The sequence below is a fragment of the Impatiens glandulifera genome, chromosome 3 (assembly GCF_907164915.1).
Source record: "Impatiens glandulifera chromosome 3, dImpGla2.1, whole genome shotgun sequence".
NCBI classification, from domain to species: Eukaryota; Viridiplantae; Streptophyta; class Magnoliopsida; order Ericales; family Balsaminaceae; genus Impatiens; species Impatiens glandulifera.
In genome coordinates, this window is record NC_061864.1 from 28,332,471 (window position 1) to 28,404,559 (window position 72,089).

Sequence of the window (72,089 nt, forward strand, 5' to 3'; positions counted from 1 at the left end):
AAAATATGTTTAACAATTTCTCCCTATTTGATGTTTTTCTGTTTAAGAAAATTTTCAAAACATGTTTTGATTTTTCAAAAGATATTTAGTAAAATAATTACTTTAAAGTATGATAAAAAACGACTGAGTTCTGAAACAAAACCAAACATAGATAAATTGTTCATAAGAAAGTAAACTAAGGATTGGATGATCCCCCTTTTTCATTTTCTTTCTCCTTCCGCTTCCTTTCTTCCTCTTCTCTTGCCTTCCACTCCCTATCTCTTCTTTCAGCGTCAATTCGCCATCCGGTAAATACACTTGAGATGTCGGGAGTCCGTTTGCCGAATCCGAAGCTGCCACTTACTGGTCTTGATGGGCGAGATGGTTGAGTAACAATCGGTTTGGAACTAGGAATTGCGATTGAAGATTCGACTGCTTTCTTCTTTCGCCGGTTAAGTTGTGTAATTTCCTCTTCTTCTTCTTCGTCAAGAGGTTCTTCGTTTAGTCCGACAGGTTTAATCTCTCCTAGACCGCTTCGTTCCGCCAGCTTCATTACGGCCGCAACCGCTTTCTGTTTGTTTTTGTTCCTCGTTTTCATAGAGTGTGAGGATTGAGCCGGTGTGGATTCTTGTAGAGCGGCCTTTTCTTCCTCATTGCATTGCTTGGCCAACTCATGATCTTTGTCTTCAATTTCCTTTCTTAACCGTTCCCTCTCCTTTTCTTCGTCTTGAAGTTTCTTGGCAGTTTCGGCATCAGAACTGATCTGCGCTTGAGTCTTGTCAACTTGAGTTTTGGACAGCTCCTCAATCTGAGCTGCCATAGCCTGCATCATGTCGAGCAAAGGAGCGGTTGCGGTTTGAACGGATTCAGCGATCATTGACTTGATTGATGTTTGAACAGTTTCATCTATCATCGACTTGATCGATGTTTGAGCGGTTTTGGCAATTTCGGATTGAATGGATGCCCGGATAGTTTCTGTCAAATTGGTTTCAACGGTTGCAATCTTCTCATCGGTAGCAATGTTATACTTGTGAAGACAAGAGATGATTGTACCAACCACTACTTCTTTTACTTGCTCGAGTTCCGGAGCCTTATCAGTTTTTGGAGGAGCACTGCTCCGGTAACAAAGAAAGGTTTGCTTTGAAAGAGATCGGCATGAGTTAAGACATGTTTGCACTCGTTCCTCCATTCTGCTTCGAGCCGGTCAGCACTTTGAATGAGTTTATCACGCACCGTGTGAAACCGCTCAAACATTCTTGATTCTATTGGAGGTAATATTTCCCCTTCTGCCTCCCTCAAGGCATCTTCTACTGTATGTAACCGGGCATATTCGTGTATCGCCAACGTCTTGGAGAATGCGGCTTGAATGACGTTGGTACCTGTTAGCTTGAGAGCCTCTTCTTCTAAAGCCAGAAGTTTCTCCCAGTGCTTGTTACCGCTAATGTCGGGGAGAATGTCTGATGGCTTTGTTTCACAACGGAGCTTAACCCATAAGTGGTACGATGAGACCATCTCTTTAGCATCCTTGTTCATATCCATGAGGAACTTCTGATACATCTCCTCCTCTTCTTCTGCTGAAATGGGGACCTCGGCTTCGGTTACAATCTCAGTTTGTGAACCAGTTTGCAATGCACTTATTCCCTTTGCCGGAGAATCCTCAAGTAGAACTTCTTTGCCTTTATTAACCTGAGTTGGACCTTCAGGTGTGATTGTTGAGTCGACTGGCCCGTCTTGGGCCGATCGGAGCGTTGTTTCGGTTGGAACAGATTTGTTTCCAGCCGAACCGGATGGATTTTCTTCGATATTTCCCTCCTGAGCCGGAGGGATGATGTTTTCAGTGTTGGCCGTTTCTTCGACCAGATGAATTTCATTCTGACCTGGTTTCTCAACCTGATCAGCTAGCTTAAGAAGACTTGTCACGTCGTCTTCGGTTTCATGATGTAGAGTTTGGACCACGTCCACTATGACCTCTAAGGTCTTTAAACCTACGTCGGCCATTATTTCATCGAGGTTCTTGTTCGGGGACTTGGAGTTTTCAGAATGAATACTAACCTCTTCTGCCTCCTTCGATGTTGACTTGGTTTCTTGGCTCCCCGAGGGTTCGGTTTGCCTTGATGATGGAGAGTCGACTAGAATAGGATGGACTATGTTGATGGGAATGGGTTGAAAGATGTCTGCGGTTCTCTTTGGTGAATGATCCGAGGAGAGAGTTTTCTCGGAATCTGCCGGTTTGTTGGAGCTCTTCTTTGCTGACTGTTTCTTTCTCCCCTTTTTCTTCTGAGAAGCCTCGGCTTGAACTGCCTTCCCCTTAGGATCTTCTTGTTTCGAACTTTCACCAGTCGGTGCGGACGAGCTGGTTCCTTTTGAGACTTTGTTCTCGAGGACTTCGGCCTAGCCGCTTTAGCAGTTTTCTTGCTCATCTGCTCAGAATTAAGAATATTGGTAGATGGAAGCGGTTCACCTTCACTGAGTTCCACATTAAGGAACTTAAGAATTTTCACTATTTGCATTGCATAGGCCTGAACCTGGCCATCCTTCTTTACCACCATTTCGCAAAACTGTTCGAATAGAACGGTTCCCTAATCGATCTTGTCACTACGAACAATCGCCATCATCATCTTTAACTTCAGCTTGGCCAGGTTATCGAAGTTGCCTCCTCTACCCTGAAGTGATCTTGAGATTATGTTCAGCAGCCATCTGAACTCCGGCTTAAGTTTGTTCTTCTAGCTGGAGTGGGTTACAAGGTCCTTGTCATCAACCGATAAGACCAACAGGACCGCGTTAGATTCTGCATCTGTTAAGCTTGTTTTGAAGTCCAACCCGGTATTCGGCAAACCGAGCACTTCAGAAAAGATCTCCTCTGTGATGTTAACCGCTTTGCCGTTCACGGTGGCGGAGACTGTCCTCTTCGTTAGAGTCTCCGTCGCTAGGAACTCCACAACCTCCGTCGGGTGCACGATGAACGGACCAGATAGATACGTTTCTAATCCCGAATCTCTTAGTGATTGCAGCACGGCCTTGTTCTCTTCCGCGACGTGTTCGTCGATATCGCTGAAATCGACCTACAACATGTATTGAAAAGGTGCTTTAACTAGATCCATGATGATTTTGTGAGTGAAGAAGATGAAGAACAGTGATGATCGGAAATTAGAGAGAGTTTTAAGATTGTAAGATTTTAGAGAGAGAAATCTTGTGTAAATAATGAACTGTTTTGAACTTATATAGGAGGCGGTTTTGAGCGGTTAGAAGATGAACCATCACTTGGTTATGATTTTGGCGCCAACTTTCCCTCCAAAAGTTACTGTAGTAACTTTCGGCGGTAAATGCGGAGAATACTATGGGCGGTAATTTTATGCGCGGTAAAAACCGTGGGCGGTAAGTTTTTCGAACTTTTTCAGACTTTGTTTTCGATCTTGATTTACCGGAAGCTTGTTAACCGGAAGTTTCGTTTAACATGGAGTCTTTTGTTTATTTAGATCAAAACCGGAAAGAAATATAATGTGAAGAACTGGAGACTTTAAAAATGGGAAATTTTATAGATGAATCCGAAACATAAAAATAATGAAGTGGTTTTCCGGTCGTACAACAAAATGACCAGAAAACCGGAAGATATAGATGGTTTAAACTAGATCGATCCAATCCCCCTCGATCATTCTGACAAGCCATTTTTTCACGGTGTTGTTGGGTGTCCGTTCCTCAATCCTCGATATCCATCTATCTAGCATTGATAGAGTCAGGGTGTTGGCCGGTCCGAAAGGAACACCGGGCCCGAGGTTGCGACGATAATCCTCCAAGAATCGAGTGATTTGGGGAGCGAAACCGATCCTTCCCCTTGGAGCGGTGATAAGCTTCTTCAAGTTGTTGAAGAGGTAGGAAGCCCAGTTGATGGGCGATTTTCGGATGATGGCTATCATGATGTCGAAAGCCTCTCGGTTATAGTTTTGGTTGGGCATTCAGCCCATGATAGACCGCTGAACCAAGTCATGAAAAACTTGGTATTGAAGAGCAAGGTTATCCTTCTCTCCGTGGTCGGCGACCGGTTCGATGGAGGAGGAGAAGATATAGGCGTAGTCTTCCTTAGCCGGAAAGAACGGCGTTGGGAAGTCCGAGAATCCCTCAGTTGGAAGGTCGAAGAACAGATCAAAGTGTTCTTCGGTAAGCCGAAGAAATTTCCCGTTAATGATGGTCCTTATGCTACCATCATTTAGAATATGCCTGTTGTTGAAGAACTCGTACACCTCCTCTTCGAGGATGGTGTCTGATCCTTCAAGAAATTCTTGTAGCCCCGATTCTACGATCGGTTGGAATATGCTTTCGTGAAACCGGGCATTTCTTATTTCTTGGAAGTTAACTATGATTGTGTTTCGTAGTTCGGCATTCATTTTGAAGAAGAATGAGATTGAGAATCGAGCAGAGTTCTTTGAACTTTCAAGCTTAGAGAGAGAAGAGTATTGGAAGTGTGTTGAAAAAGAAGGATTAGGTCCCTTTTTATAGCGTGAGCGGTTTGGGTGCATTAAATTAGAATATTTTGAAAAATCAGACCGTTTATGTCTGGTCATAAATGCCTTGTCAATTTTCAAGAGAATAAGGGTATGTCTAGTCTAGTCGGATCAGGCATGCTTCTTGGAAAGCGAATATTTCTATTTCCAGGAGTGATTTGATTTGGTTTGATACGGCGCATTTAATGTTGGTTATTTTCTTTAGGATTTCTTTGTTTTTGATTGAAGAAGAAAGAAATGGTCTTCATTAATGCAAAGTACCAAACCGGTAGTACAGCAAAATTATCGGTTTGGGAAAAGATAAAAGAGATGAAGAATTAAACGTTTGATGACCCGGCCGCTTGATTCCTCTTGGCCTTAGCTGTTTCCCATCGGTCGATTATCTCTTGAATTCTCTCCTTCGTGAGCACATGCTTTGAATGGAGAGTGACGAAGGGTCCGGAGTGGATATCCAGACTAGCACAAAAACCGCTTAGCTGAGGAGCATAGTCGGTTTTGTTTGAGAGAATCATCTTCTTCAGGTTGCTGAAGATGATCCAGGACCAGTTTACCGGTGTCCCAACCGTAACGGCAATCATCATCTCGAAGAGCCTCTGGGTGTAGTAGTAGCCTTTCTCTCTACCCAGAACCGACTTTCCCAGCATCTCACATAGAAGCTGGTACTTGTGAGAGAGTTGGCTTTTAGCACCCCAGGGTCTAACCGGGATGTCAGAGTTGGAGAACCGATGACACATTTCCTCAATGGTCACCGGAGAGTAGGTTAGATCGGTTACCCCTTCAGTGGGTAAACCGCAGTATTCAGCGAAATCCGTCTCGCTGAATAGAAAGGACTGACCGTAAACTCGTGCAACGATTATATCTCGGTGCACTTCCTTTGTAGTCTGGAAGAACTCATCAACTACTAGGTAGTCGAGGATGAATCTGTTTTCTAGAAATCCTCTTAGACCGCTTCTTTCAACGGCTAAGAACATTTCTTTGACATCGTGATCTTCATATTGATAAATGGAGTTGAAATCGGCAAGAGAATTTTCTTTGCAAGTGGGTCGGAGTTCATGTTTTTGAGGTAGTTTAAACTCAAGATAGTTTTGTGAATAGTAGATTTTGTGAAGAGTTGTGAGATTTTGAGGGTGGTTTATATAGCCAGGGGTTCGGCTAGATCAATAGGTTAAGCATGCTTAGTGATGTCATCAATTAGTTAATAGGCTTTAACTTGTTGAAGTGTATAATGTTTATTTCCAATGCAAAGGTAATTATTACCAAGATATTCATGATGACAAAAATCTATTGACAAGATGTTAGTCTCCCTCTCTTGATGATAGACACATGTCGTCATCTCGATTGCGGTAGACTATTTTATTTATTATAGGCTTCATTTCTCAAGGTTTTGCACGAAAACACGGTTAGTCGTCTCAAATTAACAGGAAAAGTTCAATTCATATAAACCAAAGTGCATTTGTACTAATCGGTTTTCCATGACCGGTTTTAGTTGGATATTTTATTCCGATTGTGAAGAAATGTTGAAACGTATCAATCATTTGTTCAATTTTGGATTAAGTATATCCACTTCTACCAGGTCATTTCAACCGTGTAGTAATCAGGCATAACGGGAGACTTCTTCCCAGTTTGCATCCTTGAATTTTTAATGGCCTATGTGAATATGGTTTGAGAAGCGAGAGCTTCTCCCTAAACACATATCCCGGTTTTTCATAGTTATGTATGTAAGCAGTATGCATGTATGATCATGGTATAAGTTTCTTAACATTAGTAATTCCTATAATGTTTCTGAAGTGAGGAAACTTAGCTTCCTGCAGCGGTTTGGTGAAGATGTCAGCTACTTGTTGCTCAGTTGAGACATATTCCAGTCGGATGTGCTTCTCCTGAACATGCTCCTGGATGAAATGGTGTCTTATATCAATGTGTTTCGTTCTTGAGTGCAACACCGGATTGTATGTAATTGTTATCGCACTGGTGTTGTCACAGAATATTGGTGATTCCTCAGCTACTACGCCGAAGTCCCTTAGTTGTTGTTGGATTCAGAGGAGTTGTGCACAGCAGCTTCCGGCTGTTATATACTCTGCCTCTACGGTTGACGTTGCAACTGAAGTCTGTCTATTGATGCTCCATGTAACGAGCCGATCATCCAGAAATTGACAAGTTCCACTTGTACTCTTTCTATCGATCTTGCATCCTGCATAGTCCGCGTCCGAGTAACTTATGAGGTTGAAACTTGAGTCTTTTGGATACCAAAGTCCCACTTCTTAAGTTCCCTTCAGATATTTTAATATTCTTTTAGTCGCAGTGTAATGTGATTGCTTTGGATTGGCCTGAAATCTCCCGCATACTCCAACCGCAAATAGGATGTCCGGTTGGATGGCTGTTAGGTAAAGAAAGGATCCAATCATTCCCCGATATGTTGTGATGTCAACGGCTTGACCATCCTCATCCTTGTCTAACTTTACGGAAGAACTCATTGGTGTAGCCGCCTCAGCGCATGTATCCAATCCAAACTTCTTCAGTAGTTCGGCTGTGTACTTTGGCTGGCTTATTAATGTTTCGGCTTCAATCTGCTTAACCTGAAGTCCTAGGAAGAAACTCAGTTCTCCCATCATACTCATTTGAAATTTTTTAGTCATCATTTTTGAGAATTTATCACATAGTTTTGGATCGGTTGATACGAAGATAATATTATCGACATATATTTGAACAAGTAATATGTGTTCCTTTTTCTCAAATTTGAAAAGCGTTTTGTCAACTGAACCTATTGTAAACTTGTGATCAAATAAGAATTTTGTTAACGTATCATACCAGGCTCTTAGAGCCTATTTCAAACCGTAAAGGGCCTTGTTTAGCCGGTAAACATGATTTTCGTGTTCTGAATTTTTTAAACCTGGAGGTTGATTAACATACACCTCTTCATTTACTTTACCGTTTAGAAAAGCGCTTTAAACATCCATTTGATAAACTTTGAAATTTTTGAAAGCTGCAAAAGCTAAAAATATCCAAATTGCCTCAAGTCTAGCTACAGGGGCAAATGATTCTTCGAAATCAACGCCTTCTTCCTGTTTATAGCCTTGAGCCACTAACCGGGCCTTGTTCTTCGTAACTAAACCGTCTTCATTGAGTTTATTTCTAAATACCCATCGTGTTCCTATAACCGGTTTATTTTTCGGTCTAAGGACTAGGTACCAGACTTTATTTCTCTCAAACTCGTTTAATTCCTCTTGCATTACTAGGATCCAATCGGGATCTGACAATGCTTCATCCACCTTTTTCGGCTCAATTTGTGATATGAAAGCTGAGTTTTCATAGTGTTCCAAATTCTGTTGCCTAGTTCGGACGGGTGAGGATATGTTATCTATTACTAGTTCAAGAGGATGATTCTTATTCCTTCTGAGGTTTATCCGAGACGTATCTACCAAGCTTTCGGTTGGCTGATCAAGGTTAGACTGATCAGTAGGTTGAACAGAGTCAGACCGACCGATTTCTTCAGTCGAAACTGAAGAGTCAACTTTCTGCGGTAAAGCAGCTTGAACAGGCTGAGATTCAGCAACAACCGCTTGGTCATTGACAAATCGTTTAAAAACCGGAACCTCATCTTCATCATCAGAATAGATATTGAAATTTTCCATTCTGTTGTGAAGGTCGAAGGGTAAAGCAGTGTTTCGTTCAACCGATTCATCAAAAACAACGTGGGATGTTTCTTCAATTGTTAAAGTCCTAGTGTTGTATATTCTATATGCTTTACTTACAGCCGAATATCCCAACATTATTCCCTCATCGGATTTAGCATCAAAAGCGGTCAAATATTTTTTGCCGTTGTTGTGAACAAAACATTTACTGCCAAAAATTCGAAAATACCGTATGTTTGGAATTCGATCATAGTATATCTCAAAAGGAGTTTTTGAAAAACGTTTAGTTATTAAAGACCGGTTTTGAGTGTAACATGCGGTATTGATAGCTTCAGCCCAAAACTTTTGAGCAATACCCAAATCGGCTATCATTGACCTTGCGGCTTCCTTGAGAGTTCGGTTTCTTCTCTCAGCCAGGCCGTTTTGTTGAGGAGTTCTTGCACTAGACAACTCGTGTCTAACACTGGAATCATCAAGAAAAGTGGTTAATCTGCTATTTATAAACTCAGTTCCTCTATCACTTCTGATTTTGTTTACCCGAATAGATTTTTCATTTTGTATTCTCAAAATCAGTTTGATCAGGTTTGGAGTTGCTTGATTTTTAGAGGCTAAAAATGTTACCCAAGTAAATTAAAGTAGTCATCAATAACTACCATAGTATAATGCATGCCTCCTAGGCTGGTTACTCTAACCGGACCTAACAGATCCATATGCAAGAGTTCTAAGCACCGTTCAGATTGATAATTTCCTTTACTTTTGAAAGATGACTTTATCTGTTTACCCATTTGACATGCAGCACATACTTTATCTTTTGAAAACTTAACATTTGGGAAACCGTAAACTAGATCTTTAGAACATATGAAGTTGATTGTTTTGAAATTCAAATGGTTTAGCCGTTTATGCCAAAGCCAGTTTGGATCATTTCCAGCTATCATGCATACAGATTTTTCAAAATCGGTTTTTCAATCAACTTTGTATATGTTTCTCATTCGGTTACCAGTCAATAGAATGTCATTTTGATGATTTTTAATAGGCATGCATTCTTATGAAATTCAACTTTATATCCTACATCGTACATTTGACTTATGCTTAACAGATTAACATGCAGGTTTTCTACTAGTAGTACATTATTTATAGACAGGTTACCATGGACAATCTTACCATTGCCCACGTTTTTACCTTTCGAGTTGTCACCGAATGTTATGACTGCTCTGGTTTCATATGTGATGTCTACTAGTAGTTTATCGTTTCTGGTCATGTGTCTTAAGCATCCGCTGTCCAGATACCATTCCGAGTTCTTTAGCCGGTTGCTTCTCCTAACTTGTAAAATAAAAATCTTTACACCTTTTTGGTATCCACATTCAGTTGGGTCCATGGTTGATTAGTCCCTTTGGGATCCAGACTTGGATAAGTCGGATCACTTTCCCGGTATCTGTTCTTATAATGTTTGGCTTAACTTCTTGATCCTTGCTCAAGAATGTCTTATGTTGTGGTGATGAATGTCTTTGAGACCGAGATTTGCTTGTTTTATATTGTTTATTTTTTTTCGGTTGGCTTTCCTTCTCTCAGGATGAAGCCAGTTTTCTAATTCAGTCGGACTTACATATTTTAGTTCTTCTTCCGGTTTTAGATCACGTTCTTCCTCATTTTCGGTTGATGAACTCTTGACAAATCTTATGAATGGAAGATTGTCTTTTGTGAGTTTCATCCCGTTAGGTTGGTTTGATTCGTTTGATTTGTTTTGTTCATAACCAATACCAAATCTACACTTGGGATGTCTTTTATAGTTACACATCTGTTTTACGGCTTGACGAGATCTTTCCCACGCAGCCGTAACATACAGTGCTCATTCATCGAATTCAGTTACCGGTTGAACTGTCTCCTCATTTTCTAAGGATAGTTCATCTGGTTCATACATTGCGGTTTCGCATGACTTATCAGCGATACCACTTGACTCTACGGTTTTGTGTTCTACCGGAGTCGGTATGTATGCAGATATATTTCTGAACTCAGCGACCATTTCGTTGAGTGCAGAAATCAAATCTTCCTTAGAGAACTCATTAGAAGAGAAATCAAATACTTCTTCGTCGTTTTCCATGAAACATGTTACTCTTTCCTCATCATTTTCGTTGTTAGAGTACGCCCATTCGCTTCCACCGTCGAATGCAATGAGTGCTTTCTAATGTTCCTTTCGTTCGTCGGCTTGCTGGTTTTCGTTTCTCCGGTAGTCATTCCGTTGGTTATCATTTCTCCGATAGTTATTCCCTTGGTGGTTGTTACCCTGGTACCGGTTGCCTTGGTAGTTGTTGCCTTGATAGTTGCCTTCCGGTTTTCTATCGTCTCTCCTTGGTTTCCTACATTCTGACCTGAAATGTCCAAAACCGTCACAGTTATAACATCTTTTATTTGATTTATCTACATAATTATAACTAAAGTTGTTGTTAGATTGTGGCTAGTTCTTCTTCATGAATCTCCCAAATTTCTGAGCTAGCATCGCCATCACATCTTCACTGATCTAATCAGCGTTTTTGACTGGAGCCAGAACGGTTGATACTTGGACCGTTGGTTCCACCGATGTAACTAAAGCTCTGGTTGCGGTTGACGTGGATGTTTCATCTTCGATCCGAGACTTAATCTCGAACTCGTAGGCTTTTAGATCCTCAAACACGTCATGCAACTTCATATGCCCGAGGTTGCTTGATTCCCTCATCACCATGGTTTTGATATCCCATGTGCTTGGCAGTGATCTTAAAGCTTTAATGATTACTTCTCGGTTGTCGTATTTCTTTCCGATTGTCTGAAGTTCATTGACCACGCTAGTGAACCGGTTGCTAAATTCTTTCATGTTTTCCCCCAGTTTCATCCTGATGTTTTCATATTTTTGTGTAGCCACCAAGATTTTGTTCTCCTTTGTTCTTTCGTTTCCTTCATGGATCTGAATGATCGTTTCTCAGGCTTCCTTTGCCTTGTCATAGGCTGATATCTTGTTTAAGGTATTATCGTCTATAGCCTTATAGATGTGCCTCATGCAATGGTTGTCCAGATTACTTCGTCTTCGATCTTCAGTTATTCATTCGTCTGACTCCTTGTTGATCTTGATTGGCCCTTCCTTCAGGACTCTACTCATTTCATCATCTAGCATGATTAGATGTAGATACATTTGTTTCTTCCAGCTGCTAAACGCTTCACTATTTAGCATTGGTGGCTTGTCGCTGTGGGTCATGCTTCCCATCTTTTTCGGTTGCTTGAGTTCTAAGATCCTGACTCTGATACCACTTGTTAGGATCGGGGACGCCCTTGGAGGACCGGAGTGTTTCCGATTTCTGGAAGGGTAGGCGCTTACAACACACAACACATAATTTGGTGATAGTCCGGTTAGAGACTAAAACCTTTCTCAGCACTACACAAATTGTCACAGACTCTTGAATCGGGTTCAAGGGCGGAAATGTCTGTTTCAGTCTGAAGCAACGTATGCGATTTTGATGAGATTTATGAGGAGTCAGTTTTAAGGATGTGAATGGACCGGTTTTAGATTGAGGAGTAAGATTATGTTTCGGTTTAGATTAGATTAAGTGAGCGAAGAGTAAACAAGAAATGAGTAAGAGACATGAGATAGAATTTTTTATGGATGTTCGGAGCAAACCCTCCTACGTCACCCCTTCTTCTCAGATTATGAGAAGGATCTCCACTAACTTTCAAGGTTACAACTTTTACACTACCGGTCGAGCCTAACTCGCTACTCGCCGGTTACACCAACTCACTCTTGATGTAATACAATAACACAACACAAATAAAGCTTACGGTAAATGACACAACGGTTTTGGATCGCGCGTGAGATTTCTTTATCTCTCTAAGATGTTCGTAACTTGTTATTAATGAGGTCGCTTCGTCTTCCTTTTATAGTGAAGATCATTCCAACGGTCACTTTCTTCTCTCACCGTGGGATTGGTTAATTCAGAGTCACGCCGGTGCAGAGAGGTTGCTTGCACGTTTCACCTTCCTAACACTTGGCAAGCATGCAGACACTCCTCAGGTAAAGATGACGTAGCCGGTTTGCAGATTCGAACACGTGTGAGGCATGCACCTTCCGGCTGTCGAAGTCGGATCAGTAAATCATCATTGTCTTTATCGCATGCTTCTAATCGGATCTTATCTTCTTTTATTTCTCCGAGACACGTCTATTTCGTCATATTACGTCATCTCTGTAACTTTTAGTTTTCGGTTGACTATTACATAGTATAGTCCGGCTGGGATGTAGACTTTTCTTTGCTAGCCGGTCTGTTGAAAATGTTGAAACCGGTTCCTCTTGATCTTGACTTGATCATTTGGAATTGGATTTCCTTGAAGTGTTTCTTCAGTCGGTTTGTGAAGCTCCAGCCGGTTTATACAATTCGATCTGTTCCTGCACATAGAAGTTAATAGTTGTTTAGTTTTCTGGCCGGTTCCAAAAATTAACTTTACTTGATTTTTCTATCAGTTTTATCGGTTGAAGCAAAATGAGCATAATTCACAACCTAGATATAATGTTCAGTTGGCTATAAAAGGCTTCTTGCAAAGAAAATATGTTAATGGATCAGATATGAAGAAAAAGGTGTTATCACAACATAAGTTTGAGTTATGTCACTCGATTGTCGGGTTGACATTGCCCTCCAACTAGTCGGTCAGGGGTGTTTGTTGGGTTTTGTTCTCCTAGTTAGAGAGATCCAACTTGATGTGGGATTTATTCAGGCTTAGAGTGTATAATGTGAAGGAAAATTATTTTTCATTTAGGTTATCTGAGTTTTATATAATAACAAGAGGGAGAATAGAGAAAAAATAGATTCAGGGTTTGAGATAGCAATTGAAGAAGATTTACTTTTGTCGGAGTTTGAATCATTTAATCGGCTTCAAACATTGACATGAGGCTACGTTCTAAATGATGAATATTTTTTTCTGAGTCTTCTAAGTTAGTTCAAGAGAAAACCAAAATTGTAGAATTGGTAAGGTTGATTTATCTTACTCTTTCTTGTCTTTGTTGTTATTTGCCAAGATTGTTGTGTGATCTTGATGCAATTGATTAGTGATTCTAGTTTATATCTAGAGTGAACCCTTACTTGTAACATTATTGATGATAGTGGATTGTTAAGTGGCATGTTCAGGTCCTGTGGTTTTGTACTCTCGGTTTGAAGAAATGTTTTTTCACGCTAAAACTTGTCTTGCATTTTCGTTTTTATTTCATTGTGTTTTGCTCATATCTTGACTCAATTAATTGGGAAAGAGTTCTGTTTTGAAGAATAGATTTTTCCATCAAATATCACATTGTCTTACATTCCTAAGGTCGCGCGTTGTGGTTGGTTTGGATTTTACGTTAGTATAAACGAATTGGTTGGCCGATGTGAGATGGTAAGAGTTTGGTAAGTGGGTAAAAAGTATTTCATATATAATGTGAGATGTTTATGGTGTAAATGTTCAAAATTATAGTTTGATTTGGGAAATAAATAATATGTTGGTTGACCGAAGTGAGATAGTAAGAAGATTGGTAAGTGAGTAAAAGGTCTTTAATATAATATGAGATGATTATGGTGTAAATACTCAAAATGATAGTTCGATTTAGGGAAAACAAGTGATATGTTGATCGTTCGAAGTTCGAAGTGAGACTGCAATAGGTTTATAAGGAGGAGATGGTTGTGTGATAATAGTAGTTAAATATGATAATGATATTGTTGGTTGACCAAAGTGACATGGTAAGAGATTGGTAAGAGTAGATGGTTAGGTGATAATGATCGTTAAATATGTGAATGAGATTGTTGTTCGACTGAAGTGAGATGATAAGAGATTGTTAAGAGTAGATAGTTGGGTGATCATGATAGTTAAATATGTGAATGAAATTATTGGTTGACCGACGTGAGATGGTAAATTTTATAAAGTAAGAGATGGTTGGATGATAATATATATTAGTTAAATATGTGAATGATATTTGTTGGTTGATCGACGTGAGATGGTATAAGGTAGGTAAGGAGGAGATTGTTGTGTGATAATATGATAGTTAAATATGTGAAATGACGTGAGATTGTAAGAGGTTGGTAAGAAGGAGATGATTGTGTGATAATGATAGTTAAATATGTAAATAAGATTGTTGGTTGGCAGAAGTAAGGAGTCGCGGGATTATTAATGAGAGGTCGATTAAAGAGATAATGATAGGAAGTGAGATATCAAAATCTGGCTAGTTATGAAGAAAAACACTTAATGTAGAAGAAGATTTAAATTTTTAATAACGCCTTCCTATTGTATTATGCACCCTACATAATGATAATTATTAATTATTAAAAAAAATCATTATAAATTTTAAAAAAAAATGTTATAGTGACATGGATACTATATCAATTATTTTAACACAAAGATTGTGATGAACTCATAATCACACTAGTTAGCCAAACTAATAACAACATGATTGATTTTAAATAAATAAATAAATAAAAGAGAGTGTAGTTATTATTGTACTAAATTTTATTTTTGTAAGATATATAACCATCAACTATAGTTTATTATCAATTATCATACATTTTTGTTGAAAAGAAAGAAAAAAAATCCATGTTTTGGGAATAGATGATAAAAGTAAACCATTAAAGAAATAACAAAGACCGAAGTTTTTAATTACCTTAGACTAAGATGTATACTCAAACCTTGCGCGAACAATCATCAATGAAGGTGATAAAATATCGACCTCCACCTTGAGTTGTAGTCCTTGTTAGCCCCACAAGTCTGAGTGAACATAACTGAGCGTCTTCTGAGTCACCTCAACTGATCGCCCAAACATCATCCTCGTAACTTTACCGTATATGCAGTTCTCGCAAAACTCTAAATCATCAAGTTTCTCCTTGCCAAAATAACCTCTTTTACTCAACTCCTTAAAACCTCTCTCACTCACATGTCCCAATCTTTTATACAATAGACTTGTGGACGATACATCTCGAGGTTCTGCCACTATCACCATATTAACAACCAAGGTGCTACCTTGAAGGACGTAAAGACTCTTCTCACACTCATCATTACCACTAGCGAACCCTTTGTGACCCTCAATACTTTCTTCTCGCCCTTATATGCAAAACCAAGTTGGTCTAGTGAGCCAAGAGAGATTAAATTCCTCCGAAGATCTAGGACGTGTCGTACTTTTGTCAATACCCTATTGATTCCATCATGCGTCTTCAAATGCACTATTCCGATCTCCATCACCCTACAAGACTTATTGTTACCTAACAAAACTTCATCCACCAAAGTCTTCTCATAGGTCTCGAACCAACTCTCGTTAGGTGTCATATGGAACGGACACCTGGAATCCATAATCCAACACTTGTCGAACTGATTAGTGGAGACAACGAGAACATTCATACTTTCATACCCATTCTCGACCTCTTGAACAACTGTTGCTTCTCCGCTCTTCTTCCCTTCGTTACTCAAATCTGGACAATCTCGCTTAAAGTGTCCCTCTTTGTCACAATTATAGCACTTAGTAGATTTATTCCTGAGAGACTTTGAATGCTTTTTCTTCTTTCTTTTGTTTCTTTTCTCGGTTCTCCCTCAAACCAAGAGTCCATATCCACTCACATTGCTCTCTACATTCTTCTTCTTTTGGTCCTTCGATCTCAACGCACTCATTAAATCATCGAGGGTAAGCTCATCCCTCCCATGCTCGAGTATATCTAAAATGTCTCATACGACTTCGGTAAATAATTCAAAAGTATCAGCGCCTTATCCTCATCCTTGTAATTATCCCCGATGTTTTCTAAATCAATGAGAATCTTGACATAGTCGTTGAGATGCGTCTGTAAATCCTTCTCCTCAGTCATTCTAAACTTGAAGAATTCATGCTTGATGTAGATCTGAGACGATAGTGTCTTAGTCATATACAAAGATTCCAACTGAATTCACACATCTGTTGTCGTATGGCACTAGCAACCTCTCGTAGTACCTTATCATTGAGACTAAGAATCAAGGTGTTATAGGCTCTTTTTAACACTTCCATCTTTTTCTCCGCGTCCATCGAGGCTGGTAAACCCCTCGAGTGCTTTAGCAACTCCCATGTTGTCTAGGTGTGCCCTTATCTTCATCTTCCATAACCCAAAATTCTTCGTCCCATCGAACTTCTCGATATCCACCCTAGAAGTTGACCTCATCTCAAGTCAAGGAAATTGAATCGCGATCGCCTTAGACCAACCTCTCTCTGATACTAGTTTGTTGTGAAAACTATCACTCAAAGAATGAAAAGCATAAATATATGAATCATAATGGATGTATAACAATAACGTAAAAGCAAAGAATAAACAGAATAACGACACAAGAGTTTTACCTAGGTTCGAACCAACAATGTTCTACGTCCTACTTTCGGACAATCGATTCAATAGAATTATAATTATAAATTTTAACTCTCTGTATATTTTAGGTTTTAGTCTCACCGCGCTCTATAACTCGTTTAGAATATATATATATATATATATATATATATATATATATATATATATATATATTTTTAGAATTCATAATTAGGAAATAATACTCTTTCTATAAATTATATTATATTATATATATATATACATTCTTTCCTAGTAAAAATATATCATTCTCTCTCCATATAATATAATATATATAGATTATTTCCTTCTTTTGTACCTAACATTGAGGTACACTAAATTGGGCCTCAAAATTTTAAGGTTCACTTCCTCAATATCAAATATATCAAAAACATGTTAAACGGATAAAACGTTTTATAATTATAGACATTAAATGTGTTAATTTGTATAAGAAACAAAATTTAATTTTAATTATCCAAATTTTGAATGACCCAACCCATATTAATGAATAGAATTAAGTGAATAAAAGATGAAAACAAATATATATTCATACTTAATGGTGGATCTAAAATGAGTATCTTGCATGTAAACAAAAGTTGTCAAACATAAAATTTCATTTAAAACAACATTTCATCATATATTTTTTTCATATTATGTGTGTTTACCAAAATCCAAATTAAGATACAATTAGAAAAGAGTTAGAGTTGGTGATATAATTGCTCTTTTGGACGGAGTCGAGTCCAATGGCTACTAACAATAAAAAGATATTTTTTGCAAAATTTATTATAAATTCCATTGTAATTGGACATTTGGATCATCTCGCGGGTAACATTTGAAGGTTGCAAATTTTTGTGTGTGTTCATTTTGTCACATTTCGTACCATAATTATCTAAATTTGTATTCATGATTCATTTTTACAATTTTAAAGCCAAATTCATATCCAAATTCAAATTAAAATCTAGATAAATAAGTGTTTCCAAATAAGGTGGAACCTTAGTGAAGTGTAAGTTTTAAGGAAGTCTATAATTAATATTATACTCAGAAAAATGAAAAGAGCAAAAGTCAAATAAATAAATAAAATAACTGAAATAAGGAAAGAAAAAGAAAAAAAAAATATAGAAGACAAAAGACATGGAGGTCCAAGATTTCTCAAACAAAATAAATTAGAATGTCTTTCTTGCTTGAAGCAAGAGTGGTCAGACTCTTGAACCTTGAAGAATAAAAACCTGGTTTAAAGTAATAACAAAACCTAAAATTAATTATTGATGAATATGTTGGAATACTCAAGGAAAAAAATTTCATAAAACAATCTAAAGAAGTAGATATACAAAATAAACATAAATAATTCATAGCATGGTCCAATTTGTAAACGCTCGAGCTCCGGAATTGGATCTGGTTTCGACCAAAAAAAATTATTTAAAATCTAGTTTTTTATATTTTATTGGTATATTGATTTTGATAAAATGGTATTCAGGAATATATTTTATTACGTATATATAAATAAATTTAATAATATTTGTTCATTCAAACTCGGCTCCACTTTAACTCCACCCTAGCTCCTCCGACATAAAGACAAGATTATCTGAGCTTTCCAAACATCCCAATATATGTGAAATATGAAGTTGCTCAAATATATCTGCAAAACAATGTCTAATATCTTGAATTGAAGACAGTTGTTAGTAATTTTTATTCTGATGAGTTATATTTATACTATTGTTTATCACCACATATTTATGGCCTTCCCAAAAATGGATCATTGAAATGTTTTCTCGGATTTAGTAGCTTTGGGAAAGATCCTCTATTGAGAAAAAAAAAGTGAATTTAAAGGGGCGTTCCGAGAATCGAACTCGGGACCTCTCGCACCCAAAGCGAGAATCATACCACTAGACCAAACGCCCACATGTGTTTCAATTGAACGTTAAATTAATCAACAAATAAATATAAGGCTAGGTCATCTCTATCATCTAAACTTCAATGCATTCCAATGGTCGTTAACCATGACCTTGCACCGAATCCAATTTTCATTATAATTTGAGTATTTTTTTGTTTTAAAATTTTAAAAATTATGACTCACAGTAAGAATCGAACTTTTAATTATTGTTTTATGCATATGATTGTCAATTCAACTATTATAATCGAGTTTGTAATTATGTTGTAATTGCGGTTTTTGTTGTGTAATGAAGATAAATAATTTATGTCTTCTGAAATGTGTGATTTACAAGAACTTTTGTAGCACAATTTAATATTTTTATGATATTACACATATTTATAACTTAAACAAAATTTAATCAAACTCATATTAAATACAAATAAAATAAATTCCACTGTTGTTCACTGTGACACAATATTATTTTTTAAAAGACAATGTGCAGTTTAAATGAAAAATAATTTAGTTAAGTAGAAAACTAAGATTAAGTTGATCCGGATAAGTTGAATCATTTATTTGATTAAATCAAACTTATTTTTTAATCATGGCTTGTTTTTTGTGGTGATCTTGATGGGTCAAATAACGAATTCACTTTTGTATAAAAAAAAGTGAGTTGAGGAAGAAATTCAAAAGAATGTAGTAATTTGATTGACCTAGTGAATTATTATTTAACTTTATATAAATATAAAATTAAATTCAAATTTAAATTAATTCTTTAATTTTATTATAACAATTTAATACTTATTAATTAAATAAAAATTTGTAACAATTAAATATAAAAAAAAAAATACAAACTAATAATTATCTAAATAATCTATCCTAATCTTTAACAACTTAATTTATTGGATATTTTAAAATATTAAATACAAAAACAAACAATTAACCACTAATTTTTCAATTATTCTACCTTTGTAAATTTGGTTCAAACTTAATTAAGATGGTCACTACTAATATTTTAAGTGATTATAATTTTTTTCAAACTTTGTGAACAAATGAGTTGAGTTCGGTAAATCAGTTGTCTTGATAAGAATTATGAAAAGAACGGGAGAATATTTGAAAACAAAGCTAGTTAATGAACTCTTGATATATTAATGAACTCGAAAGGAGGTATTCTTGTCGTATTCAATTAAGCATCTTATAACTCGCGATCGTCATTTCTTTTATATTTTTCTTATTGACATTTTTTTCTTATCATTGCATTTATTTCTTCATATATATATATATATATATATATAATTATATATACTTGCTTTTTTTACACTCCTTTAATATTTTTTTTTAATGTTATAACTATGCTTTATCATTTTTTGAACAATTATTTAGAATGAATTAAAACTTATTCAATTTTTAAAAAATAGTCAATACAACTTAGAATATACTACTTTTATGAAATGAATAATTAACACTTTAAAATGATGATTGGAAAGTTAATTGGCTAATTGGTACATATGATATGCATATGCTCTTTCTTGTTTGGTATATATGGACGGATTTATCTTCCATTTTCTTTCCTAAATTTTGAGCTAATTCATTATTATTATTTTTATTTATTAGTTTTGTTTCTCACTTCCCCAAATAATTGATCTTGCTTGGAACTCCAATCACTATCTAAAGTATTTTTTTCTAAAATTAGAGTGATGTTAATGAGTTTTCTTATTCAGAATATGAAGGTACTCTTCGATGTTATAATACCTGATTATACAACTATTTCAAATAAATTTACAAGTTATGGTCATGAAATGATGAAAATTCACCTCATTTGATTTGAGATATTGGTGACGTTAAATGAGTCTACATTAATTAAATTCACTATGTGGCGAACTGTCGCACTCCACTTGCCGACTTCAACTCCTTAGCGTTAACTAACCACTAACTTAACCCCACCTCCGAACCCATACATTCAATTAGGAAAAAGTTTTACTCGATGGTTAGGCTTGTATCCCCATAACAACATAAGGAAAAATAAATTGCTTTCTTTACGTTATTATGGAGTAATGGAACCGGCTGGACAAGAAAGACACATGTTTCTAGGCTAATGACAGACCATTGCTTGGAATTCAAATCGTTATTGAACCTAATTTTATAATGGCACTTATAAATTTTTTTATGTTGAAGTTTAGATTATGTTGAAGATTTTTATTATACGAATGAAAATGAGAATACAAAAGAATTTGATGTCTTAAAATAATATTAATGTTGTGGGGAACTCGTTGATTCATCTGGAGACCTCGTTGCTCCTTCGGACCTTGCGGACCAAATAATTGTATTAATTTTTTTTCTTACTTTATTTTTTTTTTTATTATTTTTGTCGTTGATTCATCTGGAGACCTCGTTGCTCCTTCGGACCTTGCGGACCAAATAATTGTATTAATTTTTTTTCTTACTTTTTTTTTTTTATTATTTTTGTCGTTGAGCTTAATTTTTTATTTATTTAATTTGTATATATCAATTACACAACAATAATAATCAAATTAAATTGTAGTTAGTGACTACAGCTATGGAAGGTCAAGCCAATTTGATTTGATTTGATTTTATGCAATTTAAAGGTAATACATTCTAAAGAATATTACATTAAAATGTAATAATTGTATATTTTTATTTTAATGTCGAAATATATTATTTTGGCGATAAAAGTAATGCAACGAAAATAATTCTCTAGTTTCGAAAAACCAAAACAATATATATGTTTAAACAAATTCCTTCTTAAAATATATATAAGATTTGCTTTTATAAATACATTTCTAGTTAATTTTAAAATTAATGCACTTAGTTACATATATTTTTAATTATAAATATTTTTATTATTTTGTTTTTCAACTTTTTAAATTTAATTTTAATTAGTTTTTATTGAAGTTTTTTTAATTTAACTTTTTAAATTTAACTTTTTAAATTTAACTTTTTGATTTAATAATTTTTTTTAACAATAACATTAATTATTATTTTTATTTAACAATAATAACATAATATTTTATATAAAATATGTACCACTACACTAACCTTATAAATTGAAATAATAGATATTAATTATTTCTATAAATAATATGTCAAAAAAAAAGTAAAATTAATTATTTTTATTTGACATTTTGAATATAATATATATATATATATTATTTTTTTTAATATCATAATTTGATTAATAGTAATAATTATTTTAAATTAATTATTTAAAATATTATTTATTTGAATATAGAATCACAAATTAATTTTAATTTTAAAATCAATAAAATATTTATATTAGTGTATAAATATAATTTATCAGAATTTCTTTTAAAAACTTAATTTAATTTAAACAATTCTTTTGATGTTATAGACCTTTATTAGTTTTCTTGCATTTAAAATTATAAAATAATATTTAAATATTAATACATGCGATTAATATTGAGAATGATAGTGGAAAATACTTGGAAAATATGAATTAGGGTGTTAGAACATACTTTTATTAAAATATTTTTTATGAAAATATTCTAAAAATATTTTAATATCGTTTTTTATTATTTTTTATTTTTTAAAAATAGTTTTACCCTTATATTTGTTAAAAACAATTAAAAATTAAAAGGCCCAAACAAATATGCCATTAGACAAGTGTTCGGGTCGCGAAATGGGTCGGATACACGGTTTGGGCTGGATTCGGCCCGGAGTTCTGTAAGGGACAAAGTCGATTATAAATGCAAGTAGATCGAAAGACCACTAACCATTTTTGTTTGTTTTCGACTGACTTGATCTATTTGATCTATTTAGACCGTATCATGATAGATGAAATTATATTATATTTACAATATTATAATAAATATATAAAAATATAGTAATATTTTATTTTATCTTTATATATATATATATATTTATTTGTTTATTACTGGTATTTATTATATTTATTTATTTATTGTATTAATTAATAGATTTAAAATATCAATACAAATAATTAAAAATAGTTGATACATATCTTTTTATTTTAATAATTAATATTATTATTTTAAAAATATATAACATTATTATTTAATTTTTTTATTATTATATAATAAAGCTCAAATAAAAATAATAAAATATTCAATAAAAAATTTAAAAAACTAAAATATAAAATAATTTTTTAACTAATTTTAAAAATTAATCAAGATAATTTAATACTTATTTAATAGTAGAAGAAATAAAATAAGACCCTATATACTTTAAATAACCATATTATAATTCTTACAAAATTTATAAAAAAAATGTCAATTACCCCCTTATTATTTTAACTAATCTGGTATACCCATTATATATATTTTTATTTATTTATTTATACTTCAACTTATAAGTTTCTTTATATACCAATAATAATTTTAATCTTAATAGTTATTTAATATTTTTCTAAAAATATAAAAATTTCAAATAATTATTTTGTAAAATAATCTTATTTTTAAATAGGTGGGCGGGTTGTTTTAGAGTTAAAATTTTACTATTTTTTTTAAATATTAAAATTAATAAAAGAAAAAAGAATTAAAGATGTAAATTAGAAATTAGAAATTAGAAATTAGAAAGTAGAAAGTACAAACCCATGATCTGAGGGTTAATCGAATTCGCCCAAATTCTTCGTCAAAGTTGCGATTTTGATTTTCCAATTGTCTTCCCTCCTCCTCTCTCTCTCTCTACCCCCTTTTGCCCTTCAACAGTTCTTCGTCCTCTTCCCCCTTTCTCCGTCTTCGATTTTATCTTTCATCAGCGCCCTCTATCTATCCTGCGCAGGGACAGCGAGAAACAGTGATTACCTTATCACGTTCTTTAGATTCATTCATTCATTCTTCTTTCAAACGAAACCCCCCTTTTCTCTTTATGCAAATTCCTTCTCCCGTGATCTCTAATGTGAGTCTTCAATAGACACCCATTAACGCTTTTCGATCTCTCCACCATGTCTTCCGGAGAGCCTTCTACGTCGATCCACGCTGGTGGGTCTTCTCCAAACGAAGGAACAGTGGAAGAACAACACTCTCATCACCACATCAACAATGGACAAAGCACGAGCAATAACAATGAAGACAGCAAGGTTAACAACAACAGTAACAACTATTTAATTAGGAAAGAACGACCTTCTCGTGCATGTACGGCTAGGGCGTTAGCCAGGGTACAAGCTGCTGCGGCTGCTGAAGCGGCTACTTCTGCAGCTGAGAGGAAGAAAAGGGTCACGAAGAAAGAACGGTTGCGGGAAAGGGAGAGAGAAGAATCTCCTTCGCCGCCTCCCCCTCAGACACCGCAATGTAAGATCATTACGCCTCTTGTTCGGGAGCCTCCGCCATCGCAGCAACAGCGGTGGGATCTTCGGTCTATGTGGGAACTTGCTTCAATTCTTAATTTTCTCAATGTGAGCTCATTAAAGTTGCAAGCTTTGTTTGTTAACTTGTTGTAATTAGGGCTTTGCTAAATGGTCTCGTATTTTTCAGGTTTTCAGGCCTCTTCTAAACATTAAGGTTGAATTCTCTGCTGAGGAACTTGAGACAGCTTTGATTACGCCAAACAACACTTTGGCTGACATACACATACCTTTGATGAAGGTGCATGTTCTTTCTTCTTGTTCACCTGAAGTTCTACCTGCTTTTAGTTCTTGGTCGATAATATATTGATATTGTTAATTGGAGAAAATTTGACTAATTTCCGCTGTAAGTGTTTGATTCTACAAATGCTTTGAAATATCAAATATCTTTGTTAATTTGAATAAGTCCTGCACCAGCTTATTCTGAAAAGTCATTGTTTGGCTGTTATGCAAATATATTGGCATTAGGTTCATTCTGAATATCCTGGAGTTGAACTTCATACAATTTTAGCATAGGTTCTTTGATTGCTCTATGATGATTCTCAACTAATGCAGAGAAAGGACTGGTCTTTTATGCATAATCTTCCATGGGAACTTCTACTCCTAAATGATTGGGATTTGGAAGACAATTCAAACAATTTCCTATCTCTGGCCTATAGAGGTTGATTTGGAGTCAATGTTGTTGGTTTTAACTTGTTGTCTTGGTGGTTTTAATTCATGTAAATTAGTTGGTATTGAATGTCATCGGTCTCTTAATGTACTTTTGTTATAGTATCCACGAACCTCCGAGTAATAAGATACATAGTTGAGAGAAAGGTATGTCTGATAGAGAATATGTGGTATAATTGTGAGAATGATGAGAGTAGTGCACATAAGGATGCTGTTGCAATATTATCCTATTTGCACAGCTTTGATGCTCAGGTGTTGTTTTACTTCATTTTGATGGTTTTTTAGATGGTTGATGGAGTAAGGCCGTGCTCCTTTTATGTTTAACTCGTCTTTATATGTGTCGAAGTTGGACCTAGGCAAGTCTTTTTAAGGATTCCAAAGGACAAACTAAAGTTTCAGTTAACTGTTGCTATTTGATGCATGTCCATTGTATCAAATAGGGTTGTTTATTGCAGAGAAACATGGGACATTTAGCTTCTTATCATTGATATGGAAACTTAGTCTTTGTCCTGGCTTTTGTTGAAGTCTGCAAGTTGTCACATGATAACACTGAGGCAAAGTTCTTTACGTAGAGCTCACTCCATTTGGGGAATTCTTGGTTTTGGCTTATGCCTGCCATGAACCGTCATTTTGTTTGTCAGGACATAGCTTTATCACAACTTGTATTGTATCTTCTTATGCATACCGTTTTAGGTCGTGGGGGTGAATTACTTAATAGATATCATTTTGAAGGTCATTAGTTCATTTTCTTGAGATTGAGGATGAAGTTTGTCTTATTTTTACCTTCTTATGGTCCGGTTGCAGTTTTCTGGTGCTGGAGTTGTAAATTTAGAATATTTGCCAATTAACTTTGATCGTGTCTTATGAATATAGAGAAAAAGGTTTGCCATTCATGTTGACTTTCTCGCCAGCCTGTGGTTGGATGCCATTCTAATCATCTAGTGAGCAAATACACTTAAGTGATTAGTCTTCCTTGTTCTTCCCCTTATACATACTCATAGAAATAGAAAGATATAAGTGGTCGCAATATGATTCTGGACTTTATGGGAAGGATACTGTAAAACCATAAGGAGATTTTGTAAGGAGATGATACAATGGAAAATAAAGAGACATACTTGAAAGAGCATTGTTTAACTCACAGTGAAGTTTGCTAGAATTGGGAAGGAATAAGATCTTGATATAAATTGAAGATGTTGAGAGAAAAATACAAGTATTAAACTAAAGCAGTTAGATGGATGATGTGAAACATCAAGAACTTGCTCATACGATAAAAATTGTGTATAGTATTTTTAAACCATCTGGAACTGGACTTGCCCAGTTGGTGCATTTCTTCATATTGGGTTTACTATATTTTTTTACAAGCTTTGATTGGTTATATTGTTGTTTGCTTCTGATGAGATAATAGTTGATGATTATTTTAATTATATCGAGTAGAATAGATTAAACCCTTGATTTTAAGCAAATGAAAGTTTCACTTTCTTTTTGCTACTTATTGTCGAACTTGGATGGTTATGTCCCTTTGGACTGTATAATATGACGTGATTCAACAGATTAAATCTGTCCTGTTATTGATAATTCTTTTTAATATTAAATATGTAGAAATTGATAGTTGCTCTTTTTAACTTCTAGTATCATGTTAATATCAATCATTGTTGTCTTCTTTCTGCATAATTACTCTCATCCTGAATGGATTAAGTTCACCTGAACCTCAAGCTCCACCTAATCCCCATATCCATTAAGGCACCATGGTCCTCCATTGCAACTGACTCCTAATCACCACAATCCAATCTAAGTGAAAAAAAGACACCTTGATCCAAATAATTTTGAAATCCTATTGTTGTAGATGGTTGATTGCTTTGCCTCTTTTGGAAGCATGATTTACAATTTTCTTGTGCTTAATGTCATTTGAATTTGACCTAACACAGGCCTTATTTGATGAAGGGTTAATCCAAATAACCCCTTATTCCTTCATCACTCAAATCATCAACAAAAATAGCCACACATTATTATTTTTTTTTATAAATTTTAACATATTAAATACAAAGGGTATAGTCATTTAACTCAAATAACCCCAAATAATCCACTTTTCACCAAACAAGGTTTTTTTTTTTAAAAAAAATCCTACATCAAACAAGCTCTTAGTGTTTATTTTCTCTCCTCTCCTAGACTGCAGTTCCTAAACTACTTCTTTAGAATGAGACAGATGCCTTATTTATTCTGCCATTATTTTCTCTAGTCTGAAATATCCTTTCAGTAATTTCTTTGGCCTTTTCTTGCTTCATGGTTGAGAGATGTTTTCTGATTTATCTTTATTTCCTCTTATGAAGGCAATTCCTCCTGTTACACGAATGGCACTTGGTCGTAATACCTGGGTTACTGTGCTCTGCAGAAAGTTGAGAGATTGGTGGCAGTGGGTAGGGAAATTAAGCTGCTTCGAATTCATTGTGCTTCTTTAAATGATTTTTCCTTGTTTCATTTTAATATAAGTTTGCTCTTTATAGGTGGCAGAAGGTGATCTACCGATTGTTGCATCACATGGGTGAGTATCCTGATACACAATGAAGCACAATGAATCCATCATCTATATTCATTTGTCTTGTTATTTGCAGGGCCGAGATTGAAACATATAACACTCTTGATCCTTGCACTAGGGTGGTGATCTTGAAAGCCTTGTGTGATATTCGTGTTGAGGTATTGTTCTCTACAGGGTTTACACTCTTGCTTTAATTTTTTATTAGAAAATTGAAATCTCTTTTACTGGCAATGAACAAAATTCATTTAATATTGCGTTGCTACAAATAATTAATTAAAAAAAAAGTTAATTTTGAAGATCTTGTTGTAAATCTCAAAAATCGTAATTCTATTGGTCACATCTGTCATTTGGGATAGGTAATTGCATACTTATTTATCCTCTTTACTTTGCAGCAAGAAGATATCCGGCTCTATATAGATGACGCAATTAAAAATGGTGCTCAACTTTCATTATTTCGTAAGGAGCGAGTTGGTGGTGATTCTTATGGAATCTCCTACTGGTAAGGTGGTTCTACATTTCAATGTCAAATTATACTAATTTCTTTCATTGAATGCGAGTTCAATTGATAGATATTTGAAATGCAGGTATGAAGACGATCCCATAATTGGTCATCGGTTATATCGAGAAATACGAAAAGTGGATGTTCAAAAAGGGAAAGGGAAGAATGCACCGCCAATAGATAATTCTTGTTTCAATTGGGAAACAGTTGCAACTAATTTGGATGAATTTCAGGATGTTTCTGTAAGTAAACAACACTCTGAGATGAACTAGTTAAACATAAAATGGTGAAAACAAAAAGCTTTTTGAACTGTGAAGATTGGAATTAAATGCTGACGAGTTCTAGTACACATCTATGATGAAGAGTGTAACTCTGCTGATTGGATTTTCTTCTTCCTTTGATTTTCGCTAATCTGAACGATATATGTAGATTCTGGATTTTGTTCACGGCCTCTTATGATTATGTACATTGTCCACAGGATAAACTTTTCGAAAGTAAAAATAGAACAGAGGTATCACTTGGCAAGAAATTGAAGATTGACATTCTTCCCGAGATTGAGAAAGTCCATAAGGTGATTTGACTATATTAATGATAGAGATCACTTTTGTAGATCACTTCCTGTGTGTGTGGATTCCTTTTCAATTGCAACTATGAGCCTATTTTGGAAACTAGTATTTTGTCATTCATGATTTCATTAGAAAATTGCCATATTTCAAATTGAAAGTGATTTCTGGATCATGATCAAATTATATTTTTTTTATCATGATCCAGATTATATTTTGATTTTTGTTGCCTAATTTGGAATACAATATTTTGCTTCATTTGGTATTGAGATTTTCTTTTTCTCATTTATGATCAGAATTGTGATTTTTGTCAAACATAACAATGTAGATTTTTCAGGATCCGATCAATATGATATTTTTTTTACCAAAATAACCCTATTTGAAAGGAAATGGCTCTTCCTAGCATGTGTTTTCTTGGAGTTAAGAGGCTTATGGGTGTGTATCATTATTTCTCCAGAGGAAAGAAAAACAGTTGAAGAAGCAACACAGACAAGCTCTTCTCCTTGATAATATGATGAATATGGATGGGCTTACTGCAGGACGCTCTCTCCGTGATAGAAAACCTGTTACTTATACATTCGGTGAGCATATGCTTAGTTCCTATTTCACATTTCTTGAATTTATAGAGACAGTGGATAACTGCACTTTTTCTGATATTTTTCACTCATGGCTTATCATTGAATTCTCGGTGCCAAATCTGAAACGACATATTTTGAAGTCTTGTGCATAGACACATTCACAAGTTATGGAACTTCAGATGTGTCTAAACTTGCATACAAGGCTTGTTAATCTTCCTCAATTTGTGTTGGACTCATTTTGGTTCCTCCATTTCAAAATGTCTCAGATTACTTTCGTCATTTTTTTTGGTTAACTCTGTTTAAGTTGTTAAATCATCTCTTCTACACAATTTATGCAATTCCTTAATCTCAAATTTTGATTTATATTTTCTTTTGTTTCTAAAGTGCATATCAAGACATTAGCAGAGTTAACCAAACATAAACGATGAGAAGTAATTTGAGCCATTTTGAGCTCTGTAAGAAAAAACGGTTCTTCCATAAGTTGAGAAAGCAAAAAACTAACTTTTGATGTAAGTTCAGAAATCAAAACGATATCCTTTCCTTAAATATATGACCTAGAGTTCTGTGGTCAATGTTGTGATTCAACTCGATTTTTAGGCTCTCTTCAGCTATATTTTTTTTCTTATTCAGTTTCCTTTAGTGATTAAGCAGCTTCATTTATATCTTTGAGCCACATGTTGAATCATGTTGAAATACTTCATATGCTGAATTTTATCCCGTTATTATTCATGTTGCTTGCTTCTAACTTGTATCAATTTATTATGTTTCAGATGCCTTTGACAGATCAATCAATGAGGCTATCAAAATAACCAAGTATGGTCTTTCATCTTTTTCCATAACATAACTGCTATTCCTTTACCTTCCATCTATTCAATACAAAATGCTTTTCCACAAATTTTAAGATAAGTGATGCAGCTTATGTGACAATGTCCCCATTTAGAAATAATTTTAAATATGTTTCTGTATCTGGATTTAGATATAGAAACAATCTGTGACTAAGTTTAGTTTCCAAACGTAGAAACAAGCATAAAGCTTTTTTTTCCAAATGGGGTAATTCCCTGCTCTTACTCTTTTCTTGAGAGCCCAGTTTGAAAGGTATTATTGTGATGGAAATTTATAGAAAATGATATGACGAGGGAAAGTATTCATTTGATTGAAGAAAGTGGATCATACATCATGTGATCCTATCCTAAAAAAATGATTTTTTTATAAAGATCAAAACTTTTGCTCATTTGTCTCACCCCGTGTTTCATGAATCAGAAGGAAGCAGTCTTCGCCAGAACCTACTGGCAGACAAGAACATGTTTTAAAGCATGATGTTTCTGCAAATGGAAAGTGGAATGGTGATCCTGTACAACCTCCTCAACTAGATTCTTTTGAGATGCCATCTCCAATGTCACCCGATTATGATGATGTTGATGTTGATGAAGACCTTGAAACTGAGATGACTGATCGCAGGTATCCTCTTCTTGGTTCAGTTTTGAATTATATATATATTTTTGAAAAATCAACAAAAATTTGCATTACCTCCAAAGGAAAATCGAAAGTTGCAACAAAACAAGATAAATGCAAGTCATGATGGCTTTCTGGATCTGAATTCGGATCCAGATGATCTCCAATAAATTTATGAATCTATGAATGCCCAAGTTATGTTTCCAAACAGAACATTGGGACATCCATATAAGCTGAAGAAAAGTATTTTCAAATTACACAAATAGAAAAGGAAAACATCAGGGAGTATACTACTACCAAACAAAAATGATTATAAATAAATAAGACAGGAAAATATTAGTGACCATTAATACAAGTTATTACATAGTAAGAATGCTGAATCAAATTAAAGAACCCTAAATTATAACATAGATAGTCATCCAACAAACCTTCATTCATTTTGATTGATATCAATCAACGATGCCCCTTGACAATGAAACATTTGCTTGAGTAGTACTCATTGCTTCAGTAGTACTCATTGCTTGAGCTTGAGAAGTTGAAGTTTTCCGTTAATCCTTTTATAACATGCTTACAACAAAGGACATAAGTAAATAAAATTAGCCACCAAGATTACCCGCTTCCCCGTGTTAATGCAAAACCCAATGCAGAATAGAAAGCCTTTGCTATGCAGAACATGGAACCTGAAACCTATTTGCATTTAAAATAGGGTTTTCTTGTACAGTTGAATCAATGTGACATGCATTTGCATGGATCACTTAAGTTAAAAACTTTCTTTTATCTTTTAGAACATATTGTGAAGAAGAATATACACTAACAATTAAGGGCATGTGATAGGGTCAAAAGAAAGAGCCCTGTGTATCTAGGAATTAACCCTGGTCTAAAAAAAAGAAAGAATAAAGGATTAATGATTGATTATTATTCCCTCTTGCAGCAATCGAAAGAAACGAAGGCCTCAACGATATTCAACAAAGGATTATGTCGAAGCAATTTCCGAGAACGAAGAACCAGACTTCGATAGCGACGATGACATAGTTGGGGAAGCTGTTTACGACGAAGAATACTTGAGGCAACGTAGTAAACAGAAGAGGAAGATGTCAAGCAGTTCCGAAGGTGATGAATGGGATGAAGAAAACCTTGAAGAAGAAGACGAAGAAGAAGAAGACGATAACAATTTCCTAAGTATGAGCGAAGACAGCGACGAGCCCCGTAGAAATAAAAAGAAACTGCCAATCCGAACCACGAGGGAATCAACAAAATTAAGACCAGTTAGCAACCTTCAAGCAGGTCTAAGGCGGAGCAGAAGGGCCACGAGAAATCGAATCGATTATAAACAGTATGAAATGTCTGAATCAGAAGACGAGTCTACAAAACCTAGGAAATCAAATGTGTCAGACGAAGAATTCTCCGAAGGTGAGAAAGAAATGGAAATTGAGGAAGGTGAAGACGAGCCTCTTCCAGAGCGAGAGCAAAAACAACAAACGGGTGAAGAAGAAGAATGTGAGAAGCCATTGGAGAAATCGAGAAGCCCGTGTCATGAGGATGGAAGGAGATTCCTTGACTTGAATGAACTGGCCCCCGGTTTTGGATTCGACGATGGTCCTAGTTCAACGAAAGATGAAGTTAATAATAATAATAATAATAATAATACAGATAACCTCTAGAAGAACAGTCATCCTCGGTTGGAAGCATATATGTGGTTCTTTTTTCTGGCTTAACCATGTTTAGCTTACTTGTCGTGCAAGTTTTGTCACGAAATTTTCAGCAGGAAGCGATCGAAGCTTGAGAGAATGATATTAGATTTGAGTAGTCATTTTTTAGCATCACTATAATTCAAGAACCCTAGCCCTAATGGGGATGAATTATGTTCATTTGAAATTTCTTGTTTGGTATTTGTATTATATAACCTTTTTTTTTCTTTTACTTTTTTAAAAATTAGCATTACATTGTAAGTGAAAAAGATATATAACTTGATGTTCCATTCCATGATCATGATATTTGATGCAAAGATGATTTGTGTTTGTGTTTGGCTTCTTTCATGTCTATTTTATTATGCACTTTCTATTTATGATTCTTGTTTTTTTTTACTATATAATCTGAAATAACTAACATAAACATGTATAATAATACCCTCTTCTACTCTTTTATAGATTTTGACTAACAATATCCATATTAAATAAGGGTGTTTTTCATTAGAAAAAAGAAATGTTAGATTTGTAATTGAGTAATTGTCTACCCAATTTTATATCCTTTTATCACTTTATTCTTAAAATCATATAATTTTGCAAGTTATTACATCACTCAATGAAGTAATGTAAAGAAGTAAATGAAGTAAGTTTACCATTTTAAAGTAACGTTCGATTTGCGAGATTGAAGAACCATATAGTCGATCGAAAATGGAATACGTTCGATTTGCACTTAAGTAAAGAACAATTACGCTCGAGTTTACCAATCAATGAATTCTTCAGGAATATGAATAGACGTGTTTCTATTTTTTTTTCAAATATATATATATATATATATATATATATATATATATATATATATATATATATATATATATATTAAACAATAAATCGTGGCATAGGATGCTATGTGGCTGCCATGTAGGGAGTTACTATCACAATCGCATCCTCTATCATTTCTCTTTTTCTTTTATATTATGGTTTAATATTTTAAGGAGGTTATCACAACATTTTACTATCTTGACCCTTAAAAGATGTTTTGAGTGATAAAATTGTATCTTATATAGTTGGATGACTTATATGAAAAGAAATATAATAGTTGGGGATGGGTTAGAAAATTAACAAAAGAATATTTATGAGTTTACTCCAACACTTTTCCTTTATCTAATCACCACATTTATATATATAAAGAACCAAGACTTCAAATCCATTGTGGAAAATTAAAGGTTGAAGAAGGAGAAATTAAGGTTCATCATGAAGAGAAGTAATGAATCTCTATGGGACAAGTCCATCAAGTTGGCTGCTAATATTCTCAAGATCTCATCCTTCTCCATTGCTAACATGACACTAACTCATGGAAATGATCATGCTTCCCTATGCCGATCTCGGCCCGGTTCTAGTTTTAATTCGTATATAATTAATAATAGTCATGAACAAGATGATGATAATATTTGTGTAGATAGAAAGGCGACGAATTACATCATGAAGGTCCATCAGAAGAATCGATACGATTCTCCACTCGTGCTGCCACCACCTCCTCCTTCTCCCCAAGCCTCAATGTCATCATTTTCGGGAGCTTAACCTAAGTTCTATAAATGTATTCATTTTGAATAATATAATTTTCGATATTGATGTGTTTTCATGTTGGTGTGCATTAAAAATGTCTATGTATGTTCTCGATAAACATAACTTGTAATTGACATTATTTAATTATTTTAAAAATTATAATTTATTAAGATTAAAGTTATAATATATTTGCTTCATGTTATTTGTTTTCTTCAAATTTAAGGAATTTAAATTATAATAAAAATTTAACCATTAACATTTATCTTGAACTTTAGAAGACAAAGAAAAAAAACACATTTATTTTCATAGTGTTTGATAAAATCATTTAATTAATTTATTTGTTCCAAAAAAAAAAATGACTGCTAGTCTTGAAAAAATCATAGTAAATAGTATTGATATCTTCAATAATAGAGATTACATATATGATTTTCCATAATTTTGCAATTATGATTAGAAGAAAATATATATATTATTGTTTTAATAAAATCCTAAAATTTAAGCATACTTAAGTACATGAGTTATATAAGAAAAATAGATCTAGGATTTGATTTTCATTAATAATGTTAAATTGAAAAAAAAAATGTTATGCTTTCTTAAAATAAATAAAAAATAGTTAAGTGCATGGAAAAGTTGGATAAGCATAATTAAATCTTTCTCTTTAATTTAGAAAAAGCAAAAGGAAAAAAGTGAAGCCGGTTTATGACATCTTACTTCATAGAAGAGGTAAAGAATAAAGAGGTGATATATCTTCATTTGAAATACAATTTTTTTTTTTATAATTGATTTATGGATTCAAATGATATAGTAAAAATGTCATTTTCATTGGGATCCAATTACATCTTAAAATTGTGACCAAAATACATGGGTTTTTCGGATTCAGCTTATTTGAATATATAATTATAAATAATATTAATTTTTTTTAAATAAAGAATATTTTAATATTTTGATTAATAAATTAAGTCATCGAATAAATTAGAAGAAAAAGTATTATCCAGATGAGATGAGGATCACTAATCTATTATTCATTTTATATTTTTATAAAAATTTTAAATTTATTTTTATTAATTTCTTAATATCATTTTCTATTGAAAATTTGTCTTGTGCTCAAAATTAAGATTGAAAGAGTATAAAAGTTTTCAAATTTGTTAATGCATTAACTTGGTTTGTGTATACAAATTCAAATGGTTTTCGATCCTTTAAAAAATGGTTTTTTCCTGTGATTCTCGAAATCGATAGTGCAAAGATGATAGTAAAAAGTAAAATCTCCGAAATAGAACGGAATCGGGTCGGTATGCCCCCATTACCATCCCAACATTCATAGTCATACAAAATATATGTAGATGCATATCCATGGATTGTTAGACTTGAAAAAGAAGATTTTTTTAAATGAGAATGAAAAGAGCCGAGCAAAACTTTCCACATGGGTTCATTTGGTTACTCATAAGCAAGAACATTTGCTAAAACCAAGTATGTAAAGAGAACTTCAATTTTCCAATCAAGAAAAAGAAGAAGAAGGAAGAAGAAGAAAACAGGTATGATTATAGTCTTCAACTAATCATAATGATTAATGATTTTACCTTTAAATTAAACTTAGAGTTTGATCGATCATGTCACCTCAAGTAACCCTTATTATATCTGAGGCTAGAACTGGGAATGCTGAATGCCTCATCAACTGGTTCTGATCAGATGTAAAAGACATGCCCAGAGACAATAATGGCATGTTTAAATCAAGATCTCTTGGTGGAATAGTCCTTGGAATTGGAAACACATTCTTCATTTCATCATCCTTTTGAAATGCAACACTTCTTCCAATTGGAGTCTGCAATGGGTAGAACATGGGTTGATGTCCATGATTGTTATATGCTTCTTCTTCCATAGCTATAGGCTGAACCTGTTCAAATCATGAAAATACATCAGTAATTGTTCATTTGCACTATCTAGTTTATTATATCAGATCAATAAAATCATATGATATGAACTAAATTAATCAACTTACAGATTCAGTTGTGATGTCGAAGAGGCTTGATCTCCTCCTTCGCCTGTTCATGATGTTGTTGTTGTTGCTATGACGAAGAAAATACTTCTGAGCATGGCTAGCTACTTGTGTTGCTGTTCGAGTTTTCACAAAATTCTTTGAGATTCCTCTCCAATCTCCTTTCCCTACTTTCTGTAATCCCAAAATAAATAGCTTGTGTTCTTCCTCTGTCCATTGGACACCTAATCAGTAACCAAAATCATCATCAATCATCATCATCAGTATCTATCTATGGAAATGAACAGATACATACATCAAAGATTTCTCAAAATGATCATAAATAACAAAAGTAGTTTTCAGTTTTCATGAATTTTATAATAAATCACTCTACATGACCACATTCAATCACACATTCAAGAAATAGACAAATTTACGAGAATTCTAACCTCGCTTATGCGGACGATGGACGGATTCATCAGCGGAAACGTTACCTGACGCCACATCAGTGACGACGACAGCTTTGGAAGATTCAAGCGTCTTCAAATGCTCGTATTCAGAAAGATTATTCAGACTTACACTCTTTCTCAATGGATCTACCTTGACTCTAACTCCAAACAGCATGATCTCAGAAGGTTCCATGGCGACGCCGGAGTTTATACCGTTTGGTTCAGAAATCATCATATTCCTCCGTCCGATCGCCGTATCCGGCAGGATTATGGTGTCAATTGTGTAATGAGGAAGGAATTTGATGGCCGTACGATTCGTCGGAGATTCGTCGGAGACGGAGAACGAGTCCGCCGGCGATGATGCTGGTGGTGCAAAATGCATTGCGGAAAATAGAACGCGTTTATCTATATATATAGAAAAAATTAGAAACTAACTGGTAAGGCTTTGTTTGGTTTCGGATTATTTCCAAATAATAATATTATTTGATATAAGGTAAAACATATATTAAGGATATAAATATTTAATAAAAATTTACCTTTTAAATATGGAAAATATATTTTTATATTTTTATTAATAATTTAAATGGTTTTATTTTAGATTATAGTAAAATAATCTAATACAAACATGGCTTTGATAAAATATTTTATTTATCTTGTTTAAGAAGATAGATAAGAAAACAAAAAGTAATATTAATTTATAGAAAAAGTATTGCTTATTGGCTTGAATGATGTAAGGTTTTCAAAAATTTAGAAAAAATATTGGTTTTTTAATAAATAGTTTGTTTGGGTCAATATCAAAATATTATTAAAATTTAATATTTTAAAATATTATAAATAATAAATTACAATATTTTAATTAGAAAAGATTATTAGTGGTGATAATTTTAAGCTAGAATGTTATAATTTTGACTGGTTAAAAGATATTTATGAAATATAATTTGATTAATGATTCATAGACTAATATGGAACAAGATTTATAAAATAAATTTTATAACAAAAATAAAGTTTTTAACGTAATCTATGACCAGATTGTTATAATAACTTTTATAGCAAATACCAAATAAAGTAAAAAATATGCTTTAAAAAATCACATTTATGAATACTTTTATGTAATTAGACATATCCATTGGATCATGTACGAGTTTCCACAAAAACAAAACGGTCAATAAATGTTTTTATTTATTTATTTAAATTTTATTATTATTTATTTTTGTTGAGTTTTTTTATTATTTTAATATTAATTTAGATGACATAATTAGGTGAAATATGACATCATTATATATATATATATATATATATATATATATATATATATATATATATATATATATATATATATATATATATATATATATATATATATATATTTTGTTTAAACTTAGACCAAAATTTAAACAAATGTTTTCAAAGTTTATAAATTTTAATTTTGACACTTTTAGATGTTTAGTTACCAACTACAAATAATTTTAAGTTGTGTATATAAAAAAATGAGAAAACATTTGATAAGGGAGACAAATAATTCGGTTAGTAACAAAACAAAATATTAAGTACACGAGGGACGAATATGACTATACATAGCGTGTTATGTTGAGAAGAAATTTGTTAATTATGTACAAACAAAATACGAGTGCAAAGACAGGTAATCAAGATTTAAATAAACTCTTTCAAAATCATAACGCATAAACTATGTCAAACCAAGACCGATCAAGATCAATATCCCAACTGAACGAATTAAAACTTATATTATAATAATTTATGGTATGAAATTTATGCTCTTTACCAATATTAGGATAAGAGCTTTGTTCCCTACAGGGATGAAGTCCAGCCCAAAAAGAAATTATTATCTATAAATTTTGTTTATATCCCAACCATTTACAAATAATAAAGTTATATTAGTTTATTAGGTGTTTGGTGATATTTTTATATGTCATATACTTAGGTTTGATTATCTTTAATTACATATTAATTTTTACTTTCTCATCTCAAATTTATTTTAAGCATACATAACTCTAATTTTTGAATTTGTCCTAACCAAATATAATCGGTTTGAAGAGTATCCGACCGATCGATTTGAAGAGCATCTGACTGATCGGTTATAAGATTGTCGATTATAACGGTTGGAGCATCAACAACTACCGTTTGAACCTCTAAATCCGCAGACTCAAACGGAATATCAATAAGAGTCGCAGCCTTTGCTTGAACTGATTCTGCTAGAATACCTTCTAGCGGCAAAGAGGAAGCAACAAACAATTATAATTATTTTTGTGTTTTTGGGTTAAGGTCAATATCGAGAGATTTACACCTTATGAGAAATCAAAGTCTTTGGGTCCATGCCCTTTGTACACACCGCCCGTCGCTCCTACCGATTGAATGGTCTGGTGAAGTGTTCGGATCGCGGCGACGTGGATGATTCGCCGCCCGCGACGTCGCGAGAAGTCCACTAAACCTTATCATTTAGAGGAAGTAGATGTTTAGCTAGTTCAGTAAATTGTATTTGATTCAAAGAAGTATATAGTGAAATCCTTCCGGTTGTTGGAAGAAAGGGTGACGTAGGAGAGTTTGCTCGAACATCCATAAACAATTTACCGTGTTCTTGCAACAATATTCGGTGTGAGCTCTCATAAACGATATGGTTGTGGACCCTGTGGTGGCAAGTACCTATGTCATTCGGTTTGTGCAGGTTGTCCTTCTATATTAAACTCTTCCCACGACTCCATTATCATTTACTCTATTTATTATTATTATGGTAAGTCAGTATATCAAGATAAGATATTATGAGATCTTATTTTGATACCACTACTCGGGTGACATTAAATTTGGGTGTAAATTTTGTTGTGCGGAATGCAAGAAAGTGATGAACAATGAAGTGTGGAAAAATAGATGAAGAGAAATTTCTTCTTGTCAAAGATGAAGATAAAACCGATTACAGCAAAAGAAATAAACTACGATTTTAAAAATGCTGAAAACAAGAAAACGTACATACTAACTTAATTAAGAATAACTGTACTAAAGGCAGATCGTTACAAATCTCCACATTCCTTAGTATCACCCAACAAAAATAACTTGATCAAACTACTTCCAACTGTCAACATTTAGCAGGTCCAAACAATGAGTGAATTTTTTAAGTGAGACCGGCTTCGTGAACATGTCAGCAGGATTATGACGTGTGCTGATCTTCTTCACTTTGATTCTCCTCTCAGTACGAAGAAAATGATAACGAACATCAATATGTTTGGTTCTATCATGATGCACTTGATCTTTGGACAAACAAATAGCACTTAAGCTATCACAAAAAACAATTGCCTGATCATGATGGATACCAATGTCACTGATTAATCTTTTCAACCATATACCCTACTTGGCTGCTTCAGTTAGTGCCATATACTCAGCCTCGGTAGTGGACAACGTCACCGTCGACTGTAATGTTGCCTTCCAACTAACCATAGAGTCACCAAGGGTGTAAACATAATCAGTCATTGATCTTCTACCATCGATATTTGCAGCATAATCTGAGTCCGAATAACCAGTTACAAGACACTAGTTATTACTCCCATAAATGAGACCAACATCGGATGTGCCTCTCAGATAGAGAAATATTCGCTTTACTGCTTGCCAGTGTTCTTTACCAGGTCGAGACATAAACCTGCTAACAACACTAACTGAATATACAATATCAGGTAGAGTGAATACCATGACATACATTAAACTACCCAGCGCACTAGCATACGGTACATTAGACATGTATAACTTCTCAGCTTCAGACTAGGGTGCGAATGTAGACAAATGATCAGTAACAGCTGCAGGAGTATTGAGAGTCTTTGATGTACTCATCCTAAAACGAGACAACATTTTCAAACTATAATTCTTCTGTGAAAGAATTAGCTTCTTTTAAACTCGATCTCTTACTATTTCCATGCATAGAACTTTTCGTGCTCCACCTAGATCTTTCATATCAAACTCGGAACTGAGAAGGTCTTTCAGCTTTTGAATCTCCGACATCTTCTTGGCTGCGATTAACATGTCGTCTACATATAGGAGTAAATAAATCAAAGAACCATCACCGATTTTGTTGTGATAGACACACCAATCATATGCACTCCTATTGTAACCATGTTCAATCATGAAATTGTCGAACCGCTTATACCACTATCGAGGAGACTATTTAAGTCCATACAAAGACTTCTTCAGACTACAAACATGTGTTTCCTTATCAGAAATAAGAAATCCTTTAGGCTGACTCACCAGTATATCCTCCTCAATCTCACCATGTAAGAAAGCCATCTTCACGTCTAATTGCTCCAGTTACAGATCCTGATGTGCTACTATAGCGAGTAGTACCCTGATAGAAGTGTGTCGGACTACATGTGAGAATATCTCATTGTAGTCTACGCCTTCCTTTTGACCGAATCCCTTTGCAACTAATCGTGCTTTATATCTGATCCCTTCAGCACTAGAGGTTCTATCTTTCCTTTTGAAAATCCATTTGCACCCAATGACTCTTCTCCCCTTAGGTAAAGTAACCAGCTCCCATGTATTATTCTTGTCAAGTGATTCCATTTCCTCACACATGGCAACAATCCATTGCGCAGAATCACCACCATTAACAGCTTCATTATAAGAAGATGGCTCGTTATGTATGACATCTTCAGTTACCTAAAGTGCATAACTTACCATTTCTTCAGTATCATTCATAGAGGGACTGATTGTCCTACTTCCAGGACTAGTTGAGATCTTTCTCCCCTCGATTGAATGAATTAACTTGTCAGGAGCTTTAATTTTCCTTCTAAGTCGTGTTGCAATGTCAGATTGACTTTCAAGTGCTCCAAATTGATAAACTTCCTCAGATGGCTTATTAGTATCGTGTGTCATGTCAGTTGTCCCTTGAACTGGAGTCACCTCAAGCTCCACTTGTTTCTCGGTATTATTATTTTCTCTAGAAAGTGATGGCTTGATAGAGGAGTTAAGTATAAACTTCTCATTAAATGTGACATTCCTGCTGAGGATTACTCTACCTTCAGAAGATGACCAGATTCTATATCCCTTGACTCCATCTCCATAGCCTATGAAAATACCCTGTTTTGCCATTGGTTCCAACTTCCCTTCATTAACATGATAATAAGATGTGCACCCAAAGACTTTCAAATGAGAATAATCAACGACGTTACCAGACCATACCTCGTAAGGGATTCTGCAATCAATCCCAGTGTGTGGTGCACGGTTTATCAGATAGCAAGCGTTAAGACAGCCCCGCTCCAGTACTTTCTAGCCAATCCAGCATTAGAGAGCATGCTTCTTACTCTCTCTAATAATATTTGATTCACCATTTCTGCTACACCATTCTACTGTGGTGTACCTCGGACAGTGTGATGTTTTGTAATCCCCATATCCCTGCAGAACTCATTAAACTCAGATGAACAAAATTCAAGTCCATTATCTGTTCGCAACCTCTTTACCTTCTTTCCAGTTTAATTCTCCATCAGTGCCTTCTAATGTTTGAAGGTCTTAAATACCTCGCTCTTATGTCTCAGAAGATACAACTAGGTCATCCTTGAGTAATCATTTATGAATATTACAAAATATCTATAACCTCGTATACCTTCAACTTGAACAAGACCACAACAATCAGAGTGAATATAATCCAGTGTGACCTTAGTTTTGTGAACTCCTTTACTGAACTTACGACGATTCTTTTTCCCGAAAATGTAGTGTTCACACAACTCAAGGTTGGTAACCTTGTGACCAGATAGAAGATCATGTTTGGACAAAATTTGCATCCCCCTCTCCCCCATATGTCCAAGTTGCATATGTCACTTGGTTACATCAGGGTGCCGATTCACAGATTTGGATGCGACCGCAACAGAATCTGTCAACGTCTTACCTTGTAGTATATACAAGGTATTCTGTTTGATACCTTTCAGTATTATTTTTGAACCTTTACTGATGCACAATGTTCCTTCTTCACCGCTAAACTTGAAACCTTTAGCATCTAAAATGCCTAAAGATATTAAGTTCTTCTTCAGTTGAGGAACATGTTGAACGCCAGTTAGGGTCCGTATCTTACAATTATTAGTCAGAATCTTGATAGTTTCAATACCCACCGCTCTACATATGGCATCATTTCCCATGAAAATGTTTCCACCATCATAATCTTCATAGGTATCAAACCATTCTTTGTTCAGACTCATATGATATGAACACCCTGAATCTCACACTCACGTATCAATAGGGTGTAGAGAAGCGTTAGCTACAAGGGCAATATCCTCCTCCGAGTCGATGTCTCTGTCTTTATGTGCTATAGCAGCCGTAAAATATTTGCCCCATTTATTAGGACAATTATTCTTTCAATGACCAGGTTCTTTACAGTAATTGCAGATGTCTTTAGCAATAAGGCCCTTAGCTTTGTATTTTTGATTCTTCTTTTTTCTAGACCCTTTGTAGTTGACTGTGCTGACAATCAACCCAGATGCTTGACTGTCTATAATTTCACCGCTCGCCTTATGACGCAGTTCTCTAGTATGAAGTGCTGACCGAACTTCCTCTAGAGTTACGGAGTCTTTACCCACAACGAACGATTGAACAAAATTTTCAAACGAGCTGGGTAAAGATACCAACAGAATTAATGCAGCATCTTCATCTTCGATCTTAACATCTATATTTCTCAATTCAAGTAATATAGTGTTTAACTTATCAAGATGTTCACGAAGAGACTTACTTTCAAGCATATGAAGACTGAACATACGTTGCTTCAATAGCAACTTGTTAGTTAGTGACTTTGTCATGTACAAAGCCTCTAACTTCGACCACAGACCGATTGCGGTATCTTTATCTGATACCTCAGTAATCACTTCATCAGCCAGATAGAGTAAAATCGTTGAGTGTGCCTTCTCTTCCAAAACCTCAAGCTCAATAGTTATTTTACTAGAGGAAGACTCCTTTGCAGGACCTGCAACTATCTTCGTCATTTCCTTCGACAATGGTGCCCAAACGCCTTGTTGTTTAAGCATGACTCGCATTTTGATCTGCCATAGACTAAAACTGTTTCGCCCTGTGAATTTTTCGATTTTCAGATTCATTGAAGACATTCTCTCGCTAGAAAACAAATAGTGATAATCTGGTCGGATCTAGCCCGCTCTGATACCAATTGTTGTGCGGAATGCAAGAAAGTGATGAACAATGAAGTGTGGAAAAATAGATGAAGAGAGATTTCTTCTTGTCAAAGATGAAGAAAAAACCGATTACAACAAAAGAAATAAACTACGACTATAAAAATGCTAAAAACAAGAAAACGTACATACTAACTTAATTAAGCATAACTGTAGAATTAAATGTGATATTAATTCTTATACTAAAGATAGATCGTTAGTCGTTACAGATATGGTTGTGGGCCCTATGGTGGGAAGTACCTATGTCATTCGATTTGCGCGGGTTGTCCCTCTATATTAAACTCTTCCCACGACTCCATTATCATTTACTCTATTTATTATTATTATGGTAAGTTAGTATATCAAGATAATATATTAAGATAAGATATGATGAGATCTTATTTTAATTCCACTACGGTGACATTAAATTTGGGTGTAAATTTTGTTTTCTAGCGTAGTTTGTGAAAGAAGAAAGATCAAACTTTCTAGTATTAAACTCCTTACCCCATTTATGCGCAATCCCGTACCCCGTTATATTAAGCTCTTCTCACGGCTTGTCACCATTGGCTATATTTATTATATATTATGATAAATTAATATATCAAGATGAGATCTTTAAAGGATAAAGATCAAACTTTCTAGTTATCTTTCTCCAATTACTTGTTGATGTTATAGCTAGTAGCGATGTGTCATGGAATACAATTATCACAAAGATGTAAAATATGTTATTCATGGGGAAGTGTAAATCCTTAACTAATGTTGGAAATACTCTTGTTTTTATGCCTATAATATATGATGTTATTATTTTGTATTTCAATGTGTATGTTAAAATGGAGTAACTTTGTAATCTTCCTTGATCCTGATAATAAATAGTAAAAAAGTCATAGAGTATGGTTGTATGGGCATTCTCAATCTGATATGTTTTAATAAAGTTCTTATATCTACAAAATGACACAAATATTTTGTTGAGAATGATAGTTTATAAGCTACTTTAATCATATGTAAATATGAAGCAAATTAGTCGGATGGTTCATCAAGAGATCTAATCCTCTCATTAAATGTAAAATATAGACAACATATTCGTGTTATGGAAATAATTTCGTTCAAAATCAAAGTTTGTGACTGTGGATGAGTCATTGATTAAATTTTGAAAGGATATTTGATACCGGAGAACTGATAATTGTTTTAATTAGTAAGTGTGGAATTGAGTCTAAAGTTTTGAGACTCAATTTAGTGTATGAATTCTAAAAACTATATATATTTACCTTGTATACGATTTGTAAAGAGTAGTGAAACTAAAATCTAGAACATACAGAGAGTTAAAATTTGTAATTATAACTTTATTTAATCTATTCTCCGAAAGTAGGATGTAAGTCATTGTTGATCCGAACCTGGGTAAACTCTTGTGCCATTATTCTGTTTATTATTTGATTTTACGTTATTGTTCTATATCCATTACGATTGTTATATTTCTACTTTCATTCTTCGGGTGATAGTTTCACAACAAATTGGTATCAGAGCGAGGTTGGTCTAAGCCGATCGCGGTTTGATTTCTTTTATTTGAGATGGGGCCGACTTCTAGGGTGGATATCGAGAAGTTTGATTGAACGAAGAATTTTGTGTTATGGAAGATGAAGATGGTGGCACACCTAGACAACATGGGAGTCGCTAAAGCACTCGAGAGAGAATCGAAATTACTATTTTATCACCTTCATTGATGATTGTTTGCACAAGGATTTCTAGTTAGCTGGTAATTTCGATTCCCCCTCGAGTGCTTTAGCGACTCTCATGTTGTTTAGATGTGCACTCATCTTCATCTTCCATAACCCAAAATCCTTCGTCCCATCGAACTTCTTGATATCCAAGAAGTCGTACCCATCTCAAGTCAAATAAATCGAACCGCCACCGCCTTAGACCAACCTCACTCTAATACCAGTTTGCTGTGAAAATTATCACCCGAAGAATGTAAAGCGGAAATATAGCAATCGTAATAGATGTAGAACAATAATGTAAAAATAAAGAATAAACAAAATAACGACACAAAAGTTTTATCTAGGTTCAGACCAACAATGTTTTACGTCCTACTTTCGAAGAATCGATTCAATAGAGTTATAATTACAAATTCTAACTATATGTATGTTCTAAATTTAGTTCACCACCACGCTCTGCAACTCATTTACAATATAAATATATATAGACTTTTAGAATTCATAATTGAGAAAGAATCATTTTTTTATATATTATATTATATATATATATATATATATATATTTTAAAATATATCATTCTCTCCGTATTAGTATAATATAATATATATATAGATTTTTTCCTTCTTTTGTACCTAACATTTAGACACATTAAATTAGTTAGGTTTCAAAATTTTATGCCCAATTCCACCATTAAAATAGTGTAGTTGAGATGTGAGATTGAAAAAACAATGGGTCGTCATCCTTATAGTTTATTATATCCTCAAAAGTTTGGCTGAATAGAAGAATTTTGTAACGACTAGATTATTATTCTTGAAGAGCTTTATACTAGAAAATTTTATATTCGTATTCTAATTTTATTTTTACGTTATGTATTTATTTTGAAAGTATTTTTGTTTTCATAAACTCTTGTTACAAATTTTAAACATTAAGATTAAATAACATCCTTCTCTTTGGATTTTTCAAAATAAAATTTGACAACATTATTCTGATATAATTGTGATAAAATACACATTTGATAAAATACACATTTGTAAATAGACTCAACTAATTTATTTATATTAAAGTTAAATAGACCACATCCAACAACAACATAGTATTAGTCAAGAACACATTTTAAGTCCATTAATTCTTATCTGTTATCTACTTTGCAAGTCATTTTTGAGTGTGATTTGAAAGTTTGAATCAATCCAAAGAAACTATTTTGGAATGTAAGGGGGTAAGTGAGGTTTTCTTATTAAATGAGATGCCAAGAAGTTAATTTTCTTATCAAATTTATTTATTTTGAAAACTAGCACTCAATCTCCATATCAACCCTATTATTCTCCTTTTAACACTATTCTTGTCATTTGAGTTTCTTTAATAGGTTAATTTACATTTAGAAATGAGATAACTTCTGATAATATCACAAAATTTTGAAGATATCATAATAACTTTATTAATTAATTAAGGTTAGAGTGAATTAAAGTTTGAATGCTAATTATCAAAAGATAATATTGCTTTAAAGCTTTTGAATAAAGTTTTTATTGCGAGCAATCTAAAATTCACTGGTTGAATTAAGATTAACCTAATGGTTTGAATTACGAATTAGTATTACTCAATATAATGGTTTGAATACGGATTAGATAAATAATTGGATTTAAGCTCACCCATAAGTTGATAAAATGGTTTTTTAAAACTTAAGAAACAAGTTATTTTGGCAAAGTTTGTATTTGATACCTAAGTATAGGAGAGCAACAAGACTCATTACCACGATGACATGCTTGCGTTCATGACATTTAAATAAAGAAGATATATTTCCATAGAAAAGCATCATTACAAGATCTCTATTTTACAACAGATATATTTGTTTTCAAAATCTATCAAATATAAAAAAAAGCTACAAGTTCATAAGATAGGGTTGAGTGTATTACTGAGCAAGGATTGCAAAGGTTTCTCCATGGACTCTTCTTCTTCATCTTCACAATGTTCATCAAAGAACTCGCTCAACGCAGAGATCACAGCCTGCCTCCAATCGAGAAAACAAATATTAGATCGGAGAGAACAATTTGACGAAAGAAAAGCATATAGTGTGATTTCTTTTCTTTTTATCTTTTGCTAAAATTTAATAATGATTTCTCACCTTCAACAAATATGAGAGAATTGTTTTCCTTTACTTAGTCTTGGATGCAACAAAATTTGCCAATCTTCTTCTTCACATTCATTGACCAGTCACCTACCTTCAAGTTAGTTACTACACAAGACTGGTGTCATTCTGCAGTCAAATCATGATTTAGGGTTCGCCAGATGCAGCGGTTGAGGAATAAGTAGGTTTTGTGCGATTCAAACTGGGCTAGGGACCAGCTCTGATGTACTTCTCTTTCTGCTTCCATTTTCATCTTCGCCGTATTGATCACTTCTAGTACTGTTGCTTCCGCCTCCAGATCTCATTCCGGTAAGAGTTAAAGGAGAATTTTTTAAATTTATAACCTCCATAATGGAACCACCTTCAGAAGACATTTCTGGACCTGAAAAAAGCTTTTTAAGCGGACTGCGCTGACAGACAATCCGTCCCTTGTTCCATCCAGGAAAAACAAATGATGACGATACATTGTCCCTTAGAAAATAGTAGGCAGCTTTCGCAATTGGATAATCCCTTGTTATCGAGCTCTTTTCCATTTGCCCCCGTCTGCCCAACACAAGTTTGCTTATTGTTAGCCAGAAATCAAACAATGCCTACTGATTAATTTATGCATACATGAAGAAGATGAAGATAAACTGCGCCATTTGCAAACACTTTTTCTGTCAAATGATCAGACGAGACCACATTTGGAAACAAAGCTTACACAGACACATGTTTGAAAATTTATTGCCTGGATTCAGATGTAGAAAGTAGAAACAGGAAGTATTTCCCAATATGCCCATTTATCACTCAGTTTAGTTAGGCCTTGTTGATGAAGGGTTAATCCAAATAACCCCTTATCAAACATACTCATGGATTCTTTACTAAACAAAGAGGTTAAACTAGATGAATGAGATGATGGGAAATGCAAAATGTAACAAATCAAGCTTTGAGCATATAAATGCCAACTCATTCCCCCTCCAAATGCACTAAATGATTCTAAGAGGTGAAGAAGCCTGGAAACAGAAACCGGAAATAGCATAACAAAATCGCCTTTTTGGAAGGTGGTATTTTGTCACAATCACATATTCGAAATATACCAAAATAAAAGGTGAAAGTGATTTTGTTTGCATTTGGTGTGAAAATGTGATTAAACTTTTTTAGTACAAAATGTGTGAAAAGTTGTCATTTTTTATTGTGTTACAGGAGAAAACTTGATACCAAAAGGGAATATATAAGGGAAAAAAACAGAAAATGAAAGATGAATAATAGCAGGGAAGAGACAGCTTACACAACAACAGCAGTAGCTAACTGAGGTAAATCCTCTCCACTTTCAAACATTTCATACATATCTTTAAGCCAAACTGATATGGCAGTCGATGCACCACCACCCCACATCCTGCAGAACGACAGCTCAATGTTTATAACCAAAATACTATTGAATACCTAATACTCTAATGAATGGCTAATAATATACCTGTGTACATCCACAGACCAAACAAGTTTGTTTTTTCTAAACAACTCAGGGAATAGACCCCTTTTTGTTGCTTCACTGAGAACTCTAGCAGCTCGTTCTTTTTGCCCCAACCACCAAAGTGCTTCTAGAAGCGCATTATAGAACCTCATCCCCAAACCACAGCCTTCGGAATTCAGTTTGTCAAATACATATTCAACCATCTGCCAGTTTGATTCATCATCATAATCCCCCTTTATCATCTGCCCAATCACTTGATGTATGTTAGATACCCGATTCGTAAGCATCTCTTCTAACAACGCGTATGCATCATCCAACCTGTAAATTTCGATATTATTCATTTCATCCTTAACAATCAATGGAAAAGAATGAGACCATGTCTTTATTTTCTGTGGGAGGCGAACACAACATCCCACTGTCATTGACCTCCCACTTCAGTCAAGGTACTTTGAATAGAAATTGAACTTGATACCTCATCTATACCACTTGAGTTACCCTTAGAGATATGAGGCAAGACTTCTTGCTTCATTTTTGTGGGATTGTCAAATGATATGAAAATATGAAAGTCAAAGGAAGACTTATAAGGAAGGAAGAAGATTTCTATAAGGTTACAAATACATGTGACTTATATAGATCTGATGTTTAAAATTCAAGTTAGATGATTTTAATGAAAACTGCACTGTCTGCACAGTTTGAAATGCATATCCAACACTATTATAACTAGAGTACTAGATTTAGGCCTGGTTTGATGTGGGTTATTTAGATTAACCGGATCATGAATAGTCAACATCATTCAAATTATCAAACAAAATACAAAAATACCATATCCTTTTAAAAAATAATAATATTCGTTTCTTGCTGCAATCATAATTATGGTTATGGTTATGGTTATTCAGATAACCCAAGATCTTTACTTTTCGCTCTCAGACTTTAGGGTTGCATAAAATTCATTGACATGAGAATCAACTCTTCATCAGGAAGATGATCAAAGCATCATGCAAAAGAAAACTATGAAATAATAGAGGAAATTCTCACCTGTCACTCTTTGCATAAACAGCCAGCATCATACAATAACACATAACACTTGGTGATATGCCGAGTGCCCTAATTTCCTGAAATTGCTCCTCACCCTCATCAACTAGACCAGCAATGCAGTAAACACTCAACACTGCTTCAAGAGTACATTCATCAGGATCACATCTGACTTTCTCCATCTCAACATAAGTTTTTATAGCTTCTTCAAACTGGCCACCCTGTCTATATCCTTCTATCAGACCATTAAAAGTATCCCTATTCTGAGCAACACCTAAATCCTGCATTCTCGACAAGATAGCTTCCAATTCCTTATATAAACCCCCTCTAGCAAACGTGTGAATCAACGAGTTATATGTTTCTATAGTGGCCACACTTCCCATCTCATTCATCGTGTTAAACGCAACAAGAGCTTCTTCATATAATGCAGCCTGTCCATACGACTCGATAGCCCCAGTAAAAGCCTTTGAACTTGGAACTAATCCTTTCTCATTAATGTGAAGCAAAATCTTTTTCGCATCCTCTTGAAGTCCTCCTTTCCCGCAAGCAAAAATCAAACCCTCGTATGTTTCCATATTTGGCTCAACATTCTCTTCCACCATATCGTGAAACAATGTCACCACCTCCTTGAAATAACCACCTTCTCCGAAAACTTGGATAAGAATATTATAAGTAGCAGCATCTGGCTCTGTGTTACTTACCTTCATCTCGAGAAAAAGCTCACGAACATCGTCATACCTTCCATGTTTTCCATAAAGATTTAGCAAAATACTGTATGTAGCTGCATTTGGCATGCAACCAGCTTCCTGCATTTGTCGAAATACATCCATTGCTTCTTTGATCGACCCTAAATGAGCATAAGCTTCTAATAACACGTTGTAAGAAGAAATCTCAGGCAAATTTCCTCCAGATTCCATCTCCCTGAGTAACTCAGAAACCTTTTCGAGTTTACCTAATTTCCCAAACGTGTCAACTAAATAACTGTACGTAGTGATATCCGGTAAAACTCCTCCTTCATTCATCGTCTTAAACACCTTCTCTGCTTCATCTCCTAAACCCCTGCTGGCACAAGCACTGAGCAAAGTGTTGTAAGTCACAAGATCAGGTTGTATTCCTTCATGTCGCATTTCCGCAAACAACCCAAGCAAGCCTTCCCAATCATACCCACCTCTTGCACAGGAGTTAATCACAGTATTATATGTCAAAATGCTAGGAGACACTCTTTCTCTCTTCATCCTCTCTAGTAGTTCTAACGAATCTTCATACTGACCGTTCCTTCCATAGGCGTTGATGATTGCAGTGTAGGAGAACACACTTCGGATAACTCCCTGGCTAGGCATTTCATCAAACACCTCAGCACACTTATCAAGAAGACCCTCACGACCGAGAACGCCGATCATAATAGTGTATATATGTTCGTTAGGCTTACACCACATCTGACGTTGCATATATTTAAACAGGCGAAGGGATCTTTGCCAATCGCCTCGAGCGGCGAATTCCTTGAAAACGAGGGAGAAATCGTTGAGGCTAAGTTTGTTCCTGAACGAATCGAGGCATCTTGCTATGCTACCTCGAGGTGGAAGACTTGATAGTTTGTTGATTAACGTCTCTACGTCGTAGCTATACTTACCTTTCTCGACGGTTACCGAAGGATTGCCAAGGACTAACTCTTTAGACTTTGCCCTGACCCTAAGGCCACCTGAGTTGAGGAGACGTCGCTCGCCAGCGAAATGGAGCTTCTTGAAGGGAAATGAGAAGTCAATTTTGCTTGGTCGGAAGATTCCACCGCCAGACCGTGGAGGGAAGCTTGAGAGTGAAATACAGTTGGGTGAGAAAGCAATTCCGGGCATTTCTTTCAATTTGGTATGAGATACAGCATCAGATGGAAGCGCCGGAGATTGTAAAGAAGGCGGCGTATGTATCTCTCTTTTCTCCGGTCAGAGAGAAGCTATGGCCCTGCGTGATTGGATGTGGAGAGTGAGCGGGGGTTTAACTACGAAGGTTGAAGATGAAGCTTTGTATCTGGATAACAGTGGCAAATGTCGGATTTACTACCAGTTTTCTATTTATTTTTTGAAGTTATATATGAAATAAAATTTCAAAGGATTTACAACCTTCAAATATTAAAAATAATAGATTTACATATTCTTTCTATACGTATAATTTACGGGAAATTTGACGAAATAACATGATAATAGAGTTATTTCCAAATTTAGCATATGTCAGATAATATTTGTAGATAATATTTGTAAATGTAACATTTTGTCAGGGAAAAAAACCCTTTTATCCCTAAAAATAAAAAAATAACATTTTTCCTTTCAGTTTCTTTTCTTTTCCTTTTCCCTCTCTCCTCGTTTTAGTTTCTCCCTATCCTTCTCTCTCATTTCAGTTTCTCCCCCGGCCCGACGATCCAAGCGAAGCAACGAAGGAAGGAAGCCGATCGATCAACTCCCCGAGTCAACGTCGGATGCCTTCATCATTCAAGTGAGTTATGCCCGTTTTTCTGTCGTTTTCCTTGCATGCATGCTGAAATGGAGAATGGTTTAGGGTTTTAGCGTTTAGTTTAGGGTTTTATGGGTGACTAAATGGTTTAGGGTTTAATATACATATGTTGCAGGCGTCGCAGACGAAAATGCATATGTCGTGTGCAAAGATGCATCTTTCGTCTGCGAATATGCATCTTCGCTTGCGACAAATGCATTTTCGCAGACGAAAAATACATTTTCGCAGACGACAAATGCATTTTCGCCTACGACAGATATCTTATTTTGCTTCTTTGGTATTTGTTTTCATTAGTTTGACATAATGTTTTTTTGCAGATGGCACCAACCAAAAGCAAAACTAAAACAAAATCCGCCAAATCCATTATTGAGAACTTTCCTAACCGTGTTTCATAGAAATCCACTTTTACCTGCTTGTTAAAGACGAATGACAAGTTTAATGACCTTGGTCTTATGGATAGGGCTTTGCAGACTCAATTCCAGCATATATTGAAAGCCCCGACGGTAATTTTCTCAAGAACAACAATCCATCAGATGTTGATGAGAAAAAGTAACTCCAATTCGAAGGGGATAAGTTTCCTGGTTAATGGTCAGAAGCTCTTCTAGGGCATGAAGGAATATGCCTTGGTGATAGGCCTCAACTTTGGAAGATTTCCTGTGGTCGAAAATTGGGACGTTGAAGAATGTCCACCTCTAGTCCGCAAATATTTTTGGGGGAAAACGATTGTTAGAGTGAATAAGGTTCAAACAACTTTTCTCTGATGCTATGATAAGGAGGATTCATGGAAGATGGGGCTCATAAACCTGATTTACTAGTGTCTTTTCGGATCTGATAATAGGAAGGTCAATTTGAAAATTTTCAGCATGGTGTAGGACATGGTGATTTCCTTCAATTTCCATGGGGAAAGGTGTTCTTTAGTTTAACCCTGAAGGGTATTGACAAAGACATGAAACATCTCTGTGAGGTATATCTAGCAAAGAGGGAAACCTGCAAGGGGAACTGTGATGTCGCTTATACTATTAGTGGGTTCGCAATAACCTTCCAAGTTTGGACCTATGAGGTTATCAAGACATTTGTCCCCAAATTTGCGGATATGACTGAGGAACAACCTACATGCCCAAGGATATTGCTCTATACAGCCTTTAGGAGCAACACCAACACTATCCAAGAGGTATCCACTGCCCTCCTAAAGTGCAATGTGTTTAACAAGATTGATGAGTTTGAGGAGGAGAAGATGAACTACTGCGGGGAAGACTTTGAAGATATATGAGGCTATATTTATGATGAATTATTTGAAGTGGATGATAGAAAGAGAAATAATGAAGATGATAATACTCCCAAACCGGAGCCCAAGAGGAGAAGACCACTTAAAATCACACTAGCCAAAAGGACTAAGAGGTCATTTAGTGATGAATCTAGCCAAGACACCTCTCGGTCTACTACTCATGAATCTAGTCATGTCCCTTCAACGACAACTCCTCAAACTAACGAAGACAATCCTCCAACTAGCCAAGACAATCGAGTGACTCAAGCCCAGCATGATGTCAAGTTTGATGAGCTGAGAAAGGATATGAATGAGCCGACAAGGGATGTAAATGAGCTTAAAACTGAAATGAAGCTGAGATATTGGCAAACCAGGTATACCAGTCCCAATTTCCATGCATCTTCCTTATCAGAGCAGGACACGAATTTTGAATGAAGGTATGTTGTTCTAACAAATTGATTATTTTTAAAATATTTAACAGCCAAAGGTGGACATTCTTCAACTTGACACCGCAGGGAATCTCCCAAAATTGAGGCATATGACCAATGCAAACTCCTTCATCCCGAAGCACAACTCCTCTTCATTCATGAGGAACTTCATCTCCATAGAATTTGAGTTGCTCTTTCTGAGTAGCATTTGGTGTATTATCGTTCCTAAAAACCGCAGTAACGTGGATCCTTTGAATAAGAATTAGAATTGGGTTTGCTTTACCCTTTCCATTAGATTCATTGTAGCAAACTTGGTGGCAATGTTTGAGATATTGGTTTTCCATGAGACCTTATTAGCAAACTCAGGAATTATGGTGGACTCTATCTACAAAACAAGGAACAACATTAGAGTAAGCAACTCCAGAACATTATAATTACCTAAACTAGAACATAACAACTCAAGTAAGCAACATCAAAGAATACACGAAAATTCTATATGTTTGCATTCTTTGTTTCACTTTAATTAGGCATGTGTGTGATGGTATAATATGTTTTCCTTTCATAATTATCACAAAAATTGAGCTTATCTAGAAACTAGCATTTGTTACAATATTTTTCACATTCATGATTTCATTTGCAAATCTCATTAGTAAATCGTCCGTCAAAATACAATGTTCGTGAAAGCAACATATAGGTACAATGCTCGTGAAAGTAACATATAGGTACAATGTTCGTGAAAGAATAAACGAAAAATGCATGCATGTAGAATAAGAACACTAATATAATACTCGTGAGTGAAGAACACTGGATAAACAACAACATCATATACACACATAAACGAATAAAAGATACATTAACCCTAAAAGCTAAGGATACATCAATATCCATCAATATAAACGGCAAAATAATGAGAACATTACAGATTAAACCTAAACCTAAACCCTAAACTCACCTGAATATATGATCGAAGAGACGGACGAACGACGAACGATGATGATGAACGAGGTTGATCGATGATGTTGAACGAGGTTAGAATGGAAAGTCGAGAGTTGTAAAGACGAAGTTGGAAGTCGGAGTGGAAAGTGAGAGAGTCGATATTCGTGAATGGTTTTTTTTAATTAGGGCAAAAATAATTATATATACGATGAAAGAAGAGAAATGTTATTCACGCGTTTTCATCTAAAACGCGTGAGTTCATAAACGCGTTTTAGATGAAACGCGTGAGTGACATTTCTCGACTTTCCATTTACGGGAAATTTCATTTACGCATTTTCATCTAAACGCGTGAGTTCATAAACGCATTTTAGATGAAACGCGTGAATGTCATTTCTTGTCTTCGAGCGGTAATTTAGTCGCACGAGGGGCAATACAGACTTTTCGCAGGACAAAAGGGCCCTTTTTGTAAACAATATCAAGTGGGGTCCATTTTTGTATCTAGGGCCTTTAGTAGGGCCATTTCATCAAATTTTCCATTTTTAATACGTTATTTTTTTTAATTTGGTTGGTTAGTTAATTATTTTTCTTTAGAATCTAGGCTCTCGTATATTTGGTTGGTGTACTTTTTAATATACATTGATTTTTATTTATTTTCATAGATAATTTATTTGTAATTTATATTTATTCACTTATTTTTTTTTAGTTTGCACACTAAAACTAATTATAGTGTGAATGAGGTTTAAGTGACTTTATTTTATTTTTAAAAAAATAATTTAATTTTACATTTTAAATAATTTTTTTGAGATATATAATATTATTTGGTTAAAAATTATAAAATATTATAATACAATAAGAATAACCAAAGGTTTTGAAAACCGTTCGGGTTATCAACCCAATTTTTTGAGCGAACTTCGGTTTAACCGGTCTAACCGGTTAAACCACTAGTTGAACCGGTTTTTAATTATTTTTAAAAAATAAATAAATTTAGATATATTAGTGTGTAGATGGTATATATAATCACTTAGACATATATAAAAATAATTAAATAAATATTAATTAAATTAATATTACACTAGTAGAAAAAAGGGTATTAGTAAGGGCGAAAACCGTTACTGAAAGTATCGAACGCCGTTACTGAAACATAATTGTAACGGCAAATAAAACTGTTACCAATCGTTACTAAAAGTTACGTTACAGAAACTTCACAGGTATCAGTAACGGCGTTCGGAAACCGTTACTGATAGTCAAGGAATAACAGTAACAGTTCTAACCGTCTTAAAACTGTCACAGAAACAACACAAGAATTTGTAACGGTTTTCGAAAACCGTTACAGATAGTAATGGAACAACAGTAACGGTTTTAGCCGGCTAAAAACCGTTACTGAAAGACTGTGGTATCTGTAACGGTTTTCGAAAACCGTTATAGATTCTTGTGTTGTTTTTGTGACGGTTTTTTATTTGTTAAACCGTTACAGTTAGATTTATAGTAACGGTTTTTGAAATTATTTAACCGTTACTAAACCCTAATCGTTTTTTTTTACAAATTTTTACCTATTTAAAACCACAATCATCAATAACCAATAATCAAAAACCAAAAAACACACAATCATCAATAACCAAAAACCAAAAAGCACACAATCATCAATAACCAAAAACCCAAAACTACAATCATTAATTCAAAACAATAATCATCCACAACAATCATCCACAAACTACAATCCATCCACAAACTATAATCCATCCAAAAACTACAATCATATCACAAATTCACAAAAACCATTAATTAACGTATTTCAAATTATATTAGACGACTAACCATAATTCAAGTGGGAAAGCGACGATCAAGTGGAAGGGCATCATCTCTAAGTAGGAGGGGCATCATATCGAGTGGGAGGGGCAGGTGGAAGTTGATCACGGGGAATCCTGGATAATAAGAAGTTCATCGTCGATCTCATCTCAAGCATCTCATCCCGCATTCTATCACGCTCCCTTCGAGCTTCTTCTCGTTCATCTTGACACTGCATCAATAATTCTCCGCGCTCCATTTCACGCTGCCTTTGTGCTTCCTCACGCTCCATTTGACGCTCGAGTAAGGCTTCTTCGCGCTCTCTCTGTGACTGAAGCTTCTCAGCTTCACGCTCTTCACGCTCTTCTCGCATCCTCTGCATCTCCTCCAGTAAAAGTGCGTTTTGTTCACGGAAATTTTGCGTGTCACTGCGCTATGTGCTAGTACCACCACGAGCATCAGGTCTAAAAGATCTAGTTGTGACACCGGAGCCCAAACCCACAACTCGTCCATGTCTTTGAGACCCGAATGCGCACTCAGCCAATTGCAATTCATTTCTATTCGGGTCTTCTTCTATAGCAGTTCGCAAGGCAGTCTACAAACACAAATTACATTTGATTACATACATACATAAAATAAATAAAAGAAATATAACTAATAAACACGACTTACCACTTTTTCTTTAATAATAGGGGGAACCTCCGGATTTGGATCTTGCAGAGTCGGTTTCTTTGTATGAGTGTGCAGAAATAATTCCGCAAAATTAGGCGACGTACCGATAGTCTTCTCCTGTACAAATTTAATAATTAATAAATACGTAATAACATTATAAACTTTGTTATTCAATGATAAAACGAACCATTTGCTTCTCCACTTACGAAAATGAGATGCTGCCCGCATGATTCTTGTACACAACATGCGACCTATTTTGCGCATTCACAGTACTTGTTTTCTGCAAATAAGAAAACATTTGTGTTTAATGAATGATTAATGTAAGAGCTATTTATAAACACATTAATTTACCTTGAATTCCGACGTGAGAAAGCGACGATCAAGTAGATAATTCCAATCATTTATTTCGATCTCGGGAGGGGGATTTGCCCTAATCGCTTGCTCGTTACCTTCACGGGCTTTAATGTACATGGTGTTCCAATGACATCTCCATCTATCCCATAATTTTTTGGCTTGAAATAAACTTTGTCTTCGATAGTTGTTGATGTCATCCCCCACAGCCACGAAAGGATCCTAAATAGTGAACATTAAAATACGATTATAGATTGTGTTGAATACATAATGGACTTAATAATATAAAAAGTTACCGTGATAGCCATCCATATGTGATCTAGCTGTGTGGAGCTCAGGTCCGACCAACGCAAAGTCCAATGAGGTAGTGCATTGGAGTCTCGAATGACACTCCCAATATGCCTCGACTAAGCTGTCCTATTCTCGCACATTGGTTTACCATCAACAAGGTTAAATTGAAGAGTCATCTTTTGCCCCTCTTGCAATCTACCAACAACTTTATTCTTGTTCTTGCCCCGTCTCCTCCTCGAAATAGATCCTAAAATTAAACAAAAAATTATATAGGATCACAATAACTAACTTAAGCAAAAACACAAGTACCTCCATCTTGCTCCTCAGACGGGGGCTGTGTCTCATCATCATCATCATCGGGGATAGTGTTTGGTACACTATCAACATTCATGACATCATCAACGTCCAAATCAATTTCTCCGATATAGTTACACAATTGCACGGGATCTTCTGAATGCTCCTCGGTCCTTTATACAAGGTCGTTTAGCGCGCTGCTTAAACTCATACCTTGCATTCTTTTAGGTGCCATGATAGCTTCAAATATTGAATGTAATGTTTATAAGACAAATTTACAAGTAACCCTTCATAGAAAAATAATTCAACCTTAATTAGAATAATGGGGATTTATTGGTGTCACAATTTTCCATTCAAGCCTTGATGCCATATCTGTAGAGTAAAAGACTTGTTGTGCTTGGCTTGCCATTATGAATAGTTCATTTAATTGAGTCTGTAGAATCCTGTTGATATTTATACTAACATAACCATACTTATCAACTTTAATTCCCCGATCTTTGTGATAAACATCAAACCATTTGCATTTGAAGAGAATCACTCGTCTTCCACAAAAGAATATCACTTCTATGATTTCATTGATCACTCCATAGTAGTTAATAGTCTCGGTCCCATTATTACCAACAACCAAAACCCCGCTATTTTGGGTAGTCAAGCTCTCGTCATGTTTTTTAGTGTTAAATTTGTACCCATTTATTTTGCACGAGTTATATTTCTTTGCATATAATGTAGGCCCATGTTCTAAAATCTTAAGATTCGTTGTCCTATCGGATTGATCGGTTAATTGCTCCACCTATCAATTAGAAATTATTGTTAAACTAATTGTCATATACTAAAAAAGGAAATTATTGAGACGATTACTTACTCTTTCTTGGAAATATCTAACCTATTTTTTATCCCGAGCGTCATTGGAAATATTAGTAGGGCATGATTGAACGAAATCGCTGCGCAAATGATAGATTAAATTATAAATCATACCTATATAAGATGTAATTAATGGACTTACTTATAATATTCTGCATAAGCCGGGAAATCATTAATAGTCCACATAAGAGCTGCCCGTAAATTAAAGTACTGTTTTCTGCTTGCATCGTATGTCTTCACACCAGTATTCCACAATTCCGTCAACTCTTCAATAAGTGGCTCAAGAAATACGTCAATACAATCACCGGGACTTTTTGGTCCTAGAATGAGCATTGAAAGAAGAAAATTGTTTTTGTCCATACATGTGGTAGGAGAGACGTTGTAAGGGATGAGAATAACTGGCCAAATGCTGTACGATGTTTTTCCGCTAGCAAAAGGTTGAAAACCATCACTAGCCAAACCAAGTCGCACATTTCGAGGTTCTGTTGAGAAATTTGGGTACAAGTTATCAAATGTCTTCCATGTCATTGAATTAGCAGGATGCCTCAGCACATCATCTTCGGGATTGTTATCTTTATGCCAAGTCATGCGTGGAGCAGTTTTGGAACACATGTATAATCTTTGCAACCTCGGTTTTAATGGAAAATAGCGCAGCGACTTGTTGGGTATGTACTTACCATTCACCTTCGTTCGAATTGCACCATTAGATTTTTTGACATTCCACCTAGAAAGCCCATAAACTTTACATTGCTGCAAATCCTTATCCTCTTTACGAAAAAGCATGCAATCAATCTTACACGCGTCAATTGTTTCGTACGATAGACCCAAGTCTTTAATGAATTTCTTGCATTCATAATACGAATTCGGTAGTTGATTATGAATTGGCAGTATTTCCTCCTTCAATAAACTCAACAATAAATCAAATGACGTGTTTGTCCACTGACCTACATTCTTTATGTGAAGAAGTTTAAGAAGAGTTGAGGCTTTGGAAATGCGAGAACCTTCATACAAAGGTAGTTTTGAATCTCCCAACAATTTGTAAAACGTATTAGCGTCATCAACGGGAGGCTCATTTTCACTCGGATGTTCATTCTCATTGTTGACATTAGGGTACAAATCAGCAATAATATCCTCCATTAAATGATCCTCAGCAATAATATCTTCCATTAGATTATTCTCACAAACTTCAACAGGTTCGTCTTCCATGATATTAGTCTCGTTATTTGGTGGTTCATTGATCGATTCGTCTTCAATTTCATCATCTGATTCATCTTCCTCCACATTCTCGGTAACAACATTTACAATTTGACGTTCAATTGATCTCTTTTCACCGTGAAAATACCAAAAACCATAATTTTGTCTTATTCTGTATACAATCAGATGGGATCTAACCACACTCTTATTCTCATATACTCGATTTGCACACCTTACACAAGGACATGCAATCGATGATCTACCCGTCGACCTTTCAGCAAATTCTATGAATTTGTCAACCCCCTCACTATATTTAGGATCGGTACGAAGTATAGTCATCCATGTTTTGTCTGGGATTTCCATCTAACCTAACTTACAAATTAATAATCCAACAACCTAACATCAATAATCAAACATACAAATCATTTATTAATCTAATAATCCAAACATGCAATAATCTAACATACAAATAATCTAACTTAATCTACCAATCCAATAATCTAACATACAATTAATCTAATAATCCAAACATGCAATAATCTAACATACAAATAATCTAACTTAATCTACAATTAATATAATAATCCAAACATGCAATAATCTAACATTAAATAATCTAACTTAGCATTCAATATTATCTAACCTAACATACAAATTATCCACTAAACTTACATCAATAATCTACTTAGCATTCAATATTACTAATCTAACATACAAATAACAATCTAACTTTAGCATTCAATATTACTAATCTAACATACAAATAACATTGATTATAAATAAGAACTAACCTGAAACTGAAAGGGCAAACTTCGAGCATCGACAGGAAATACAAGGGCAAACGGTGAAAATTGAATTTTCTGCAAAATAGAACGAAAAAGAGTATTGAGAAATAATGCACACATTCTATTTCAAATTAACTATTCAGCCAAACTATAAATAGAATACACAGTCCTCTTTTCTAATAAAAGAGTTGTAAAAAATATATGATTGAATCAAATAAACAATCATCATCAGCAACAATTTTGATAACCCATCAAACACCAAACTGAATCTATGATTACATACTAGCAGCATTATTTCATTCTAAAACAGAACTATAATAACCCATCAAACACCAAACTAAAATCATTCATATGTATTCAACCAAATCAGTGAAAACATAAATTGCAATTAGATGAACTGTGCAATTAGATGAAATTAGATGAACGTTCTAACATAAAGAAAGTATAAATTGAAGGGCCAATATATATAAAGGTCAGTTAAGAAATTCTTACTAAGAAACTCCCTCATTCGAATCTAGAAAACAACATGAAGTCCAAACCGAAAAATAGCCATGGAAGCCGTTGAATTTTCAGTTTTCTTTCCACGACTCAAATTTCATTATCAAAACCATAATCTACCACCAATGAAACGCTATAGCAATTCATACAATTCTCTCTAAACAACTAACAATCAACAGTTAGATCGAAATGCTCTTCATCTCTTCAACACTCACACTCAAAATCAGTTAACTGTGCAATTAGTTAAATGTGCAATTCTAACATGAATCTGATTTTGCAGCTATTTGAACAAAATCAGGTTTGTCAAACCTCACACTATTTTACAGCAGAGATACCTGGTGGAAGAACAGATTGATTAATTTCGCCGGCAACTCCTTTTCTATCAGCGAGTTTGACGATCAAAATCTGTTCAAAAATAATATGGTTTTATATAAGTATTTTCAATCTGTAAGGGGGAAGAAGGAAGGGCGAAATAATAATGTTTACCTTTCGTCAACGAGCGGCGGCGACAATGAACTAGCGGCAGCGGCGAAGAAGGAACCAGGCGGGGCAAACAGCGGCGATGAAGGAAGCAGGCGGCCGACGGATTGCGGATCAAGAAGAGGGAAGAGAGAACTTACCTGATGATCATATACTTCTACCGGCGGCGGATGATCGGAAGAAAAACACAGGATGATCGGAAGAAAAACGGGAGCGCGCGGAAGAAAACGGAAGAAGAAAAGAAAGAAAGAAAGGAAGAAGGCGCGGGATATTAATGGGTATCTGTAACGGTTTATGCATAACCGTTACAGATACTAGCAAAGAAGTTAAAAAGTCGGCTTACTATCTGTAACGGTTTCTGAATAACCGTTACAGATATGCAACACAAAAATCTAAAGCTGGAGGCTTATCTGTAACGGTTATAGTGGAAAACCGTTACAAATAGTATATTAGTAACGGTTTTGGTGGAAAACCGTTACAGATATGCAACACGAAGAACTGAAGCTAAAGGCTTATCTGTAACGGTTATAGTGGAAAACCGTTACAGATACTAGTTAAGAAGTTAAAAAGTCGGCTTCATATCTGTAACGGTTATGTAGGAACCGTTACAGATATTATATTAGTAACGGTTTTGGTAGTAAACCGTTACAGATATGCAACACAAAGAACTAAAACTGAAGGCTTTTCTGTAACGGTTTATATAGCCGTTACAGATATATGGATAACTGTAACGGTTTAATATAACTGTTACTGATAAAAACTTTTAGTAAGGGCGTCCGACCACCGTTACTAGAAGACGTTACAGATGACCTATTTTCTACTAGTGTTACATTAAATATCTATAATTTAAAATATCAAAAATTAAAACTATATATTAATGATAATATGCAGTAAGTGAGGAAGGGTGAGACCCTAAGAGATGATAGTCATTGACAACCTAAAAACTTCATTTGCTTTCATCTTTCTTCGCTTTCTTCCTCCATCCTTCCAGATCTGATTTGATTTTGGTTTTATCTTTTTATTTCTGTAATTCGATTTCAGTTTAAGGTATGCCAAAATCTTCGCTCGCGGTCTAGACGAAGTAGCAGACCCAAAATAACAAGAAAAAAGAAAAGATAAAAATACTGTATAATCACTTGACCTTTCGAACCGAAAATTTCCGGTAGAACCATCCGGTCGGACCGGATTTTGACCGGTTCATAATATTAACGTATTGGAGTTAAAAATCGGACTGTTCCCTAAACCGTTTCGCGATCGGACCGGTTGAATCGTCGATCGGACCGCGTATTTTAAAATATTGGAATAACCTTGATTTTCACTTAATAAGTTGTTGAAGTGAGAGTGGTTATTATTGGATTTTGATAGCTCCTAAATTAATATATATATATATATATATTTATAAAAATTAAAACTAACTATTTTTTTAAATATAGTTGTACGCCTATAATCTTGCTTTGTTTTCGATTTTAAAACATTTATATACGGTCTTTGAGGACAGTTTGTAACTCGTAATTAGTCTGAGCTTCATGTCTTACCTTCCGCTCGAATGCTCCTATGGTAGGAGACGAGAGATTTTAATGGTAAGCTCGATCCGAGTAATTTTTTAAAAATGTTTTAGTCAATTACTTTGTTAAGTCTTATGCCTTACCTTTCTCTCGAATCTCGTAAAATGAAGCGAGCGACCATGCATGGTCTCCCGAAAATAATGATGTATGATGGTTGCATGTCGATTATAAGTGCCAAGTGTTAATGTTTATTTTCAAATTCCCCATTATCTCTCGCTTAAAGCTATCAAAATCTCTTACAAATAAATTAACAAAAATTAGATGGGAGGACACTACTTTCTCGAGTGTTTGCCATGATTTTCTTCAACAATTAGCTTCTAAATTAGTTGTACAATAGTTATGAATCATCTCTTTCAAACTTACGCATTATCTGTAAATTTTATCTGAAATTCAAGTTTAGGCAAACTCAAGTTATGATGATTCGTTTGATTTTATTCTACAAGATAGTTTCTATATCATCCTAATATAACATACATGCAATCAGATTGAAAAATAACGAAGAATTAAAGTAGATATAAACTCAGCTATTCAAAAATAAAATTCAATCGTTAATTCAAAATATATTTGGAATTGTGGTTTACCGACGATGTAGACAGATTCCTAGAATTTGTATGTATCAAATGTAATTTCATTTTTAACCCTGAATAAGGTTTGTGTAGAGTATATATATACATGAACATTCTATAACATAATGGGCCTTATCTCCGACTCATTTAATCATATATAATAATAGAATATTAACTAATATAACATAGTCTAACACTCCTCCTCAAGTTGGAGCATGCAAATCACAGATGCCCAACTTGGATCTAAAATGGTCGAATAATTGTTTCTCAAAAGGCTTAGTGAGAATATCAGCCAATTGAGAAGTCGTGGGAACATGGGAAGCAACAATAGTCCCATCCTGGATATGATCCCGTAAAAAATGTAAATCCACTTCAATGTGCTTGCTACGCTCATGAAACACTGGATTTTGAGCCATATGAAGAGTTAATCGGTTGTCTGAGTACACATGCATACCCGATTGAGGTACTCCAGGGAACACCATGACCCCTTGTAGCCACTTCAACTCACAAATCAAAGCTGTTAAAGATCGATACTCAGACTCAGCGGAAGATAAGGCCACAATTGGTTGTTTCTTGGACTTCCAGGACACGAGAGAAGAGACAAGAAACACCAGCCACCTAGTAACCGATCTGCGAAACTTGGGATTAGATGCCCAATCCAAATTGCTCCATCCAGATAACCGAAGATCACAATTACTCCTCAAGAGTATACCCTGTCATGGGGCATTCTTCAGATATCTCACAACCCGTAATGCTTCCTGTAATGGGTCATGCATAAACTGAGATAATATAAGTACAGAGTAAGCTATATCAGGTCTTGTGAAAGACAAATATATCAATCTCCCCACCAACCGTCGATAGCTCTCTGAATCCTCCATCTGCGCACTCACTGACTCCCCCAACTTATGATTCTGTTCTATAGGAAAACCAGCAGGCTTAGCACCCAGAAAACTACACTCGGAAATAATATCTAGAACGTATTTCCGTTGACACAAAGAAATACCCTCAGCACTCCTGGCAACCTCAACCCCCATAAAATACTTCAGATCACACAAGTCCTTCATATGAAAACATGATGATAAATATTGCTTGAAGGCCTCTAGTGTCCCCAAATCACTCCCTGATACTATCATGTCATCCAAATATATCAAGACATGTAAGACATCATCACTGCTCACAAAGGAAAACAGAGAATGATCCGAACGAGACTGAATAAAACCATAAGAAAACAAGGCAGTTGTCAATTTGGCAAACCAACAACGAGGCGCCTGTTTCAGTCCATAGAGAGACTTACGCAGGCGCATGTATACTTACTCTGTCAGATCACCATGGAGAAAGGAATTATGCACATCCATTTGGTGCAAGTGCCAACCCCGAACAACAGCAACTGCAAGGAAGGCCCGAATAGTACTCATTTTAACAAATGGAGCAAAGGTCTTAGATTAGTCAATCCCCTCAAGTTGATGGTTGCCAAAGACAACCAGACGTGCCTTCAAGCGCTCAATTGACCCATCAGAATTGTGATTGATCTTGTAGAGCCAGCAATTGCCCAATGCCTTCTTCCCTTGAGGTAAATACTCCAAACTCCACGTTCCATTGTCCTCCAAGGCTCGTATCTCACTCTGCATGGTTGCGCGCCATCCAGGATCACGAGAGGCCTGTCTGTAAGATTTAGGCTCAACGCCTCTAGAAATGGAAGCCAAAAATTCCAATGTCTCACAAAGAATAAATCATAACTCAAATGATGTGCAAGAGGATACCGAGTACTTGAGGAAGGGTCGGAGCCAAATGAATGATGTCGAAGGGGGGTAATATAATCAGTCAACCAAGAAGAAGGAGTCCCCCCAATACTCAATAGGAATAGAACTCTGGAACATGACAACCCGTGCAACATTCAAGATATGTCGATGTTTCCTCTCTACTCTACCATTTTGTTGAGGAGTATGCACACAAGAAGTTTGAAATAATACACCAACCTCAGAAAAATAAGATTTCAAACAATTAAATTATGTTCCATTGTCAGTTCTTACATGTCTAATTTCAACTCCAAATTGTCTTTTGACCATAGCAATAAACTTTATAAAGACAGTGAAAACTTCAGTTTTAGCAGATAAAAGAACTACTCACACAGCTCGACTAAAATCATCAACCAAAGTAAGAAAATAACGTGCTCCATTAGAGGAGGGAACAATATAAGGACCCCAAATGTCACAGTGTACTAAATCAAAAATACTCCTAACATATGAATCACTGTCATAAAAAACACTTCTAGACTGTTTGACCTGATGACAGATATCACAAGGGCTAACACTAGGAGAATGACGAGTAACACTAACACTAGGTAAATGCTGCAGCACACTGTCTGAAGGATGCCCCATCCTAATGTGCTAAATCCCTAGACTCTCGGTTGAGCAGACAAAAAGTGACGCTGGAACACTGCACTAGTAGTAGAGACCCCCCTTCGTTCACCTGCTCCAATCACATTCCTGGTACTGCGGTCTTGAAAAGTACATAAATCAGATGAGAATGAGATATCACCATGATAATCATCAATCAACTTAGTAACAGAAATCAAGTTACAAGTCAAAGATGGGACAAATAAAACATTTTTCATAATAATCTCAAGAGATAAGTACACAGAACCCCGTATATGAGCAGTAACAATGCTACCATCGGGTAGAAAAATGGGACACTCCGTCCCCACAAAGCAATCAACTAAAAAGTCTTGAACCCCGGTGGCATGTAAGGTAGCCCCTGAATCAATAATCCAAAATAAATGATACTTACGACTCAAACAATCAGTGCAAGAAATATCATCACCGTTTGACATGTCGGCGGTGATTGAACAAAATATTGGGTATGGTTTAATATTTAGATAGGCTCTGATACCATGTCAAATGTAATTTCATTATTAACCCTTAATAGGGTTTGTATAAAGTATATATATAGGAACATTCTATAACATAATGTGCCGTATCTCTAGCCCATTTAATCATATATAATAATAGAATATCGACTAATATAACATATTCTAACAGTATGTTAATTTCTCAACCTAAACCGAAGCTCTGAGCTGTCTAATAGAGTTTCACGATTTATTTAGTAAACCAGCAATTGGAATTGTTTCAACCTCTTATATGGCTTCCCTCTAATTGTAGCTCTAACAAATTCTAAATGACCTAGGCTGGCTATTTATACAAATCCTTTTCGGGCACTTAAGAACTAAAGGAGAAAGGTTGGACTATGTTAACCTTAGCCCCCTTTTTGGCTATTCATTTCATGGTAAATGGATCTAGAGATCCAATATGGAGGGGGTTATGCCTTGGATCAGGGTAACTCAGCCCAAATGTACGTTTCTTAGATAGATATTGGCATAGCCTCTAATTTGATATAATTGCTCCAAAAAATGGAAGGAGTTGTCGTAGTTAATTGGCTGGGCTGTTAAGGTGGTTAGCAGGCAGTGCAAATTTTTCTCCTTCAGAAGTCTAATGGTGTCTTGTGGATGAAGTCGCGATCGGGATGAATACGCATCTCAACTAATTGGCGTTCCATCAGCGATTAAACGATGTCATTAGGTCCCATTAGTTTTTCGTTAAAGAAGGCTTGGCCCATTCTTGTCCCTTGATCATCTCTAAAAGTCTGGAGAAATTTGGATGACCTTGCGATTTCCTCTAAATTTTGCTACACCGGATCATTGAACAAAAATAAAGTTATTTTGTTCATTTTCTTTTAGTTTTTTCATCCCTTTTATTTCCATTATTTATTTTCTGTAATGTAACAAACAGAGCATTAAACCTCAAAATATTTATTTAGTCGCACTTCATTTTATTATATATAAGCCACATTACCTTTTTATTTTATTATATATAAGCCACAAGGTATATAATTAAGCCACCTTACCTTGTCTACAATAGTGTCAACCTTTCGTTTCTATCCCGACTGGTTACATCTTTAGATTTTTTTAAGCTAAAACAATTGAACAAAACAGCATGATAAAATTTTGGATTTGAACTCAATTTTGTTACTTTAGAGAGAAATCATGGGAGATATTTGAAAACAATTAATGGTTCATTTGCTTTCCATATTCAAACAAACATCAGCAATATTAAACAAAAACAAAATAACTGAAATATTATTCAAAAGATCAAAGACTAGTTGAAGACTAATCTTCTTGAGCTTAACATGCTAGATATAACATTTAGTGTACAACAACAAACAACATGATCCATCTATTATTCATTACAATCCCTAAAAGGTTCACTTTGGATCTTATTTTATTCATGTAATACCGAAATTGAAATTAAGGTTTTGAAAAGATCATCTTTAAAGAAGGATTCATGCATCCTCAACACATATATTCAAGATACCCATTATTTCTTGCGAGACAAAAGATGAATTTACGAGATGCTTTTGTTTCCTTCGCTCCTCTTCCCGAATCTTGATCATCATGAAAAATAAAGAAGCAGATATCCATTGTAAGGAATTTCTCAGCTAGATAAGATGAATGAATGTTTATTACCAAAAATGAATCATTAGGGTTTCTATTCTTATTTAGGCCATTCTTCTATTTTTCTCATCTTTGGTTATGCCAATTGTATATTATAATTTGGTATTGTAACACAATTAGCCAAATTGAGAAAAACATACTCACTGCGTCTAGCTGGCATGTTTCTTTTTTTCCAATTTGATTGCATGAACAGACATAAGCTCATACTCCACAGCCTGTTTATAATTCACATACAAAAGTAAAAACAAGACTACCATATTATTTGATCTTCTTTAGACAATTCGGAACAAAAATCATAAGCTGATCGACGACTTACCTCCAACAACTTCTTTTCTGTCCTCTTTTCCAAATAGAAGTCGACCCTCTCTTCCTCTCGTTTCAAGCATTCTTCAACCTGAAAATCGAACAAATTTCAGTCTTTTTTAAGTACTCAATATGGAAATTGCTATGACACTAAATAGTAAACACCTTAATCATGTAATCTTTGTAGGATTCAATCGAATCAATCCACTTAGACGCTTTGAAAGAATAAAATTTGTGGGTGTTTTTCAACATGTCTTTTTCGAAATCCTTCTCATATTTCTCTTCCCCCATCTCCATAAACATATCAATGACGCTCTTCACCAAAACTCGGTCAATTTCCTCATCATTGCGTTCCCTATCAATCTAGAACATAAGACAACTTCAAAATCAAAATTAATCCACAAGAAGGAAGACCATGTATTTCTTTTCTTTTTTCTAAGCATACATACCATAGACATTAATGAGTCCCTCAATTCATTAACAACCCCATTGATCGACTGTTCTTCAAGTACCTGAAAATGAAAAGCCAACAAATTCACATTCATCTAAGCATGATTCACAATTATCAATTCATCATCATCATCGACCAACCAACCAACTAACCAGCTTGCGGAAGATGGAATTGGTGGCTTCTTGCAAAGTGGGCACATGTTTACAAGGAACAAAGTATCTGTCAAGGTAGTGAAAGAATCTACAAGTCCATCTTATCATAATTTTGTGGTTTTTCCATCTTTTCACAACTTCTTGCAACAAGCTTTCATCCTTCTTTCCCATCAAAGAAGGCAGGACCTGAAAAACAACATCTCTGATTCTCTTCCAAATGGGTATGTGAAAAAAAACAAAAAACAGATAAGGGTATATCAGAATTGACCCTGGAAGAGATATAATCTTCATAAATTGCATTATGTTTTTCATAAAGTCTTCGACATTCAGGACCAGTTGGGTTTGGCTGACAGATATTGTATACAGTTCTGATCGATTCGATCATAGAGTTAAAGAGAACTCCAAAAATAAACAGATTCGAGTAATAATGATATGAGATTGAAGAGAAGGATACGTGTAGAGATTCATGTACTCTTCAGAAGTGAAACTGAAGTCATTGACGCCTTCAACAATGTCGATTAACTTGTTGATTCCATCCTGCAGAATAGGCCAGCCTTCTTCTATTGTTATGGTCGCGCAATTATCTTCACCTGCCATTTCTCTTTTTTCTTTTATGGGATCTGATCGAATTCTATGTATACAAACGCCATTACATACTTCTGCCTGTGCCACCTCCACCGCTTATCCGATTTCATCCTTCCAAGAACTTTCTCCTAAATCGGTCCAACAAGTTGTCGGTCAATGCGACTGAATTTCTATACCAATGATCCAAATGGGAAATTCTAGAAGCCGGATAAGGAAGCATGCTTTACATTAATGAGTAATATAATGTAATAGTTGGTCATTAAACTATTAATGCCGTAGTTCAATAGTAATCCATTAATGTGAATATTGGCCAAATCATTAATGAGGTAGTTGTGTGTTAAACTAATTAATTTAGTAGTTGACGATAACCCTATAAATACCTTTGAGGTATTTCTTTGTAAATCACCAAGTATTTAATCAATATAATACTATTTTTGTAAGAGATATTTTCTCTCTCTAGAATTTTTGTGTTCATTCAATCAAACATCGAGTGTTTGCTTCGAGAAAGGCTGACTAGTTATTCGATCTTGCGAATATCGTAACTAGTGTCACACGGATCGTCAGTGGAAAGACTGAGTCCGTGACAGTTAGTATCAGAGTAGAATGACGAAGAGATCGAATGAAAGTGTCACTACTAATAATGTGGACGGAGTGGATAAACTTACCCAAGAGATCTGAGATGATCTTATGAACCCGATTCAGGTTCAAGCGGGAAGATCCAAAATTACCAAAGAAAGAGGGAGAGATGTTATCGCTGACATTGTCGCCAGGTTGGAGAAAATAGAACTCACCGTGGCTTACGGACAAGATAACTTCGGGGACCTAGATGAACGCATCGCCGAGCTCGAGAAAGATAGAGACGAGCTTAGAGAAGGGATGCAAGGTGCCTTGAATGAGGAGTTGTTCAAATGTCGAGAGCAAGCTCAGATCATGGAAAAGACCCTTCTCTTTGAGATTAGTACCTTGAACGAGAAAATTGAGGTAATAACTTCCAAACTACAAGTCACTGAAGAAAATGTGGCGTTACTCAAGAAGGCGGTTGTGCAAGAGTGTAGACATGCGCCTATGGGAGTCCCTAATCTGACAAGGATAGACGTTCAAGGCCTAAAGCGTATTTAGGAGAGATGAACGCAAAATAGATCGACAACTTCATATGGGGTCTGGATCAGTACTTCAAAGCACTCGACCTAGTGGAAGAGTTCCGCACTTGAATCGTTTCAAAAGTTTGTGAAAGTTTGCGAAGAATAGAAAGTGATATTAATCCCTAACAAGATTTATATCGATCCGTTTATCCGAAGTTGCTAACCATAGTCAAACCCCCGTCTCTATTGATTGCACTGATCCTATCAATTTTTATCAGAGCTCTGTTTTCTATTCTCAAGCAAAAGGAATCTGAATCATGTCGAAAGATTTTAACTCCTCCAAGATCCTCATGTTTTCAAAAGAAAACTACATAGTGTGGAAGAAGAGAGTCTGTGCTCATCTCTCTTTCTTGCACAGTGACATGTGGAGTGTTGTCACTGAAGAACCCATCAAGATCGACAAAGAAAAATCTGAATGAACAAGTGAAGATAAGAGGAAGAACAACCTTGAAAACTTGGCCATGGACATCTTGTATAGATCCCTTGACGACAGCATGTTCAACTACATCATATCTTGCGAGTCTGTCAAAAAATTTAGGACAAACTCACTCAACTCTGTGACGGAAACGCGCAAACCAAAGAGAACAAGATCACGGTTTCCACACAACAGTTTGACAACTTCAAGATGCGTCCAGGAGAGACGATGACTGAGTTTGATGCAAAATGCAGTCAGATTGTCACCACCCTATCCATTTTAGGAAAGACTTACAGCAATAGAGAGATTGCTATAAAGGTCATGCGAACTTTACCAAGGGAGTGGGACATCAAGACCATGGCGATGAGGGAGTCCAAAGACCTCAATAAGATCTAGCTCTTTGACTTGCTTGCTGATCTGAAGGCATATGAGTTCAAGCTGAACTCTAGGATTGAAGAGGATCACCCCTAATCCACCATCATAACCAAAGCTTTGGTTACTGCCGAGGAGCCACCAGTTGCCACTAAAGTGAAGACAACTGCTCAGCAGCTTAGCAACGATGTTATGGCTCTCTTCGTGAAGAAGTTTGGCAAATTAATGAAGAAGAACAATTCTAACTCAAACTCCTCAAATATCAATGATGATAAGAAATCTAAAGCTAACATGAAGTGATTTAACTATGGTATTTTAGGTCATTACAAATCAGAATGCAGAAAGACGAAGCGTGATGAGAAGAAGAAGGACGAAGAAAAAGAGTTGAAAGCTCTTGTGGCGGCCGACGAGAAGGCCAAATGGAACTACAACGACTCTAACTCATCGTCTAGTGATAGTGATGATGACGAGGTTGCTTGTTTCATGGCAAGAGAAGAAGAAGAAACTGAGGAATCTGAGGTATTCGATTTCTCTTCTGAAGAATTTTCACGGGAGGAACTGGTAGCTGCACTCAATGACATGGTCATAGAGTATAAAAAGCTATCAGAATCTTAGAATGAAATAAAATCC

General features: G+C 35.1%; 4 protein-coding genes and 1 non-coding gene across 6 annotated transcripts; 1 reads left to right on the forward strand and 4 right to left on the reverse strand.

The window, feature by feature from the left end:
* Positions 1–18,260: 18,260 nt before the first annotated feature.
* Positions 18,261–18,332, reverse strand: TRNAP-UGG. Its single transcript has one exon. It is a non-coding gene; the product is annotated as a tRNA-Pro (tRNA).
* A 4,597-nt stretch (positions 18,333–22,929) lies between these two features.
* On the forward strand, positions 22,930–31,972 carry LOC124930780 (DDT domain-containing protein DDR4-like). 2 transcript variants are annotated; one of them, XM_047471135.1, is made up of 12 exons: positions 22,930–23,693; positions 23,773–23,883; positions 26,639–26,725; positions 26,813–26,850; positions 26,921–27,002; positions 27,237–27,343; positions 27,429–27,585; positions 27,822–27,914; positions 28,364–28,487; positions 29,255–29,297; positions 29,748–29,942; positions 30,868–31,972. In XM_047471135.1, the coding sequence occupies exons 1-12, from the start codon at positions 23,244–23,246 to the stop codon at positions 31,595–31,597; spliced, it is 2,217 nt and encodes a 738-aa protein (XP_047327091.1). In that variant the 5' UTR covers positions 22,930–23,243; the 3' UTR covers positions 31,598–31,972. The 2 variants fall into 2 exon arrangements, with proteins under 2 accessions (XP_047327091.1, XP_047327090.1); XM_047471134.1 differs by having other exon boundaries at positions 22,932–23,693; positions 29,745–29,942.
* Positions 31,973–34,591: 2,619 nt separating this feature from the next.
* Positions 34,592–35,981, reverse strand: LOC124932794 (transcription factor MYB1R1-like). Its single transcript, XM_047473474.1, has 3 exons — positions 35,606–35,981; positions 35,181–35,401; positions 34,592–35,075 (listed from the first exon to the last, which is right to left on the reverse strand). Exons 1-3 carry the CDS (start codon positions 35,838–35,840, stop codon positions 34,800–34,802), a joined length of 732 nt encoding a protein of 243 aa, XP_047329430.1. The 5' UTR covers positions 35,841–35,981; the 3' UTR covers positions 34,592–34,799.
* A 10,246-nt stretch (positions 35,982–46,227) lies between these two features.
* Positions 46,228–51,097, reverse strand: LOC124929000 (pentatricopeptide repeat-containing protein At1g74850, chloroplastic). The gene is made up of 5 exons (XM_047469253.1): positions 49,064–51,097; positions 48,032–48,346; positions 47,846–47,953; positions 46,576–47,121; positions 46,228–46,457 (listed from the first exon to the last, which is right to left on the reverse strand). Exons 1-4 carry the CDS (start codon positions 50,908–50,910, stop codon positions 46,776–46,778), a joined length of 2,616 nt encoding a protein of 871 aa, XP_047325209.1. The 5' UTR covers positions 50,911–51,097; the 3' UTR covers positions 46,228–46,457; positions 46,576–46,775.
* A 16,961-nt stretch (positions 51,098–68,058) lies between these two features.
* LOC124932262 (cullin-1-like) lies at positions 68,059–69,704 on the reverse strand. The gene is made up of 7 exons (XM_047472878.1): positions 69,400–69,704; positions 69,214–69,313; positions 68,946–69,131; positions 68,792–68,854; positions 68,508–68,705; positions 68,356–68,433; positions 68,059–68,254 (listed from the first exon to the last, which is right to left on the reverse strand). Exons 1-7 carry the CDS (start codon positions 69,540–69,542, stop codon positions 68,189–68,191), a joined length of 834 nt encoding a protein of 277 aa, XP_047328834.1. The 5' UTR covers positions 69,543–69,704; the 3' UTR covers positions 68,059–68,188.
* Between the last annotated feature and the right edge of the window lie 2,385 nt (positions 69,705–72,089).

Bases quoted from the DNA above. Each gene is read 5' to 3' on its own strand.
- LOC124930780 (XM_047471134.1), top strand. From the start codon at position 23,244: ATGTCTTCCGGAGAGCCTTCTACGTCGATCCACGCTGGTGGGTCTTCT. The intron at 29,298-29,744 runs GTATGGTCTTTC...TTCATGAATCAG, and splicing joins GAGGCTATCAAAATAACCAA to AAGGAAGCAGTCTTCGCCAG. The intron at 29,943-30,867 runs GTATCCTCTTCT...TCCCTCTTGCAG, and splicing joins ACTGAGATGACTGATCGCAG to CAATCGAAAGAAACGAAGGC.
- LOC124932794 (XM_047473474.1), bottom strand. From the start codon at position 35,840: ATGATGATTTCTGAACCAAACGGTATAAACTCCGGCGTCGCCATGGAA. The intron at 35,402-35,605 runs GTTAGAATTCTC...GTTACTGATTAG, and splicing joins CCATCGTCCGCATAAGCGAG to GTGTCCAATGGACAGAGGAA. The intron at 35,076-35,180 runs GTAAGTTGATTA...TGATTTGAACAG, and splicing joins TCGACATCACAACTGAATCT to GTTCAGCCTATAGCTATGGA.
- LOC124932262 (XM_047472878.1), bottom strand. From the start codon at position 69,542: ATGGCAGGTGAAGATAATTGCGCGACCATAACAATAGAAGAAGGCTGG. The intron at 69,132-69,213 runs GTCAATTCTGAT...GTTGTTTTTCAG, and splicing joins AAGATTATATCTCTTCCAGG to GTCCTGCCTTCTTTGATGGG. The intron at 68,255-68,355 runs GTAAGTCGTCGA...AATTATAAACAG, and splicing joins CAGAAAAGAAGTTGTTGGAG to GCTGTGGAGTATGAGCTTAT.
- LOC124929000 (XM_047469253.1), bottom strand. From the start codon at position 50,910: ATGCCCGGAATTGCTTTCTCACCCAACTGTATTTCACTCTCAAGCTTC. The intron at 47,954-48,031 runs GTATATTATTAG...GTCGTTCTGCAG, and splicing joins TGGTCTGTGGATGTACACAG to GATGTGGGGTGGTGGTGCAT. The intron at 47,122-47,845 runs GTAAGCTGTCTC...TGTGTTGGGCAG, and splicing joins TTAGCTACTGCTGTTGTTGT to ACGGGGGCAAATGGAAAAGA.